We start from the raw sequence: 54,205 nt of genomic DNA on the forward strand, positions 1-54,205 counted from the left end.
TTCTCTCCTCCCGCAGCCTCCTCCATATGCCCCCGCTCATACTCATACAACATCTTCTCTCTCTCACGGACTCCCTCACACACTACATTCCTTATTCGCTCTCCTCCCGCGGCCTCCTCCATACACCTTCACTCATACTCACACAAAATCCTCCACCTACAGTCAAAATTTTAAATCTACATCAACCTACGCCTGTAACTTAAAGTTTACCGTACTTCCCATCTCCATCTTTCTTATTCCCGTGGCTCGCTCTGTCACCGTCCTCTTTCTCCTCCTCTCTCTCTTCTCGTTCCTCTCTACTCCGACTCTTCTCTCTCTCTCTCGAACCTTCTCTTCCCCTTGATCTCTCTTTTCTGTTTTCTTTCTTTCTTTTCCTCTTATTTTTCTTTTCCTTTTTCCTTTCTTTTCTTTTTTTTTTCTTTCCCGTCCCCTATTTTTACCCCACCTGCTTCCCATCCTACCCATCCATCTCACCTCATCCCAACCGTCCACTCCCTCCTCTCCAAATGACGTTGTTTCCTCATCCTCTTCTCCAAACGACGTCGTTTCCTTCCCCTCGTACCAAACGACACCGTTTCCTCCAAACGACGTCATTTTCTCCTCATCTTCTCCAAACGATGCCGTTTTCTCCCCCTCTTCTCCAAACGACACCGTTTCCTCCCCCTCTTCTCCAAACGGCATCGTTTCACTCTAACTATCTCTATATACACATATATACATACATGTCAGAATTTTTCTTTTTTTTTTCTTTACATCCAGTTACTACAATATAATTATCTAACATTATTAAAGATTAGTTTTGAATCAAATGAAACTCTTTCACAATTCATTTCTGTTTAATTTTTTAAATAAAATATTTTTATCTTAATCAGAATCATAATATATATCAACTATATATTTAGATATCTTATTAGGATCTATAGAAATCAAAGGAAGCTAATTCTAAAATTGGACTATTATTAATTTTTTTAATAATCACTTGAATATCATAAATAAATTGTATTTTAAAAATTAGTCCAAACAAGCTATCTAATTAATTGTCTTCATCTTTTAAAATTCTAAACATTATAAATCACTACCTGTGGTATTATAATTCATTTTATGTAAATTATAAGGATAACAATTTTTTTAAAACAATCTTTTAAACTTTGAAAACTTACATGGATGGAGAAAAAAAAAAACTGTTTTAAATAAATTTTTAATTTTGATATAATTTTTTTAAAAAAATTTCAAGTATTCTGAACTAATATTTGTAGTATTATAAGTAAATTTAATAAATTTTGTAAGTATAATTTAATTAATATCATCACATAAACAGTATTTTAGAGCTCTAAATATCACATTTTTTATTATTTTAAAGATAATTAATATAATTGGGAGATCTTCCAAACTTATGTTGATTATAATAAAATCTCTTCAAATGTAATCATAAATTCACTCTTATAATATTTTAAAATTTTAATATAATGAGTTATATTATTCATGTTTTTAAAGTTGACTTCCAGAGACAGTAGAAGACCGAGTAGTGCAGTAAAAGATAATGGCCGAAACGACAACGTATAAGGATATTAACAGGTACCCGGTGATTGCAGTCCAGTAGATCATCATCAAATACGAACAGCGACAAAAGGTTGCAAGGAAAGCGTTGGTGGGGTTGGGCGCCAGGCAAGTGCGAACGCGGTTCGAGTCAACTCACCCCGCCCCCCACTCAAGTCGTCGTCTCCATTCACCTTTAACCGAAAGAAATTTTTCTTCCTCTGTCTGCTACGCACTCCATTGCTTGCTCAGTTCGTGGAATTCGATCTGTCGTTTTTTCTATCTGTTTTGTAAGTCCTCCTTATCACTTTCGTTCATCTATTGCTATTCTATATCTGGATTCATGATGGCTATAGATCTCCTAATGGAAGATTCTAATGCATTTGCACTTCGTTTCTTTAGAAGATTTGTGAATTCCTGTAAACCTGTTTTGGTTGTGAATAATATCCTTATTAGGGTTTCGATGTCGGCGTCGTCGTCATTATTGTGCATATGTTTGTAATGTAAATTTCCTGTGTGAATTCGAACGAGGCTCATTTACTTAATGTTGGCTCTAATGTTTGGCTGCAATCAATTAGGATTTAGCATTCTGGCTGTGTATAAATTTTGGGTACATATGTGTGCAAATCCTATTTACCTTTCCCAGATATACATATCTATATATACGTATATATTTACATGTGCAATTTGATCAGAATATACTCTTTTCGTGAAACTGATCATGCTTTATGAGTATAGACACGGGCATGTGGACTGTAAGCTCTTATTTGTACCAGTTTCCTGAATGTGCTCTTGTGCATGTGCAAATGTTCACTTATTAGTTAGGTTTTGTTTAGGGTATGTGGTCCTCTAATAATACAGTATTTCGAACTAGAGAAATTGGGAGGTGCCCAGTAAGAAGATGGTGATGTAGCCGTTAAGATGATTTGTTAGTATTGTGTGGAAAGTTGTTGATAGCTTTAGCTATTGGTGATTTTGTTTTAAGTTAAAATGAGTTTTCTTTCATTTTTCACTCAGAGAGGAAAACTATCTGGTGGTTGGTTTATAGTATTCATCTTACACAGTGAAATTAATGCAGAATGAAAATAAGCTAAAGTGAAAGATTTTGTGTCAGGAATTTCGTATGTGGTAATTATGTAATAAACCAGTAAATTTATTGTCATTTGGCAAATATTACTTAAACTTGGGATTTCTGAGTTTGATTAAGATAAAAAAAACTTTGATTTTTTCCTAATTAGTTTTGACTTTTGATATTTTCATTATTTGGTTGTGACAGAGAGAATGCTGGATTAGATTGGCTTTAGAATTGCTTGAATCACTAGTTTTGTTCTTTCTCATTGTTTTCCCTCCCTAAATGTCTATCCTCTATCCTGTCCTAATTGTATTAAGGGTCAACCTGCCCTGCATCAGTTGCTACCAAAGTCAAGTTGTCCTCCTACAATTAGTTTTAAAGCTACCGTGTCTTGCAATAGGAAGGCTGCTTGTCTGAGTACCACCAAGTTGACAATACTAATAATTGATTGTTATTTGATCTGGATTAATCACTGAAACTCATATGAGGGAAAACGTGGAGAAAAATAACATCATAGTTGGGGAAGAATTTGTGGTTCTTCTAAATTCTCTTTTTTTTTTTCTCCTAGAAACATAATAATAAGCCTACCAGCAGGCTGAATGAACGTAATTCCCAGTTATGCTCTTGAATTTTGTTTTCTAGAAGTAAACCTTCTTACCTCTTTTCTCTTTTACGAGATTGTTAGAATTAGTTTAATTAAAGCACCTTATAGACATTATTAATCAAATGGTTACTGAACCCGAAGAAAAAATAATGAATTTAATTTTTTGAAGAAAGTTGCTATTTTGTTTTTGTTTGGAACACTTATGAATGATGTCAGCTAGCTTGTTCAGAAAACCTATTAGACCTTTAATATGCAGTACATTCCCCTATATAAGATTGATTTCAGCTGGCTTCCTAAGGGTATATGTTTTTTGAAACTTTTGCAGAGTACGAAGGCTATATCGTAGGTGTTATTTCAGTGCCCCTATTCCTGATCTTGTTGTAACCAGGTTCTTGTATAATCATGAGTTTTGTCTTCCGTGGGACAAGAGCAGATTTAGAAAATGGATTTTCAGGATTTATTCCAGAACGGCGTGCTATGGTGTGTTGCTAGTGCTTGATACTCCTCTTTGCCTTGTGTATTGTTATGTCTAAATTAGGATTTTTACATAAGATATGCATGGTTGCATGAAAAGGTACTGATAAATGCATTTTGGTCTTAATTCCATCAGCGTGTCCATGCAGCCCGCCCTGTTAATTCCAACTCTCTTGCTTTTCTTGTCACAGGTAATGAAACTTCTACTTCTTAATCTTTTATTTTTCATATTTTTCTTAGAAGACATTTTCATATATTATTTTTGTTGAATATTTTTGACTTTCTGATACTTACTTTTTTTGATGGATGCACAGTTCTGTTGTTATTCATGATACTTAACTCACACCAGATGTCCCCTAACTTTCTGGTACTTTCTTCTTTAAAAAGAAAAACACTTTCTGGTACTTCTTTCAGTTATGATGTATATAAAGTATTTTAGCTTACTGGCTTGCAAATCCAAGGTTTAAATGTTTTAAATAGCTTTCTAGTTGTGCTGATACGAATTCATATGTGTAGCTATGGCTTGTGCTTGGGGTCTTCTTAATGGCAACCTCCCTGAGGATGTATGCAACTTGTCAACAACTTCAAGCTCAGGCACAAGCCCATGCTGCGGCAGCTAGTGGCCTTCTTGGTCATACTGAATTGCGGTTGCATATGCCACCATCGATTGCACTTGCAACTCGAGGGCGTTTGCAAGGGCTCAGGCTCCAGCTTGCTTTGCTGGACAGGGAATTCGATGAGCTGGGTGAGCATTTATAATAAAACTTGTCTATATAGAATCTGATAATCAGTTTCAGAGATGAACATATGATAGCGTTCCATTTTGAATTTGACCATTTTTAACAATTTATTTTTAACTAATTTTGTGTCCTTGTAAAGTGTGCTTCTTCACATATAATAGTTTTCTGTCTGCAGATTATGAGACTCTGAGGGCACTTGATTCTGATAATGTCCCTACAACTGCTTCAATGAGTGAGGAAGAGATAAATGCCCTTCCAGTTCATAAATACAAGGTCACTGGTCCTCAGAGGTGTGTGCAATATTTTATTTATCAGTTTATAGATGCTTCAAGATTCTGTCTGTGGCATAAACAACTGAATAAATGAATTTAAGGATGCTTTTTGAAATTTTATTGCCCTTTAGAAAGATACCTTTGTATATTTTCCCCTTTTGTCTTGTTATAAGCAGCATTAATAAATTATCGATGCTCAGTCTTAATTTTTCACATTCGCCAAGCAAATATTTTCCTCATGTTTTCTGGGTATCATTATTCCTTTGTTTCCTTCTTTTTCTCTTATGTTAAATAAGTCATCATTTACTTATTGTATATGACTTCTCCCAGCTTTCAGTTCCCAATGTATGAAGCTTGCCAAAATATAAAATGTATGCAAATATCTTTCAGCCACACTCTGCAAGTAGTCTTTTCTGTGTATTTTTTAATTTCACCACCATCTCATTGTAATATTATTGCAAAGATGCCATGAGTTTTGAGAAATCATGTAAAATTATATTGGAGAGGGAGAGAAGGAAGTAGATGGTGTAAAGAAATTTAGAAGAGACTGGATAGCTTTGTCTTTTCAATACTAGCAACAAATGACAGTTTTGTTTCTCACTTAAAACAAGAAGGGGATGTAAATGAAACTAATGTTTGCTCTGCAATGCTAGTTTTTGGTAATGAACATTCTTCTTCTATGTGGGATGTAAATGAAATAATGTTTGCTCTTCAATACTAGTTTTGGTAATGAACATTCTTCTTCTATGTTGAGATTTTGATAAATCACATTCATTGATGACTCGACTTTTCTTGGTAGCAGCTCTTCGTCAGTGCTACAGGGATCATCTTCAAGCTCAGCTGAGGTACTAGCTGTTTCCTCTTTTTTCTCGTTACAAATAACTGAATAACAAGGATCAGCTTCAACTGATAAAGTGTTTAGCTATATCATATATTTGTTCCATAATTTGAGAATGGAATTTTACTAAGTTGTATTCTTCAGCAAAAGAAGCAGGATACCGCAGTTACAGTAGGGAGTATGAAGAGTGCAGAGGATGAATTGACTTGCAGTGTATGCTTGGAGCAAGTTAACGTGGGAGAACTTGTCCGTAGCTTGCCTTGCTTGCATCAGGTTTGTTCTGTCCTAGCAGTGAACAAATTTTTGCTCTTTGACCAAACGAAATGTGAAAGGTTGCATAATTGCTTTATTTTCTCTGGACTAAGCCTTAGTTCTAGTAAGGATATCTCCACTAGCGTGCATAGGGTGCAGATGTGGTGCATGAATCTGTGGGTGCCTGCCCATATGAGGATTGAATATCTTACTATTTCAGCCTTACGTGTCTAATTTTGGGGTCTGGTTGTTGCAGTTCCATGCAAATTGCATTGATCCGTGGCTGCGACAACAGGGAACATGCCCTGTTTGTAAGTTCAGAGCCGGATCAGGGTGGCATGAAACAGAGCAAGCTGGCGCGGATGCTTCTTTCATGGTCTAAAAGACTGGCATGAACTTATGTATACAAAACAATGTAAAACCCACCACGAGCATTGATGAGCATAAAATGCTTTTAACTTGTAATGATTTACCATGAAAGAAATGCCCAACTACTGATTATTCAATCATCCTCATCGATTTTCTGCCCTACCTAACAGCACTTCGTTCCCATTGATTTGCCCTGGAACGACCTTTGATGATTGTAGCCAAGGATATCATCATTTTAGGGAAACAAATATGACCTAACAACGGAAAAGTGATCTATGTTATTTTTGCTGCAACCATCTTCCTTTATAACAAGTTTAAACCATCTGATTTTATTTTGATTCGATTGTAACTTAAAATCTTTTGTATACTGACGTTAAATATTCAGACACTGTCAAAATATTTTATCTTAAAAAAAATATTTTGTATAATGCAAAAATAAAATAAAATCAGTAATCATGAAATTATAAAAAATTTATAAAGATCAAATTAGCAGTAGTGTCAAATTAGGCGGAAAGACTAAGAGTCCAGATAAATGTATCATCGGGACTATAGCTTGTCATAAGTCTATTGATAGTATTATTATTTTTATGACATAAACTTCAAAACAGTTTCACGTACCTATCCAAATTATAAGACATAAAATGTGATACAAGGGCATATTATTTTGCTTTTCCTTTTCCCTTCCCTTGACCTTTCTTGGATTCTAACTTGGCTTGAATGCGGGCTGCAGCAGCAGCTTTGGCTTCTTCTCTCTTCTTCTTTTCTTCCTCCTTGGCAGCCGCAGCCAGCTCCCTCTGTTTCTTCAGCTCTCTGGTTTTAAGTTTGCCAAACAGATATTCAACAATTCAGTTTAGGTTATGGTGATATACAAGCTGAAAATAGGATGAACCGTAACATTTTATACAGCAATTGAAGATGGAAATCCAGAATGAAAACAGCAACTTACTCCAGTCTAGCTCTCTCCTCCGAAACGCTACTGAGACTAGAACCCTTCCGTGGTTTGCAAGCTACTAACTCGACCTCGAACATAAGCGTTGCACTGCATCAAATAGTGTTAGTAATCCTTCGCTTGATTCAAAATATTAATTGCATGGAATAAGAAACTGTAATTTTTTTTTTGAAATAAAAAGAAGAAAATGTAAATAAAGTTAAAATGAGAATAATAGTTTCAATTTTATTTTCAACTCAAGTTCAGCAGATTGGGCCATTGAAAGTCTCAAACAGGAACAAAATATAGCTACTTGCAGTTATTTCAACAGCAATTGAACTGTTCCTCAAACCGTATAAAGAGCACCAGGGTCAAGAAAAGACGGGGCTTGACAAGGATAAGATGAAACTGGTACATGAAAGGCCTGCCATGGAATCATACGCTTGAATGGGATTTGTCTGGATCCAAAGCGACGAAGATGATCAAGGTGAACTACAGTCAAATTGGAGACACTGAGAGCACCATCACTACTGCTGACACAGGTATGTTTTGTTCCTAGATCTCTCACATTGCTATGCCTATATGTGAGAAGAGGTGAGATTGGCGATGGCAAGAACCTTACAGTTTTGCGTCTGGTGGTGTGTCCCAATTCTTTTCAGGCAATAAGTAATCAGCACTGCTTCCTATACAAAGCAGTTACCGTGGGCTGAAAAGGGGGAGTGCAAATCAAATAATCAATTAATGGCACAGGCGTAGCTCCTAACAATTACGGGCAGCCAATCTTCCAAAATGATGCAAGTGAAAGAACCAATTGCCAGTATTACTCGTAGTTTTCATCAAATCTGCCTTGACTTTTACAATGATTCATGATTTATTTAGTAAATGTCAATCTATGTTGGGTATAAAAATTGTTGGTGTAATGAGGTACATTGACAACAGATATGTTCTCAGGTGTGTGGTTCTAACTTCTAAGTGTCTCTATTACATGGGATTTCACTACCATGTTACTAAAAATGAGTAGCAAGTGGGGTCACATGAGATAAGAAGATCCAACTGTAGTCCCCCAAGATACTCATCTAAACAATTGATGGAAGAGCAGCATTGCCAGTATCCCATGGCTGCAATTTTAGCAGTGTTTAATGAGTCCACAAGTTTTCCTCCAACCCACTCCAGTTACCAGCAAAGTTTGTGCATACCTTGCCTTTCCTAGTTTTAATAGCAAAAAGCCTTAATGAAACGGGCAGTACAAATCTAGCAGTCCCAGTACCTATTTAACTTTTATCATACATGGAGACTCGGTATATCTAAATATAAAGAATGAATAGCATACTCTGGAGGTATATCCGGTGGAGACCCCATACTGCCATATGCATATTCTGGCTTGCAAGTTACTTTTGCAACCTCCCCCACCTGGCAGAAGGACCAATAACCAGGAATAAAAATTGGGAAGTTAACATCAATGATTGTGCATAATAAGCTTAATATGAAAATAACACTATAAATTGGATGCAAGTTGAACCAAGCACACTGTAAAAGAACATTTTAGGAAGAGTGTTCTCACCTTCATGGTTCTTAATGCAATGTCCCAGGCCTGAATTACAGAGCCCTTTCCAACTTCAAACGAAAATACAGTATTATCCTCACGTGTAGTATCGAAAATTTCACCAGTTTCAGCAAGAGTACCTTCATAGTGAACTGCCATCACGCATAAAAAAATTGAATAATCATCGACCTAAAAGATTTGTGGACAGGTGAAAAATGTTTGTCATCCAACTGAAATAGACAAGAACACAAAAAAACATGAGGGAAAATCAGCCACTTCTCGTCCATGCTGGCGAAGGATGGGGTTCTCTAACATATCAGCCCAAACACCAAACACCAACCCCCGTTGATTTGAAAATTTTCATTTTCTAAGAAATTATCTTCTTTTCTAAGCTGTTATAGAGTCAAAACTACCTTCTCTGCCTTGTTTAATATATCGAAAGCATATGCAAATCTATCCTCTTCTAAGCCATTACAAAGTTAAAGCTACCTTCTATCTCTTTTACAAACAATGGAAAGCATTCGCAAATCTATCAAGGAACATATGAACTAAATGATAAAAACATGAGGAACAACAAAAGCCAACAAATTGATCAACAGAATCTGATGCATACACGATCAAACAAATTATCTGGCTACAAAGCTCATTTTCAATAAACTATTCAGAATTCTCTAGCACACTTAAACTTAGTAAATTCAATCGAGCATAAGCTGCAAATTGCATACCATCGACAAGAGGAAGGTCCTTGGAAGGAGCAATTGCATCAGCTTTGGCATGCTTCAAGATCGTCTTGACAACACCTCCATCACCAGTCAAATCAATCATATCACTCATAGCTCGAAAATTTTCAAAAGCCCTGGTTTCCCAAGAGCACCTATAAAATGAAGTAAATGAGCAGAAGAAATCAAAGAAAACGAAAACAATTAGAATTAACAATTAAACTCACCCACATGCTTGCCAACCCGATTTAAAAAACCCGTAAATAGGGTACAGACCAATATAACAAGGTTAAGCAGACCCCACTAATACAATACATTAATTTTTTGTTGGTGATTAATTGATATTGTTAATTCTGTTAATTTGTTTTGCCACATAGGACCGTTACTTTGTTTAGCACGCAGGCCTCATGTTAACACTAATTTTCTGTTATATTTATGCACTTCTTCCTTTCCTTCTTGTATATAAATGAACAGCAGCTTCTGCTGTAAAAACAAATAATAAAAAAAAAAGCGTACAACTACAATTTCAAAATTCGAATTCTTCTTTCTATTCTTTAGTTTCAATATGGAATCATAGCAAAATAATTTTCTTCCTCTTTGATTTCTCCTCTGTTTTATTTTTCTTCTACCAAACAGCATTCTATTCTTCTTTTAGCTATCTTAAACGGCAACTCCTAGTTCAATGACTTCCAAATCAGAAAAATCTCTTTCTAGTCCTTATTATCTGCATTCAAATGAAAACCCATCCCTAATTTTAGTTTCACCAGTTTTCCCTGGATCTAGTTACCATTCATAGTGTAGATCTATGAAGATGGCTCTTCCGTCAAAGAACAAACTCAATTTTGTAGATGGAAGCATTCCAGCACCTGAAAAAGATGATTCTCTTTATTCGATTTGGCAGCATTGCAACACCATGGTTTTATAATGGTTGATGCACTCTGTTTCTCCATCTATTGCACAAAGTATTATTTGGCTAGACACTGCAACAGATGTTTGTAATGATTTAAGGGAACGATTTGCCCAAGGAGATTCTCTTCGCATTTCAGATTTACAGCAAGAGATTCATGGATTTCATTAAGGTGAATTGTCAGTTACAGATTATTTTAATCAATTGAAAATTCTTTGGGATGAGTTGATGAACTTGTGACCTATCCCTATTTGTTCTTGTGAAACTCTTTATAAGTGTAGAGCATTCGATGTTTTTAAGAAATATATAGAATCAGATCAGATTATTAAATTTCTAAGAGATTTGAATAAGAATTTTTTAACTGTTCATTCTCAAATTTTACTTATGGATCCACTACCTGCACTTAACAAAACTTTCGCTCTAGCTGTTCAACATGAGTGACAAGTTGCTATACCATTGCTTCCTACTCCTTCTGGTGAACCAATGGCTTTTGCTAATGGATCTTTCAACTCATGTAGACCTCCTTTTTGTCCTCAAATGCCCCTACCAATTTTACATCTAAACCACAATTTTCAAATCAGAATTCACCACCAAATACATTCAATAAACCAACATTCCATCGACCATTTAATACTGATTCTAAGAAAGCTCTGTGTACTTATTGTGGATTTCATAATCACACTGAAGAAAAGTGTTATAAGAGGCACAGTTATCCATCAGGTTATCAGTCAAGAAACTCTAGAAATGCAGATTTTGCCAAGGCTAATCAAGTGCAGGTTCATGATTCAGCCCTTGGAGATCCTACTTCTGTTGATGTTGATCATTCAAATGAACAATATGATGCTAATAATATCTTTGCTTCCAACAACCAGCCAGATCAGACACTTATGCCATTTACCAAGGAGCAATACCAACAATTGTTAGAGTCTCATTTAGCATCATAATCAACCCACTGTTGCTACAGTTTCAATTATTAACACATCTCAACCCGCTACTTTGCCTCCACCAAAAGCTAGTATGCCAATCACTAATAACATTTTTTCAGTAAGTACATCAAAGCATTCTAGTATTGAGGAGTGGATCATTAATTCTGGAGCAACGGATCATACTACTTCTTCATTAAGTCTCTTTACTTCTAATACTCCTGTCACTAATTTTTTTGTTAAATTACCTAAGGATCTTACTCTTCCAGTTAGTCACATTGGAGTTATTCACATTTCACAAGATCTCACACTTACTCTAGTTCTCTCTGTTCCACAGTTTACCTTCAATTTATTATCAGTTCAAAAACTTATATCAACTATTGACTATTGCTTTGTTTTCCTTAATCATCAATGTTTCATACAGGCTCTTCGATCGTGGAAAATGATTGGGCTAGCTGAGCATAGAGATGGTCTTTATCCTTGACATGTTCTTCACCTACACCAGTTGTCAATCATGTTTCATCCCTGTCTACCACATCTTTTGAATTATGGCATTATCGCATGGGGCATCTATCCACTCCTAGACTCCAACAACTTCTACAATCTCATTCAGGGATTTCTACTCCTCCCAATTTTGTTTGTGATATTATTATGTGGCCAAATAAAAGCGTTTGTCTTTTCCCTTGAGTACTACAAGTAGTATATATTATTTTGCGTTAATTTACATAGATATTTGGGGTCCTACTGAGAATTCTATCTCTGGTTATAGATATTTTCTCATTATTGTAGATGACTTCAGCCGTTTTACCTGGATTTTCTTTATGCACTGTAAATTTGAAATAAGACAGTTATTACAAAACTTTTGTACCTTGGTTTCCACTCAATTTTGTTCTAAAGTTCAGTCTATTAGAAGTGATAATGGTTCTGAGTTTTTTATGATTGATTTCTACAATCTTCATGGTATAATACACCATACTTCATGTGTCGAGACACCTCAACAGAATGGCTTAGCAGAACGCAAACATCAACATCTTTTTAATATGGCTCGTGCTTTGAAATTTCAAAGTCATCCACCTGCTTCATATTGGCCCTTCTTTATTACTCATGCTATACACTTAATCAATCGTACCTCATCTCCCATTATAAATAACAAGACTCCTTATGAATTATTACATCAATCTCCACCAGATTTATCTCATATAACAGTTTTTGGCTGTCTTTGTTTTATTTCTACACTATCACATAACAGATCCAAGTTTTCTCCCAAAGCCATTAAGGATAATTTCTTGGGTTACAAACCTGACACCAAAGGTTATAGAGTTCTGGATTTGCATACCAAGAAAATTATAGTTTCAAGAAATGTGATTTTTTATGAGAAACACTTTCCTTATCCTCCATCTTCAGATACTTCTTTTGTTTATCTTGTTCCATATCAATCTTTGGAATTTTTTTCTTCTTCTCCTTCTGTTACTTCTTCTCCTTCTGTTACTTCTTCTCCTTCTAATATTTTCTCACCTTCATATTGTAATCCTCCTCCACAACCTGTTTCTCTTCGACGTTCTATTAGAACCAGACATGCTCCTTCGTCCCTTCGTGATTACCATTGTCAATTGATCAATAAAGAGGCTGCTCAGGCTACTCATGATTTCACAGATCAAAGAGACACAGATTCTTCATGTACAAGCTCACCTCACCACTCTTTCTCAAGTACTTTCTTATTCTAATTTATCTACTTCACATAAGGCTTTTGTTCTTGCTATTACTGTATCCAGTGAGCCTACAACTTATTCTGAGACTGTTAAACACTCACATTGGCGTGCTACTATGCAAGTTGAATTAAAAGCTCTTGAAGCTAACAACACTTGGGATCTCACTTCTCTACCTCCTGGAAAACATCCTATTGGCTGCAAATGGGTATTTAAGGTCAAACATAAAGCTGACGGATCTGTTGAACAGTATAAAGTTAGGCTCGTTGCCAAAGACTTTGCGCAATAATCTGGACATGATTATAGAGAAACATTCTCTCTTATTGCCAAAATGACAACTATTAGAACATTCTTTGTTATTGCTGCTGTTAAAGGATGGTTTCTACATCAATTGGATATTAATAATGCATTTTTGCATGGTGACCTTGATGAAGAAGTTTATATGCTTCCTCCACCTAGTTTCGTTTCCTCTTCCCATCAGGTTTGCAAACTCAAAAAGTCCCTTTATGGACTTAAACAAGCTAGTCACCAATGGTATGTCAAACTATCTTCAGCTTTACTACAATAGGGATTTGTTCATGTTCCTGCTGATTCATCTTGTTTTGTCAAGCATTCCACCAATTCTTTTCTTGTTCTTTTGGTGTGCGTAGATAACATTATTTTGGCTAGTGATAACATGACAGCTCTTTCAGATATTAAAGTTTTTCTCCATACATCCTTCAGCATCAAAGATTTTGGCGCACTCAAATATTTCCTTGGCTTTGAAATTGTTCATTTTCATTCTGGAATTCACATTTGCCAACGTAAATATGCCCTTGAAATCCTTGCAGAAGCTGATTTTCTGGGTTGCAAACCAATCTCAACTCCGGTTGTTAATGATTCTTCAACTTCCACTGAATCTACTTCCTCAATTGATGCTACTGCTTATCGCCAATTAGTTGGCAAACTATTATATTTAACCAATACTATGCCAGATTTATCTTTTGTTGTACAACAAGTTTCTCAACACATGGATACTCCCACCACAGCATACCTAACTACTGTCCACAGGATTCTGCGTTACCTCAAACTAGCTCCTGGTCAAGGCTTATTATTTTCTTCTTCATCTACCTACCAGCTGCAAGCATTTTCTGACTCTGATTGGGCTCAATGTCCTCTTCCTCGCAAATCCATCACTAGTTTTTGTATTTTCTTTGGTGATGCTCTTATTTCATGGAAGCCTAAAAAGCGAACTACCATTGCTAAGTCTTCTACTGAAGCAGAGTATCGCGCTATGGCTGTCATAGCTTGTGAAATTCAATGGTTATCATTTCTTCTTAATAACTTGCATATTATTCCACCTGTTGCTGTATTGTTATTCTGTGATAATCAATCTGCCATGAAGATTGCCTACAATCTGTTTTTCACGAAAGAACTAAATATATTGAGATTGATTGTCATTTCATTCATAAAAAAGTTCAACAAAATCTTATACGATTAGTGCCTATTTCTTCATCTCAACAGCTTGCAGATTTCTTCACCAAAACCTTGCGTACTCCTCAATTTATCTGCTGTTATCAAAGCTGGGAATTTTCAATATTTAACTCTTCCCAGCTTGCGGGGGTCTAATACAATACATTAATTTTTTATTGGTGATTAATTGATATTGTTAGTTCTGTTAATTTGTTTTGCCACGTAGGACCGTTACTTTGTTTAGCACGCAGGCCTCATATTAGCACTAATTTTCTGTTATATTTTACGTGCTTCTTCCTTTCCTTCTTGTATAGAAATGAACAGCATCTTCTGCTGCAAAAACAGATAATAAAAAAAAAAGACAGTACAACTACAATTTCAAAATTCGAATTCTTCTTTCTATTCTTTAAGTTTCAATACCCACTCCCAACTCAATTAAACCCACGCCAATTGCTTGCCAATGCAATTAATGAGTAATTTGCCTTTTGCAGGTGAGATTGTTTGTAAGTGTAGCATTAGTGAACAACTAATTGCTAAAACGATGGCGAATTACATTTCAGATTCATATAGAAAACTTCATGAGACTCCAACACCACTAATACCCATCTACTTGGTTTCCCAGAAATGTAATAAGGTTAAGTAATAACTAAAATAAATAAACAAATATTAGTTTACCAAGTTTCAACATTCCTAGGTTAATAAATTCACAATTCGAAAATTTGCCCAATCCTAAAATAAGAAAAAACAGCAGAAATCTTACAGTTAAGGTGATATAAAGACAAGATCTCAATAACCCTTAAATCTCAATCATTAATTTAGCACAAACTATTGCAGAATAAACCCTAGAATTATGAAAACAGACGGAACAAAACCCTAAAAAATACTTTTAAAAAACGATTACTTTCAAATCTACTCCCTACCCTCTACCATTCTCTACTTAGTGCTTTGAAATTTTGAAAAAAGAAAAAAGCAAAAGATCATTAAGGACTGAAATTGAATTCGAACTCACCTGATTCAACGTCGAGACTAAAGGCACCAAGCCGAAACGAAGAAATCGGGTTGAACCGGGAACGGGATATCGCGAGAAATTGCGTTCCGTATCGGTGGCCATATGCTTTTCGAGATGGTTGCTCAGCTGGAGAGAACTTGTATTTGGGAGATAAATGGAGACGATGATATCACGCGCGCATGCAAGCGCGTGGAGAATCAACCGAAGTTTGTTTGATCTTATGGGCTATTATTCAGCCCACTAGTAATTATTCTCCGATCCATTGGGCTTTTTTTAATTTCTTTTTTATAATTTTTTTCTCTCAGAATGAGTTTGACGACGACTAAATATTTTAACAAATATTTTATGTATATTTTTATTTTATTTTTAATTACTTGACATGTAAAAAATAATTATAATTTACATACTTCATATATTAACAAATTAAACTTCATAATTATTGAACTATTACATGTTAAAGGAATAGATCATAAGCGTAAATAATTTGAAATTACATAAAATTTTCATTGTACTTTTATTTTTATTTCATTAAATTAAAATCTAAATGAAGCTCAATTTTTTTAAAAAAAAAATAAATTAATATTATAATAATAATTTATACAAAATATTGAAATATTAATATTTTTTTTAAAAAAAAAAAACTAATTTTTACAATTTAAAAATTGTTAATAAAAAAGTCAACTAATATTGATAGACTAAAAGAAATGATATTATGGGAAGGATTGATGTATGAGAGTAGAGGTTGAAGATTCATATATTAGAGGAAATATTGAACCTTATACTCAAACCAACAAAGCAAATTAGAGTTTTCAAATGGAGTAGTTTACATGTGATACAAATTTAGCCTAAAGAAATCTTCTCAAGTCTTACACTGGTTATCTATATATAAATTTGTCTAATACCATATGGTGTTAAGAGTAGGTTAATTCATTATTATAGCAAAGTTATAATTATGTATGATGTATGAATTATGATATGGTTCTTGACTGTAAATTTTATATTTTACAACTAGATAAGTAAAATGTAAAGTATTTTATATATATATATTTTTTATAGGTTTAAAGTTAAAAGTTACAATATATAAATTTTAAAAAATGATATTGATTTTTGTTAAAAATTTATATTTTAAATTTTAAAAGTTAATTTTACTAAATCACAAAATTTATAATTTTTTAAAATGACAATACTTTTTACAACTATTCTATATCAAACACCAAATAATATTTAATTAAAAATAATTTTGTTAAAAAAATTAATTTAAGAGCACTTTTGAAACTTATAACATAAGTTACAATATGCTCAAAGATAAATTTTAAACTTAGTATTTATATTTTAATTGAAAGAATATCATAATTTTAGTGAAAGAAAAATACAAAAACAGTGGCAATATTAACTATCACGTCAATGCATGATGGAATCAAAAAATAAAAAGAGATTTCTTTTCTCGATTATTAACAATGATTAATGGTCAAAAGTGAATTAAGAAACTAAAATTATTCCATCTTTTCAGCCCATTTATTATAAATTATATTTATATATATTTATGATATGAGATATGTACGTAGCTTTATCACCACTTTAAGATTTTGCCAGGATATTATGGTATAAGTTATTACCTACAAAGCATTATATATGTAAAAGATTAATGGTAGGGAAAGAAGATTCTCTTGAGCCAAGAAAGCCCATAACTCCTTCACTCCTTTGCTAGTCTTCCTTTATGGTAAAATGAGCAGCAAAGCACTTCACTTGCTTTTGAGAACCTAATAGAATAGCTGTAACAATTTTAAAAATTAAAAGAAAATGTATATATATAAAAATTTTAAGTGTGGAAGCGAAATAAAATATTATAATTAACATTCTTTACATAATAACCAAAATGTATTAAACATATGAAAGAATAAGTTAAGTAAAGTAAATAGTAGAAATGAATACTATAAGGAAAACTATAAAATCTTTAGGCATCTACTCGCCGTCTTCTTGCGGAACGGGCTCGGGAACCAAGTTCTCCTGATCTGAAATGGTTAAGTAAGGAATAAACTATACTAACCCAGTAAAGACGTCATACTATCTGACTGTCACAGAAGTAAAGGTTGGTAAAAAACAAAAACGACCAATAAAGTATAATTTATAACAAATTCATTTATCAATAATAAAACCCTACACATGTCCTCAAAAAAAATTCCAAATCAGACCCGGGGCCTACTTGGCCAATTTCAAAAATTCCAACACGGCGGCTTCGCCATGCTTCGGCGACGGCGCAGCCACCCGCAGCGGTGATCCGCCTCGAGTTGGCTATTTTCGACCGTTTCCGGCCGAATTCAGCTAAACTAGCACCAGTTCCTGCGAGAAAACACACGTAAGGCCCTCGGTGGGCCAAAAAAACTCAAAAAATCGAAACTTACCGGCGTCGGAGCTCTCGGGTGTGGCGGCTCCTCCGGCGCAAGTCGCGATTTGGTATTTTACTCCGGTCAACCTGTAAAGAAAATGATGGTGGTCACAGTGGTGTAAAAATTATATCGAACGAGAATCGAGAAGAACCTCATCGAATGCAAAAATTGAAAAAACTCGCGACAGCACCGCTGGGCTTTGGCGGCGTTTTCCGGCCAATTGGCCGGTGGTTTGGCTCCGATTTGGCCACAGATAGGTTTAGCATCGAAATTCGAGCCAAAAGAAAAATTTTTACTTCGTTTGGCAGCCGTAAAATGCTCTAGTGCGGCGACGGGTGGCAGCGGTCGGTTCCTCCGGTGGCTGGGTTGTCTTCTCTGGCGAGGGCTCTGGCGGCTAGGGTTTGGGGTTGGGTGTGGATGGGATTATTTATAACATTCTCATTTTAATCTTAGCCGTCCATCATGATTTAATCTGAACCGTCCGATCGCCATTAAAATTGAAAATGAATATGGACCGTCCATCGCGATGTGATCTGGGCTATCCGTGCGTGATTCAATCTGGACCGTCCGCACGCGTGCAATCTGGGTCGTCCGTGCGCGCGAGAACAGATCTCAGCCGTCCGATCGCGCACACGCGGATCGCCCACGTGGCTCCGTTCCGCGTGGCCTCCCACGTCAGCGTCTCTGCCACGCGGCGTGTTCTAGTTGGCCGGGGCTACTGACGTGGCGTAATTTTTTTCTAAATTACGTTTTGAACTCCAGTTTCTGATTTTCTTTTCAAAAACACCATCAGAATCCGAATTTTCACCCATTTTTCTCAAAATTATTTTCAATTGAACTCCAAAAATATGTTTACCTATTTTTATCATTATTATTATTTTTATTTCTATTTAATTAAATTAAACTAAATTAAAACCATATATTGTTACTTAAATAATCATTTATTTCATTTGAAATTTATAAAAATTTAAAATAAAACAAAAAATAATATTCATAAAAATAATAATAAAATTTTTGGATGTTACAATAGTGGCTGATTCATAGTTATTGGCTATGCTCCGAAAATAGTTCATATGGACTTGAAGGGTGTCCCATGGTCGGATGCGAGCCAAGCTAGTTAATCAAAAGCGAATTATACAGTGATCTTTTCTCAAGTGGAGGTCCAAGTTCTAATTCAATCTCTGATGGCGTAGTGGGCTAACTGAGTCCTCCCCGTGTTTCGAAGGCAGTTTTGTGCAAAATATTTTGTTTCTATGATACACGTAGTATGTAATTAAATTTCAAATATATTACAACACTAAGGTGATTAAGCATGTTATTAAGATTGTTTTGAGAATACACTTAATTTTAATGTACAAAAATTAACTCTTATTGTTAAAAAAAATAAAATTGATTTAAATGTATAGACTCCAAAATATCTTAAAATTGATTAAATTCAAAATTTATTTTTTTATCCAATGCAATCATTGAATATTTTATGAAATTTTAAATATGCCAAAATTAGTTCTAAAATAGGGCCCTCGTCATATGTCATGTAACAAAAGAAGGGGTCGACCTATTTGGCTTCAATACAAAATATTATGCAATCCAAGTGCAATGTATTTATATACATATAGATATGAAAATATTATATTAAAATTTTGACATCTCGATAAATACTTGTGATTTTTCACAACATATATATAAAAAAAAAAAAAATTGCACCTATACCATGTCGGCCTTATGCATTATTACGATATGTATGTATGTAGTAATGAGTGTACCAAAAGATAAATATATACATCAGATATTTCTTATATTTATGAATTAAATATATAATTTATTACTTTAAAAATTAACATTTTATTTTTATTTTTGAAAAATTTATGATCCAATAATATTGTTAATATAGTTCACATTCAAATTTCTTAAATGTAAATGTAAAAATGCTCAATGAAAAACTAGTTGGACCAAAAACTAAATGCCATATTTAGAGAAAACAAAAAATTATAAATTTTATTATTTTAACTTCAAGTTTTATATTTTTTTGATTAATTTTTTATAATTTATATTTATTGATAATATTTTTAAATTTTAATATTAATGTTAATACATTACGTGAATATCTGTTTAACACTAATAGATATGGTGATAGCAATAAAAATTTATTATGACAAAATTTAAAAATTTGAATTGTATTTGAACCAAAAGTAGATGGTGTAAGAATTTAACTCTTTTAGGTAGGAGATGAAATTTTTTGCATGTAAATGAAATATAATAAATGTGAATTTTTGTTACATAGGGAGAGATTTGATCTCCTAGTTTGGGGCCCACCTAAACATGAAAAAGCACCAAATCAGAACCCCTCGTGATTGTGGGTCCCTTCTTTTTTTTTTTTTTTTTTTCATTTGAGCAACGGTTCACGAAAGAGGATGGGGGCAACGTAAATCCAGTTGTTTCCATGATTGTCCGGCGATCAACCAATCAGATCAGAGCAAAGTATGGGATGATCACGACCGTCCATCACGCTGCTAGTTGGTCACGCTTGGTCGCATGCGTGGCTGTGATGTGACCGTTGACCGGTCGGGACCCTCAGTGTTGCCTTGAAATTTTGTCTTTTTATTTTAAGAAAGAAATTACTTTGGGATTAGTGCATGGACCCCACACAGAGAATCTTCCCTCAAAAGCACGTGTAATTATTAGTTTCCAAATTATTTTCTTATTTCTCAAGTGTTCCTCTTGAGTGGGTTAATTGTAAATATATTTTATTATATACTATTTATCTCTTCTTCAACCCGTTTGGGATTTTCAAATATATAAAAATCGATAATAATCTATGAACGGTAAGGTATATAAAATATGAAAAACTTATATGCAGGGGAAGGGACGTAGTTGGATAAAAATGTAATAATAGCCAAAGTGGATTATTTCAAATTTATTCACTTCCATCTAATGCAAAACCATTTTTAGAAGATGATCCTATTACACATTAAATGTTAATGCTGTTCTAAATATATTGATTAAGATAAAATTATTTTTAGAAGGCTAAAATTAACTTTTTAATAAAAAAATATTACAAGATAAACATGGGTATAAGTTATAATGCACCAAAATACTTTGATATATAATTATTATTGAGCAAATCTAATGGATAATTACGTATGACTAATAAGTCAAAATTAGATTAGTGAAGATCATATCTATTAAGATTTTTAATCATGAAATTAAATAGTGGGTTAAGATTTGTGGGGAATGCTATGTTTTCACTTTTAATCCTTTTAACCCTATTTAGGTGTAGGCCAAATCCTTACTAAAGTTCCTTGATTGAACCCTTTTAATTTATTATTATTATTTTAATAATTATTTATTGTATGATTTGATTGGGGTCTACTTTAGCACGCCAAGCTAAAATCCCAATCATTAGAATTCAAAACCCTAATCTAGTGTTTTATATCAAGTGATGTTTGTTTGATTGCCTAGAAAGTGGAAAGGAAAAAACAAAAAGCAATAAGAAAATGTCAATAAAAGCCAAGTTAACTTCGTTGACCGACTAGGGTAATAGCCCGCAACATTCAACGAGCAAACATAATGTGCTATTATTAATTATACAAAGCAATTTATGTTGCCTTTAAATATTCACGCTTAAGTAATATAATATTAATACTTTATTAGTTAAAGTATATTTTATAAACATAGATGGGACGAGAATATTTTAAATAGTGATATCGATATGATATCAGCATAAATATTATAAAATTAAAATTATTTTTAATTGTGTTCGATACATTAAAAAAATTTACTATTTTTTATTCAAATTAATATGGGTAAGAGTGGAATTATAATTATTATTTACTTACAAAAAAAAAAAAGAAAAAGAAATTAACCCATCTCTCGAATTATGTAAATATAATAAAATCACGACAAAACAATATATCATTTAAATTCCACAAAGATCTGACCATACTAAATAGATGTGATTTGTTAGATAACAATAGAATTCAAAGTGCATGTGGGGGAAGTTTTGAATTTGATATGTCAATTAATACAAACAAAAATTGATAAGGAAAAAATAGAGATTAGAAATGTGATATAACTAAAGATTGTTTGTCTTGTAACATCACATGGGAGTCCACAAGACCTTTGATTTGATTAATTTTAGCACATTTTGCATAAGATTGAAATGCATTTTAAAAGGGTGTTGTCAATTATATATTTATGGGGTATAAAATAAATATTAAAGAAAAATAGAATATCATTTACCAATTGAATTAATGTACATAATAAATTTAGAGTGATTTAATACTTGCATAATTTTACTAAATAATAATAATAAATATTTTTTTTTGGCCAAGTATATATCTACTTGCATTAGATATGAATTTTTCTTTTTTTTTTTTTCAAATTTGTTTAATAAATTAATATATGTGTATATATACACTGACCCCATGTCCTTGAATGGTTTCTATAATTAAACACCACGTTATCATAATTTATAATTTCAATCAACAAAAAGTTTGTTAAGTGGATTTTGAGCCTCAAAAAACACATAAATTGACAATATTATCATCAATGTGCCGAATCAAGATGATTAATTTTGACCAGCTCAAAATTAAATTGTTGACCACTTTTGTCAATCTTATATATTGTATTGACAAATTAATATGGCATGCAAACATATATATATAACACACAAAAGTGAGGGTGTACATAATTATTATGTTCCATGGCTTTTATGGCAAAACAAAATGCACATACCAATATGGGATGGTTAAGTGATAACGTCTTGCAAAAAATTACAATAAAATTTTAATTTGACAAAAATTCTCACATATACAATGAACTTGAAAATTTTAATTATTTAATTTTATTTATTGTTCTTCACCCAAAATTATTAAATAAAAATGAAAATCAATTTAGGCAATTCGGTTTGATTCACTATATGATTTACAATTTTTTAAAACTAATAATTTATTGCTTGAATAAAAAAAAAAAGGTAAAATTCAATTTAATGCTTTGTGATCCCAAATTTCTCAATTTTAATTTATTATTTATTTTTTTAATAATTTTAATACTGATATTTAACTATATATATATATATGTGATAAATAGACATAAATTATATGAATTAAATTAAAATTGAGTTAGTGGTCACATGCTTGAAAAAAGAATTTGATAGTGATATTACTATCAACAACAAACGATAAAATGGCATGTAAGGTCCAAGTGATGTCCACATTTGGTCAAAACTCAATATGTCGTCATTTATATATTGTAACCCGTGCCCAATTTACTCTCAATTTATTTACTTCTAATTACCATTATATTAATAATAATATTATTTTTGTTTTTCTCTAATTTTTTCACAATTGGATAAGATTTTATTGTTACGTGAATCATGCACAATATGGGAAGATAAGGTTTTAATTTTAGACTATTGAATTATCTAATTCAACTCAAAATTAAGTATATTATAAAGATGATTTTGACCGGCATTAAAATTCTTTTAAGCTATTTATTGAATGTACAATTTAATTAATAATGAAAATGATGATTAAATTTAAAGATTCTAAAATGTCATTTTAAATTATATTTTTGTCAAGATACCCTTTAATCCCTTTATACCTCCTAATTGCTATTATATTCGTATTCTTATTATATCAATTTAAACCTTTGTTTAGATTATCAAAATTAAGACTTCAATCTTAAAAATGACGTTTTTATTTGTCCTTTAGAGCATACAAAGAGACTAAAATTATAAAAAAATAAATAAACCCATTTCAACCAAAACAAATCACTATATAATATATAAAAAAAAAAAAATGTGCATATATAATTATACGCGCATATATACATATAGATTTATATAACTGAATTCAACCTCTATGATTTGATTTAAAAAATGAATTAAAAAACCAATAACTTGTCAGCCATAGCTCACCCAGATCCATACTGAGCTCAGCTGCTACAGTTGAATGGAATCTCTCTCTCTCTCTTTCTCTATTCCACACACAAGTTACACAGAAAGTGGAGATCTCAAAAAACAGAAATTCACATCAATTCAATGATTCAAAAAGATCAAACCTTGAACAGATCCAGAAAAAAAATTTGAAAGGAAAATATTTTTGGTTTTTGATTTTCATTATCTATCACATTATATAAAATATTACACTAATTAACATCTCCTTTCTCCTTCAATGGAGATTTATAGCTTCCTCAAAATCAAAACTAAGGAAAACAATCTATCAAGACAGAAGAAGAAAAAAAAAGGTAAAGAAAAATAAAACAAAGAAATCAAATATTTATGTACACGTATATATATAGATGTTCCTTTTCCTCCTCCTGCTTTCCCTTTTCTTCTTCCTGTTTGGATGCCGAGAAAAAAAAAAATCCTACCTGGGTTTGTACTTTTCCTTTTGTATTTTCTCCCGAGACAAACCCAAAAAAGATCTCTTAAAAGGAAACAAGAGATGATCCGGTAACCAAAAAACAGAGGAAACCTTTTTCCTCCTTCAACTTTCTTTCCATTTACCCTCTGTAAATTTTCCTTCACTTTTCCTCCACTTTCTCTTCAAGAATCGCTGTAATCTCTCCAGCAGATAAGCATCGTTATGCATCTCCTCATGATATAGAACCGAGCTCTCTGTTCCTTGACCAACCTGGCACACTTCCTGGTGAAAGAACACCTCCTCTGCGATGAATTCTTCATCAACGAAGACGATGATCGGCAGCTTTTCGACGATCCTTCCTTCTTCGAAAGCTTCCATTTTTCATCGAAGTAGAACTCAGCCGGTGCACTGACACTTGTAGAAAGTGTGGCAGCCATTTTTATACAGAAGAAAAAGCTTGATTTCGCTCCTCAATAGCAGAATTTCTTTTTTTTTTTTTTCTCCTCTAGTTTTTCCTTGATGTGAAAACCAGTGAGGTGGTGGGTGTGAGTTTGTTCCGAGTGAATAAATGTGAACTGATGAGTCACAGGTTAGGGTTAGTATTTATAATGGGATTGAGATTTTTTTATTCTAAAAATTTTATTTTTATTTTAATTTAATCATTTGATATTTAAAGTCATTTTCACTTATTTTTCTTATTTAATTAATGACATCATCCGCACTAAAACTATAACTAAAAGGGGTTCTTTTTTTAAGAAAAAAAATAACTAAAATAGTTAGAAAAAATAAAATTATTGCACTCTTATACTAAAATAATAGAAAATTAATTTTTTTTTTTTTTTTCTAAAGTGCAGATGGATCTGGCAGTGGGTATAATCTGGGCCTTTTTTGCCTCTTGAGGCCCATCAAAATAATTATTAACTTATAATATTATAGACTGACTAGTGACCTACCGCTATAATAATTATTTAAATATTAATTTGGTTAAATAATATATGATTAATTTATAAAATAATATTTTATAACTAATTAAATTTGTAATTTTAATAAAATATTAATATTTTAACTGTTAAATTATTCTTGTAATTGTTAAATATAATTTTATTATGAAAGGTGGATTCCCCCGGAATACATACGTCATGGGGTAGCTTAATTGAGTGAAAGTGGAGAATTTTAATGCACCGAATCTCACTGGGTCATTCTGGGGGCAGTAACTTTAAATTTACTTTTTCACCGATGCGGGCATTCTGCACAAAATCACTCATATATTTGACCAAGATAAATAATAATCTTGAATTTCAAAAAAATAAATAAATTAAATTAAATCTAACTAAAAAATTAATAAAATATGTATACTAAGATCAAATTCCATTAAGTAATAAACTATAATTACTTCTTTCTTAATTGAGTTGGCTGTAATTAATTAATTAATTAATTAGTGGAAGGATGGTTGAGATGAAAGGGAAAAAGATTACAGAGTATCAAAGTTGAGATACTGCTTTTTCCCGGTTACTGTGAGTTGCAGGTAAAAAAGATATTTTGTTCCAACTTCAAGTTTAATCAGACAAAAAGTTCATATTATTAAGTTTTAAAAGATTTGAAAATTAATTTAATCTTTAAATCAACGCTTACTAAGATCATAATTAAAATTAATTAACGATAATAATTTAGCATAATCCAAAATATGATAGATTATTTCCATGCATGCATATTTGTTGATACGGTACTCTCGCTTGCCTCTATGCATCTTGTTTGCCCATTTAAATCCTTACATTTCTTTTTTTTTTTAACTCCTCTCTCTTTCGTGATCACATGTAGTTGATAAAGATGTTTGTTTCCATAAACATGCAATTGAAGTTAAATTTTATGTCATTTACCATAAAATATACGCAATTAAATTAATGGTAATAATTGTTTTAACAGATGTTGGAAGACAACTAATTAATTTGAATTTTTAAATTTTTAATCTTTATTTCTTTTTACTAAATATATTATATATTTATATTATTATTCTAAGTTTTTGTTTTATATAATAAAAATCCTTGTTACCTTTTTGTTTTTTAAAGGTAAAGTTTTTAATTGTACCATAATGATGTTTTAACCCAATTTGCAAATGTTTAATATATAATCTTTTTTTTTTTTTTAATTTATGTGATATTATATGATGATATTGTAAGATTAATTTAAATTATATATGAAAATAACTATAAATTAATCTTATACTGAATCAAATAGAATAAATACGAAAGTGTAACTAAATTTATAATAAATTTTTTTTTACGTAGTAACGTAGATCTTCTAAATTGAAACGTGATCTTTTAACTTTTTTTTTTGTTGATGAGATAACAAAAAAATAAAATTATACGTACAATTTATGAATTATAACTGTTTTTTTATATCGTCAACTTTTATCATTTTTCATTTGATTCATTATAAAATAAAAAATTATAAATATAATATATGCACGTATTAAAAGTTCATACTTAAACTCGATACATTAAGTCACATAATTATCTAACTGTAATTAATTACTTTTAAACATTCATTTTAAATTGATAGACTGTTACGCACACAAAAATTTATATTAAACTCATTTACGAATAAAAAATTCAACAAATATTTCTCATTAATTTAAGTACAAAGATATGTATTAATTATTTATAATATATTGAAATAAATAATTAATTTATCAATTAAAAGAGTCATAATTATTTATAATATTGTTGAAAGAAAATTATATTAAAGGTTAAAAAATAAAATAGCAAATTTGATATGTGAAAATGGTCAACGAGGTGTCTAAATTCAATAGTCATTTGTTGGCTTCAAATTTCAAACACATAAATTATGCACTTCAAAACCCTGTCTCAATTTTACATGATCCGAGGCATGGTGTTTCCAAATTTACCTCATGCCACCAAATTTTATAAGGCTTAATTTCATAAATATATATGTATATACAATTATATTATTTAATCTTATTAAATTTTTTATTTATTTTGATACAAAATTATATATATTAATATTATTTTCAATAATACTCAGAATTCAAACATCTATTTCAAATTAATGCTTGAATAATTATAGAGTAAAAACTCAAGCAATTATTTTAATTATTTTTCGTTTGAAAATTGTTTTGATATTTCAGTTAAAAGAATATATTATTTATAGTGAAATTATAAAATCAAAAAATTTTAGTTTAAGATTCCATACTGTTTTATGTATTTTGTCACGATTATTATCTGGTATTAGCTTAATTGAAATTAGCTTTTAATTCAAAAATTTAAATCATTGATTTGGAATAATTTTATTAGTTAGAATACTAATTACATAAAAAAACGGAAAGGAGGAAGTGGGTTAAAAAGGATTTAGGCAAGTCCCCAAGGGGTTAAAAATTGCGGAAACCAATGCATGGTTTTTATCTTTTTGATTTGACCAACAAACAAAATGTTAATAGGGAGAAACAGAAAGGTGTCAAGTTAACGTAACAAGTAAAAACACCCGCTGTAAATAATAATAATTATCTGTTCCGAAGAAGTAAAAAATTAGCTGTAAAATCAGAATCAGCTTTATATAACTATAAGGTGACGTTTTAATTTATATTTTTTGTAACTATTTTTATAATTATCATTTTTTGGCATAATAAGGATCAGTCTAGTAATAATTTATACCTAAATTAGTAAAAAGTAAAAAAATAGGAATGGAATATAATATATTTTTATAAAAAATAGTAAAAAAATTAGACATTACTAGTAAGTAAAACCATAGAATTTACTGCAGTAACATTTGACCTAAAAACTTTCCAAATACAAATACGAACAAATTGGTGAAATGATTCCGTGGATGTGACCTACCGGTGAATAGAACCAACATGCCCTATCAGATGGCATCAGTTTTTGGGGGGTGGGACCTTGTTTTAATCAAGACGAGATGGGATGACAAACAGTGACATATCAGAGAAGCCAATGATCAAGCAGTGGGCCCTGGTTTTGATCATGGATTTGGTAACCTGATTGGAAAGTTAAAATGCCAATACAGTGATGATTGATGAGAAATTTCATGGAGGGGGTCACATTTTTGTATATTTGCTCTTCATCAACAGTTGTCTGGAAGTCTATCGGATATATAGATATAGATATATATATATATACACATACCAATTCTTTTAATCGAGGAAACTCATGTTTCTTTCTTAAAACCGTTTTTAATTATTATACATATATACATTATGAAATACAAAGTAAGTATAAAAAATAGGTATTCTTATTCTACTTGTAAGGATTCGAAACTAAAAAAAAAAAAAATTCATAAATTTAATACGAAAGCATATAATAGTGTTAGTATTTACATTCTTTATACATAAATATAAATGTCCAATAAGAATACATATATATTTATTTCATAGCAGTTCATAAAAAAAATAAAAAAATATATAAAAATAATAAATAAATATTGTAGTAAGGTTAAGCTCTACTACCTCTTGATAGGATACGAGTGACACCTATTCACAGCCCTTCTGCTGATTAAGATATGGATCTTGGTTTTTTTTTTTACTTAAAATTATTAATAGAAGTGAGTTACACTAACTCAATAAAAATATCACATTACTCACCGATACGGAAATTGAAGGTTGGTAAAAAAAATATAAAACGATTAATGAAACTCTTAATTTAAGTAAGTTCATTTATCATAAAGAAAACTATTTATTACATACTTATCGTTATGAGATTTCCAAAATCAACTTATAAAGATAATAATTCAAATAATATTATGATTTCTTATACAAGTGAGTAAGAACAATAATTTTCTTTTTTATGTGCTTACTGATACCTCTGGGTGTCCATAGGGATGTTCCTTTACGCGTGAACCCAATATCTAAACTTGTCAATTAATCGGCCGTCCCCATACTCCGTCCGGTATAAACGCAAAAAATGCCATCCCTCGATATCCCATTCGGTATGAGGTTGAATCGTGTTGTCTCCATACCCTATCTTGTATGAGTGCCAAAAATATCATCCCTTGATACCCCATCCGGTATGAGGTAACGTTCACGGTAGGGTTCTCTACGTACTCGGTCCGTCCACCATCTCCCAGGATATCCAGTAAGACACCCATTTGTTAATTTACATCATCAATCAATTTCTCATTTGTATATTAATTTCACGTTTTACAATTAACAGTAAATCACGCAAAACAAGTGATATATGTATCAAAGAAATACAACTAAATTATTTAACTATTTCAATATATTATCATGTATTTAAAGCTGTACAAGCAAATAATCAGTTAAATATGACAAATAAATAACAAATCGGATTCGCTTCCATTAGTGACCTGTGATTATTCCCAAAGTTTTTCTAAATTTCACAAAATACCATATTATTGATTATTAAGCTTTAATTTCATAATAGGAAATAGAGTGAGGGATTCTTACTCGAATCGGTATCTGAAACACCGTTCTTTCTACCACGCCTCCTGGCGGTTCTCGGATTTTCTGAATTTTCTTACAGAGATTAAACACGCTCTATGTACCTAAAAAATACCCAAAAAATCCAAAATCGGTGTTAAAAATCTATTTGGCTAATTTCAGAATTCCGGCACGGCGACGGCGGTTTGTCTTGGCCTGGCCGGTTTTGGCCGACTTTACATATATCCCTGCAAAAAATATGTTAGGGAGTCTCGGTTGGTTGAAAAAAATCAAGAACCGAAACATACCAGTTGTGGGGTTTCTGGGTGCAGCAGCTCTGCCGACTCTCCTTCGCGGCTAGGATTCCTCATTCGGTTAACTTGCAGAAAATAGAATGGTAAATGCAACGGTAGAAAAATCGCACGAAACGGGAACCGAAAAGGGGCTCATCGGAGGAGGTTATGGGTTTTGGGCCGTGGTGGCCCCGCCGGGCTTTGCCTGCAGTTTATGGCTCATTTGCCGTTCATTTTACTCCAATATGGCCACAAGAGTGCTTAGAATCGAATTCCGAGAGGTTAGGAGAATTTTTACTTTTTTTGGTGGTCGGATATGGCTCTAGTGCGGCAGTGGTCAGCGGTCGGCTTCCTTCTCTGGCATTTTGTCATTCTTCTCCGGCGGGAGGAGAGAGGACTGGTGGTTAGAGTTCGGGATTTGTGTGATGCAAAATATTTATACCTATTCCGTATTAATCTGAACCGTCCATCGCGATCGATCTTGTCTGTCCGATCGCGCCTAAGGAGGAAATGAATTTAGACCGTTCATCATGTTTGATCTCGACCATTCGATCCCACCTAAGGGAGAAACGAATCTGGACCATTTTACCACATTTGATCTCGACCGTTCGATCACGCCTCAAGAAAAACCAGATCTGGACTGTACATGCGTGCGAGATTAATCCTGGGCTATCTGATTACGGAGCACGCGAATTGCCAGCATGGCCTCCCGCATAGCGCCGACCAGCATGTCTGGCCACGCAGCTCTCTCCGGTTCGTTGAAGTTGCTTACTGGGCGGTCCTAAGTGGTTGAACTTTGCTTATTTGCACTTTGATCCCTTGTTTTCAATGTTTCTTTTAAAAACACTTCCCAAACTCAAATTTTCACCCCTTCTTCCCAAAATTATTTTCAATTTCGTCTTTAATTCATTTTTTCTCAAAAAATCAATCAAATTAAAATAAAATAATTTTTTAATTATTATTATTATTATATATATATATATTCATAATCTAAAAAAATTATCCCGGACTAATTTTTGGGTCCCGGGTGTTACACTACTATTCTAAACAAGTTTTAAGGATCATTTGATTCCCCTCTATCAAACTGGTTTTTCGTTTACATAAATATATTTATTATTTAACGTTAATATATTTCGAATTTACAAAAGTTCTCTTATAGTTTGCATTTACACAATTTAACTCCGATTATTTACTCTTTACTAAAATTAAATTTTTTTTTTTTTGCTTCAGTGATCTATAATAAACAATATATTCATCGATGGTCTATACAAAAATACTATTTAATCATTAAAGAATGTCCTTTATACTTGTTTCAAGTTAAAAAAACTTGCAGTCTTGCATTATTCCTTTGGTCTTAAAATTGTTAGGTCTTGATATGATATTAATTAATTTTAAAAGTAATATATTTTGTTTCTTTTAGAAAACACTCGTCTACTGACTTCCAAGTCTTTTCTAGCATGGATCCAAAGGTTTCTTTAAATAGACAGGATGGAGATTTGTTATTTGATTCCTCTTAACATCGAAGACTTATTGTGAGACTTATATACCTATATTTGACTCGCCTAGATGTCACTTTTATTATGTGTAGGTTGGGCTGATATGTCTCTCAACCTTGTAGTTCTCATTCGCATATTGTTCATTACCTAGTAATATATTTTAAGACAAAAACTGGATATAATCTATTTTCTTTTCTAAGATTCTCATCATCTTAAAGCATTTTTAGATGCCGATTGGGTTGTTTGTTTGGATTTTCAGAAATATATTTTATGTTTTTATTTATTCCTTGATGACTCTATAATTTCGAATTAAGAAACAATCCAAAAATTGTAGGTTCTTAACTAAAGCTAAAAACCGAGTGTTGATGTCTACTATCAATAACTTGATATGGATCCATTAGTTATTTCTTTATTTTAAAATGAATAGTTTATTGCCTACTGTTATTTTTTTTTGTAATAGTTAATGTAACGACCCGAACTCTCATCCAGAATCTTGATCGTACGCACACCATATCATGATGGAATAATCTATAAGAATACTTCGCGCAACAAATTTTAAAATAATAAAAAGTACATCCCTTGTATACTTAACTCAAAACATATAATATACATGAGATATATCTAAACTCTAAAATAAATACTCATTAAAAATAAAATAATTAACATTAAGTACTATTCGAATAAAAATAAAAATTAAACTATATCCTAACAAATCTTTCACTTTTCAAGAGTAGAGTTCTGAATATTATGACTGGAAGAAATGAATAATAAATAAGGTGAGCTTAATATGCTCAGTAAGCATGTAAGTACCAATAAATAAAAGGATAATCTGTCCAAATTGATAAAAAATATAAAACTATTGACGGAGATAGTTCAAAACACATTTATCTTTAATTCAAAAAACACGAGGAATCTACACCTTAATTCATTAACTACCATTATAAATCCATTTTTGTAATACCAGACTCGAAATATGGTTCGGGATCAAATTTTGGTATAAAAAAATAAATAAAAAATTATTTTTAGATCAATTTAACTTAATTTTAGTAAATAATTGAAAAGAAAATATGTTAGGGATGCAATTGAAAGCAATGTTGGAAGAAATTGGTGAAAATTTAAGTTCAGATGGTGTTTTTGAAAGAAAAATTAGAAACAGGGGGTCAAAGTACAAAAAAAAAACTTCGACCACGTAGGATCGCTCAATTAGCAGCACCGACGAATCAGAGCACGCCGTGTGACAAGACACGCTGACATTGGTACCACGAGGGCGATTCTCGTGTCCCAAGATCGGACACCCAAGATTGAACCTGCGCATGTTGACGACCTAAATTCATTTTTCCCTTAGGCGCGATCAGTTGACCGAGATCAATTGCGATGAACGATCCAGATTCGTTTTCTCCTTAGGTGCAATCAGACAAACGAGATCAACTGTGATAAATGATCCAGATCCATGTGGGTTAAGTATAAATAATTCGCGTCACACGGGAACCCAAACCCTAGTCGCTAGTAGGCACCGGAGAAGAAGAACTAGGCATCTGAGAAGGAGGCCGACTGCCGACCGCCACCAAACTGGAGTAACCACTGGCTGCCAAAAAAGATAAAAATTTTTTATACCCGATCGAAATTTGATTCCGAGCACTCTTGTGACCAAATCAGAACAAGAGGGCCAGTAGGTGAGTCGAAAACTACAGGCAAAGTCTGGTAGAGTCGCCACGACCAAAATCCCAAAATCCCTCCGACAAGCCCCTTTCAAATTTTCGTTTCACCCAATTTTTCAATTACTGTGTTCACCATTCTTTTCTGTGCAGGGTAGCCGAAGAAGGAACCTCAGCCGCGAAGGAGGACTGGCGAAGCCGCAACACCCAATTACCCCCCTGCCAGTAGGTTCAGTATTTTTGGTAATTTTTCGGCCAACTAGAGTCTCCTAACGTATTTTTCTGCAGGGATACGTGTAAAACCGACTAAAACCGGTCAAATCGGCCAAAACCAGCCTGTCAGAGGTGAACTGCCGTCATGGGCTGCAAAGCACGGTGGCACAGAACTCCAAAATTGGTCAGAAAGAATTTTAGACACTGATTTTGAATTTTTGGGGTATTTTTAGGTACATGATGAGTATTTTAAATTTTGTAAGAAACATTCAGGGAACCCAGTACCCATTAGGAGGCGTGATAGATAGTGCGACGTCTCGAAACACTAATATGGGTAACAATTCCTCACCCTATTCTCCATTATGGTAAATTAAGGTTTAACGATGTATAATTTTATATTTTTATAAAAATTTAGAAAACTTTAAAAATAATTATAGGTCACTAGTGGAGGCGGAACCAGTTAGTTCATAATTGTCTTGATTTCCTGTTTATTTTTCTGTACTGTCCTACTTACTTGATTTTCATATAGTACATGTTCTTAATTTATAGTTTTAATGGTTTTATCAACTTATCTGATTATTTTAGTTATATACCGTCAGTATGAATGTAATTCAATTGATATTTGAATGTGATATGAGATATTGGTATGCATTTATTAGTTGTTTGTTGATAACAATTTGTAAATGAAAGACTTACTGAGTACCTAGGGAAAGGGCAGACGGACTTGGTACATGGGGAACTCTATTGTGAATGTTACCTCAGTCGGACGAGGCTGAAAAATTCATTATCAGAAAAGTTTAGGAGATTTGGTTCACCTTTATACCAGATGGGGTATCAAGGCGATGAAATGTTTGACACCTATTACCGGACGAGGTATGAGAACGGCTGGTTAATTGTAAAATTAGATATTGGGTTCACGAGTAGAAGAGACATTCTTATGGACCCCTAGGGGTACCAATAAGCAGATAAGAAAGGAAAGTTATTGTCTTTTGTTCTCTTATGCGTTAAAGTGAAAAGTGACATAGATATGGGTCTTCATAGGTTATTTTTGGAAAACTCATTACGGTAAGTATCAAACAAACATCTTCAAATTTAAAGGTATTTAAATAAATCAAGAGCTCTATTAGTTATTTTTCTGATTTTTACCAATCTTCAGTTTTTCATATCTGCGATTAGTGTGATATTCTTATTGGGCTAGTATAACTTACCATTTCATTAACCATTTCAGATTAAGAGGAATAAGATCCAAATATCGATCAGTAAGAGATTTGTGAGTAGTTCACCACCCTTCAAGTGCTTGTAAGTTTATCCTAGGATACTTTTGTATTCGCTCATTTTTTCGTTTTTTTAATTACCGTTTGTCTTTTAGAAGAGATATTTCTATAACCCTAATGGGCATTCTAAATCATTGTGTAAGGAATGTAAACCCTAACTCTATTAATCGCTTCCGCATTTAATTTTATGAATTCATTTCCCTTAAGGTTCCGGGTCTCTATAAATTTATTTAGTAAACATTCAGAACATTATTTCAGTATCATAACTCTATGTATAAACATTTTAATAAATAGCATAATTCAGTATTTAGTATCACAATTTAGATAGTAAGTAGTGCAGTAGATATTAATTCAGTATTTCAGTATCATAAACGTTACTCATGACTTTCTATTTATTCATATCAGTTTATATGTTATTAAAATAGTTTCACTGTGCGATGTCATTTCTGCCGGTATCAACGAGAGCAGTAAAGATCACTTCTACCACGTGAATACGTTACAATTCAGTTCACAGTTCACAATTTACAGTACACAGTATACAGTCCATAGTTTTTATTGCTTCGCCACGTCTAGTTAAAGTCGTATATACGGGTTGGGTTCACCACAGTCACATGCCAAAAGACTACACACAAACCCACCCCTCGGTGATACCGGTTAAATGAATTTTTTAAAAATATTTTTAAATATTTTAATTGACTAATAAATTTCTTAATTTTTACTATTTAATTTATTTTATACCTATAACACGTATTTTGTAACTATTCATCACCCTAAACTCTTCTATATATCTTTAATATACTCCTAATTACATAGCAATCAGTACATATACGAATTCAGTTACCAAAACATAATAAAACAATTCATCAGCAATTTCAGTAGTAAATATAAATAAGAACACAATAATCAATAGTAAATTTTTATTGGAATCATGTGCCTAATTATCAATTACTAAATGTCATAATTTTAATATATTGGAAAGATTAAAGTATATTTGTAAGCGCTTATGCACTTACCTGATTTTCATTCGCGGATCTACTTCGTAGAAGAGTTCTTGAATGCCAAATACAATCATGCATAATCATTGAAAAGACGTGCCGTTACACACCTCCACACGATGTCACTAGAGCGTACATGTGCCACCATCGAAAATCGTCATGGGCTGCCGTCGGACCACTGTGTGCTGCCACAACTGATCGAAACTCATCGCAGAACGCATTGCACGCTCAAATTTGATGTAGATCAAGTGAAATTGTGCCAGAAAATGGTGCGGATGCGCAAAATTGTGTTTTGCCTGCCGCGCTCTGATCTCCTTCTCTAGTGTTACTCCATCGCGTGCAACTCCTCTTCCTCTCTCCTTATTCTTGCTTCGCCGCAGATCGGGAATGATCTGGGCATGCCACCGCCGCTGCCATCTTCTTATTCTTCTTCTTATTCTTCCTTCCTTTTCTCTCTCTTTCTCTTTTCTACATTTCTTTCTCTACCTAATCCATATCTCTTCTTCTTATAGGTGGGAACAAGAAGATTCCTCCACGCCTCGTCTCCTCAATCTCCGGCGAGTTTCAAAGGCGTGTACGCCTCCTCTTCTTCTCCTTCTTTTAGAGGTGTGTTCGCTTCTGCAACCCCCCCCCCATCATTTTGATGCTCTCAAAATGATGTCATTTTTACCTCCTTCTCTTTTTCTTTTCTTCAAATCAAAATGATATTATTTTTGGGGTTTTCCAAAATGACGTCGTTTTGACTTCTCCTACTTTTAAGAAACAGATGAGTTGAATTTTATTTTTCTTGGGGCAGGGTGTTACAGTTAAGCAATCATTCATATCACTTTAATATGATGTTCCATGAACAAATGAAGCACATTAAATTTATCTATCATTTTGTTGGTGTACATATCACTCAAGATCTAATCAAGCTCATGTATATTCATTTACAGTATCAACTCATTGATATTTTTACTAAAACTCTTCATTTTTATGTATTAATTCTTTTATTACTCAATATGACTGTCAAATATATATATTGTCTATCTTAAAAAAAAATATTAGACACATGTTAATATTATTTACATTTAATGATTAGTGTAAATGTTAGGCTTATATTGTTAAGTAGGGGATGCTGTGTATGTACTTATGCATTGAATGAAAAACATATTCTTTTTTTAAAAAAAAAATCATAATAAATGTTAATGATAAATAAGTATCTAGTAAAAATTTCTAGTTGAATGCAATTAAAAAGTACACTAAGTATTTAATTACACAAAATAAGATATTAAATAATCAATTATATATTTGTGCAAAAGCTAGAGCATTTAAAATGTATTTAGTCAAAATTAAAAATTTGTAGCTAATTATATGTGTATGTGTATATATGTATATATATATATATATATATATATATATATATATATATATAGTCATTACTTAACCGTATCTAGCTTTTCCCGAGCAAAAATTAAGAAGAAAAATCTTAGGAGTAAATGAATTTTGTGTTTTTTTTTTCCTTCAAATGTACCAAATGTGTCCCTAGAGAATGTATTAGTGTCGACGAGTCTTGTTTACTCGATCTCCCTAATGATTTATGTCTGATTAATTGCATTTAGGCATTATATATACACAAACACACACATGCACACACCATTTTTGAGGAATTCTATTAGGTTTTTTTCTTTTTTACTTTGAAAAACTACTAAAGATTCATTTGATGGTATATGGTTTCTTTGTTTGCGCGATTTGTAGCTAGCTTGTCTTAGACTACCTTCTATGAACTAATTAAATGTTGTTAATTATTAGAGTCAACATATATATACATATATGTATAGTATGTATTAGCTTTGTCTCTTAACCAAAATCCTATATGACTATCTTCCATGAACCAATAATTATCAAACATTAAACAATTCCCTTTTAGTTTATATTAACATGACAAATACTGCAAAAATGATGAGAAGCAGCTCCCTTCAAACATGCTATTGTCATTAGATAAACACACACCATATATGTGTGTGTGTGTATATACGTACATAGTAAAATTGGATTTCATGGTAATTCTTTTGAGAAACTTTATATTAATAAAAGTTATTAATTATAATATAAAAACATATTTTATAATTAATTATGCTTCTAACTGTATATAATATATTTGATTATAAGAGAAACACGAGCTCTTATTAAAAAACACATCTATATATATTATAGATTTAATATAATATTTGTTTGTTTAGCATTTTCTTTTAATAATTAGCTGAACTTGACTAGTCAAGTTATATATATATATATACTACGAACAAACCACATGATTAACACATTAAAGGGAGCTAACTTGAGAATCACAAAGCAATTTGAGATCATGGGTCGGTTTAATCAATTTCTTAATCAATATTAATTAAACTATAGTTAGTGTATATTATTATTATTCGATATATACCATATGTACGCATGTATTGACTGGTTGTGGCCCATTTGTTTTTTATAAACCAAAGCGTGAGGCCACTATGCTACCTACTTGGACACACGCCATTACTATATTATTGCTCCCTCTTAAGGCTGTATATTTGTATATAGGCAAAAACTCTTTGAAAAACCCACCCAACTGCCATATTTGTGTATGTACATATATACTTATAGTTTCTAGATAGTTCATGCATGAATGTAGAATTTACATAGGTGAACGTATGTAGGCAAAAACTCTTTGGTGTTTGGATTGTTCTCCTTTTCTTGGACATTTTATAATTGCTTAATTAGCAAAAAAACATCTACTAAACCCAACAAACCCTTCAAGAAGAAGCAGAAAATTTTCTTGATCCCCATTAGTCATGAATTTGATATTGCTTATATTTTACCTAAATAATTATTCTTTATAATATATGTGTATATGTGTGTGTCTTTATGTGTATAGACATGGTCAAAATATTCATGGGATGGTTTTCCTTGGTTACTTCAAAAAATCCACTCCAATTGCTTACTTTACATTTTAAAACAAACTGACTGATTAAATAGCTAGTACAAATCCAAGATCATCTTTCATGAACAGAAAAAAAGGTATATAATACCTATATATATATATATATGTATATTCAAGGAACATTGCATGTTCTAGCTTCATGGACTGGAAAGTTGAAAAACCAGAAAGAATCAAAATTTGTCTCTTTATTTGTGCCCACGAAATCTTAAAAATCATGGCCTTCACAATTTTATTTTATTTATTTGATTTTATGAAATATTTTATAGTCAAAACAGTTCCCTTGTAGTATGCTATAATTAGGAGCTTAGGCTAATTATTTCCTTCACTTAATTACCCTAAAAAAATACTTTTCATTTCATTAATTATAATCGACAATTAATTTTTTTGAGATTTGGGCTTGCTAATTGGGCCATTAGAATTGTTTTTTATAAAGTCTGCGCAGAAAGTATACATGTTGGTCATAAGGCTGTTAAAATAGGAACAAAAAAGAACAGAGAATATATCTAAACATGTCAATATCCAAATATATATATACATAAGTATGTATACAGGCTATTATATACACAGACTGGTAAATGGTAATAGATAGAAGGAGATGATCTGATTATATAAGATTCTGACATATCCGTCGTCACCCATATCTTCATTTGTTTGATATACACACACACATATATATGGAAAATAAAGATATTGTCTCAGATTTATATGTTTGTGCTCTTCTGGTTATTTAATATATACTTTTAAAAAAGAAAAAATGGAACATGGCAGTAGTTTTTATAATTATTAGCATACAATAACATGCCAGTGGTTAGTTAATTTGAAGAATCATTTGATATTTTTAAAAATTACTTAATTATTTAAAAATATACGAAAAGTTCATCATATAATCATAATTAATGAAATTATATATATATATATATATATTTCATTATCATATAATACTAGAAAAACTTTATTCATTAACGTTGGTTTTGTTGCTTCATTAATCATATACAATATTTCGTATATATAATCCTCAATATGTATTAGTTATTATAATGTTAACTTGTACAGTATAATTTCAAATATTATATATATGTACTTATATATTTTTCTTGTTTCCAACATAGAACAGACAAGATATTTTCTTGCTTGATACCAAAATAGATTTGTTATTTAATTAATTAACACTATTAATATACATACCTTCACTTGCAAATCCATGAACCCTCCAACCACCACCAACGGCAGCCGCTCAAACCTTCGGCAAACTAAAGCTTCCCTATCACTCATGAAACGAAGAGTCAAACAAATTCTAATGCACTCCACATGAAGGCTGAGAATTATATGAATGCTGTGTTAAATAAATTTGCACGTTTTTAACCTGTTTTTTTTTTCCTTGTAGGTTTGTTAGTTAATTTGTTTAATAATTTTATTTATTATCTATGAAACTTATAAATGTTGAGCTTAGTTTACAAAAATTTATTAAGTAATGATTATTTTTGTGCTATTATTTATTAAATATTTATTTATTTAAAGATTTACTAATTAGTTGAATAAAATATATCAGTATCTATTTCTTCACATATGAGTTTAATTTTATTTTTACTCTCTTTTAGTTCCAATAGCAGCATAGGAACAAGTTTTTTTTTTAAAAAAAGAGGAGAGGGGGAGAGGGTAAAAAGAGCGAAAGACGTGAATCAAAATTAAAAGTGAGAGTCCGCGAACAAAAAAAAGTAACCAAAATGACGTTCTCTTTCATCTCCCTTTACAACTATGACTTCAGATACTAATTTTGAGCAGCTTGTAATCCCTAGGTTTAATAACCATTATGACCATTGGAGTATATTAATGAAAATTTTCTTATGGTCTAAAGAGTATTAGTAGGTTGTGGAATGAAGAACTGAAGAACCAACCAAAGGTGTAGCTTTCACTGATGCCTAAAAGATAGAGTTAGAAACCAAAAAGCTGAAGGATTTGAAAGCAAAAAAGTATCTCTTCCCAGCAATTGATTATTTTATCCTGAAAACAATTCTTAATAAAGATGCTTCGAGGATATTTGGGATTCTCTAAAGAAAAAATATCAGGTATCCTCTATAGTGAAATATGTACAACTTCAAACCCTAACAATGAATTTTAAGACTTTACAAATGAAATATGGTGAATCTATCACCAATTATTATGCTAGAACCATGAAAATTAGCAACAAAATATGATTCCATGGTGTGAAGTTGGAAGATGCCACCATTATGGAGAAGATATTGTGCTGTAGGTCATTAAAGTTTGATTATGTTATTTGCTTAATTAAAGAGACATTGATACACTTCCTTTTGATGAACTCTAAAGCTCCTAGTTGGTCCATTAATGTAAGATGAACTTAAGTTCATCGATAGAGTAGTAAACTTAAAAAGCTTCTATTGTAACACCTCCAGCCCAAGATTTAGACTCGATATGACAAACTTTATTTTAATAATAATTTTGAAATTTGTTAAATTTAATTTTTTTTATAGAATTTTGAGTTATATGCATTTTGAACGCGTTTGAAATAACTTTCAAAAGTTAGGGCTAAATTGTATATAATGGGAGGGTATATTTGAAAAAAAATAAAAAAATAGGGGCCAAATCATAAAAAAAATATGGCCACGTAGGACGACCATGTCAGCAGCACGACGAATCACCTTGTGCCACGTGACGGACATGCTAGCACAGTTCCACACGGGCGATTCGTTTGCTAGACTGATCGAACAGCTCAGAGCCTCTACCGCGTCTGTGAACGGTCGAGATCAATTCCCCAAATAAGCTTGATCGAACGGCTCGTGTGCCTCCAATAGGACGGTCCATATCATTTTCCCCATTAAGCGCGATCGGATAGCCTTCGTTGCTCTACGTGTCCCTGCACGAATGGCCCATATTGAAGCTGATGAGGTATTTAAACCTCACTATTGGGCTCCCTAAAATCATAGCTGCTGAGACCACCGTAGAAGAAGAAGGGCGGCTAGAAAGTGAACTAGTTGCTGAAGAAGAGGAAGTCGACCATCGTCACAGCCGCACCAGAGACCGAAATCGACACTAGTAAGTGAATTTTTCTCCTATTTGTTATGTTTTTCATTCTAAACTATCCAAAACCCTTATCGACGCTGGAAAATCCGAGGGGAAACCAGAAACAGAGGGCATGGCTCGGCTGAGTCGTCACACCTGAAAATGAAAAACTACTTTAGTGAGCCCAAATCCTTTTTTCGTTTCTGTTCATTTCTCGACCTTATGCCATATAACATATTCTCGGTACAGGGTAGCCGAAGAAAAGTTGCGATACGAGGGAGAAGTGGCAGAGTCACCGCACCAAAAAATTAAAACTGCAGGTGAGTTTTAATTTTCCTCATTTTTCCACCAACAGAAGCCACCTAACTACGGATTGCACAAGTTTTCACCCATAATCGGCCAAAACCGTCCTGACAAAGAGGAGCTGCTGCAGAAGGCGGAATCGGTGGCGGAGCAAGGCGGCCCCGCCATAGAAGGCCGAACTGACGATGGAGTACGGTGACGCTGCCATAGAAGGCAAAATCGGTGGTGGAGCATGGCGCCGCCGCCATAGAAGAAGGAACTGGTGGTGGAGCATGATGGCGTCGCTGTGTTGGAACCCTAAACCGGTTCCTAGTGAGAATTTTGACTCTTTTTGGCTGTTTTTTTTTGCGTATTTTCACGATATTTGACGTAAGTTTTAATTTTAGTAGAAAAATCTTAAAAAATTAAGAACTGGGAACTGCAGGGAAGTGTAGTAAAAAAGACAGTGTTACAGACACCAATTTGGATTAAGAATCCCTCACCCTTTCTCCCGTTACAACTAAATTAAAGTTAAATTAAGAATAAACAAAAAATTATAAATGTTTGGTGACCCTTGATTAATTAAATAAAGGTCACCGATGGAGCCAATAACCAGTCAGTGTATAATTGTCCCTAGTTGATCTATGTTGCCTATTTGTTGTTATATTACCTCAATTGCCTACTGTTACTTCGTGTGCTTTAATTTATTAATTTTAATTATTTTTCTTGTCTATTTAGTCTACTCAAGCCATTTTCATCTTTATTCTATTTTATGAGTTGCAACGAATGTCTTAATTACGTTTTATTGAATTATTGAGTCTTAATTTATATCGACTATTAAATGACTTTTCCATTTTTTGTAATTATGAAATGCGAGTTTTGTACATATTTGGTGGCTAGATAGTAATGGGTAATTTTATATGTAAGTAACGTTGTTAAATTTAAGGGCTTACCGGGTGTCATAGAGAAAGGATGTACGGACTTGGTACATAGGATAAACTCTACCGTAAACGTTACTCTCAGTTGGATAGAGCTAAGAAATCCCATACTGAAAGAGGTTGGGAATTGTTTTGATTACGCTCGCTACTGGACGAGATATTGAGACGGTAGTATATTTGGTACCTATTATCGGATGAGGTATGAGAACGGCCAGTTGATTCATTGAATGGATATTTAGTCCATGTGTGATAAGAACCCTATGGACCCCCAATGACACCAGTAGTAAGTAAAAATGGTAAAGATTAATTATTGTTAGTCTTTTAAAATGCCTAATGCGAATTACTATTCTGATTTGTTTCTCTATAAATAGCATCTAGGAACTTACAGGTGAGTGAAAAATTAATCTTTTCAGTTAAATGAATTTACTTGAGAAAGAAAAATGAGCTCCATTAGTTGTTTTACGATTTTTACAAACTTTTGAATTTCTATATCGGTGATAAAGCATTGATATTCTTATTGAGATAATATAGCTCACCTCTTTATTATTAACTATTTCATATCAGGATGACCAAGACTCGGATCCCGAACAAAAAAAAAACTAGCAAAAAAGTTGCCTCTTGTTTTTTTCCAGTTGCGCAGCAAAGGTTAATCACGTAAGTTTTCTGAATTACACTTTTTTTATTGGTCATTTCTATTATTTTATGCAAGGAATGTAACCCTAAATTCTAAACTGCTTCGAAAATTAAAAAATTTCAGAATTATTTTATTACCTGCATTTTGACCTTTTACAGTTGGTATCAAAGCTGTATTCCTCGAAACCATTCCTTGCACATAAGGTTAGAGTAATTTAATGCAACCCGAATCTTAAACCTTTGTTGTGAAATGTAAGTACAAGAACATGAGAAAAGTAAGACCCCGCTAAATCGAGCAGCCCGACAGGGATTACTTTGGGACGATGTTGATCGGCTCTTCAAGATGCTAGAGAGATTTAGTTCTGCCCAGCAGTCTAGAGAATAGAGAATGGAGTTGTCTGATCCCCCTGCACCACTGCCACAATATGAGCCATCTCCACACTGAGAGGATCCAGTACCACCATGATACAACCTTACTTTCCCACAATATCATCCGGCACTACTACGGTATAATCTCGTGTCTCTGCCATACAATCAGGTGTCACCATGGGGCCACCCGGTTCCTCCATGGCATAATCCAATTCTCCTTCAGTAGGACCCAACTCCACTCATGATGGACCCGGACTATACTGAGAGGTATAAAAGACTTAATGCATCTACTTTTGCAGGGGCATCCACTTTCAAGAAAACTAAATACTTGTTGGCAAAGACAGAGAACGCTTTCGCAACCCCCTTGGAGTAGTTCCTGAATAAAATGTTATTATTACCACTTACATGCTCGTAGGTGAGGCAGGGCATTGGTTACAACTGAAGAAAACTACTCTACCCACTCTAGTCACCTAGGAATAGTTTGTGACAATCTTCAATACTGAGTACCTTTCAGAGCACCTCCAGTATCTAAAGAAGATGGAGTTTGCACATGTGGTTCAGGAAGATTTTTCAGTATTAGAATATTCTAAAAAATTCTTAGAGTTAGGCTGATACTCTCCTGAGAGCATGACAGATGAAGGCGAGAAGGTAAGAAGGTTTGAGTAGGGTCTCCATTCTGAAATTAGACAACAATTATATGTGTTCGAGCTCATCATTTACTCAACAGTTTTGGCCAATGCACAATTGATAGAAAATAACCTTTGTATTTTTTCCCAGCAGTGGGCAACTCCAGACCATCGATTCTATATCGCAGGCCAGCATCAACTATACTGAACTAGTAGAACAATAGACCAAGCCATGTAACTCAAGCTCCTTCCCATGCCCCGGTAACAAGACATAGTAAGGTTTGCCAGCACTATGATAAGGATCATGGAGAATGATCTTGTTATCATCTCAACAATACCTACTGTATATGCGGGAGTGTTAGCACTACGTGAGAAAGTGTCTGTAAAATCAGAATAAGGTCAGACTTACAGTCTAAGAAAGAGTATGTACACTCACCCAATAAGATATTAAAGCTAATTCAGACGTGATACAGAGTATGTACATTATCTGCAACCACCTTACACATATTTTAATTGATACTTGTATTTCACATGTTTTTACTCAAAATTAAATGTGTTACCTGAAAGTCTTAATTTTGTACTGTTTGTGTCAACACCTAGGAGCAGAACATTACTGAAAAATGTTATATACAAAGCTTGTATAATAGAAATAACAGGTAGGGAATTGAGCGTAGATTTGATAGCACTTGCCATGGGAGATTTTGATATAATTCTTGGAATGAAATGGTTAACAGCGTACCATGCTACTGTGGATTATTTTTATAAGAAGCTTGTATTCAATATTTCTAATGAAGAGTCTTGTACAAATTAATAAAAAATTTAGATGTTGTTTAAACATGGTAACTGTCTTGTTTATCAAATGCCTTTAACTCATTTATTCTTTTTTTATGCTAGGCAAACCTAAGAAAGAGATTTGCATTTAAGATATTCATGTTGTCCAATATTTTTTAGACGTGTTCCCTAATGAACTACCCGGACTGCTAGTAGATTAATAAGTCAAATTTGCCATAGATCTTCATCATGACACTTAATCCATCTCGGTTGGCCCATACAAATGAGTCGTATTGAGATGGAAAAAGTGATAAAATAGATCAATGAGTTGCAGGATAATGAGTTTATTCGACATAACATATCCCTTTGTGGTCCCGGAGTCACGTTCGTAAGAAAAAGTGATGGGTCTCTGGGTTGTGTATTGACTACAGAGAACTGAATAGGGTCACAATCAAGAACAAATACTTATGATTGATGATTTTTTCGATAAGTTGCAGGGTGTTCAGATTTTCTCCAAGATTGATATGGTTCGAGATAACATAAGGTGAAATCAAGGCAGAAGACATCCCTAAAATAACCTTTAGAACCCGGTATAGGCACTATGAGTTCCTGGTCATGTCATTCGGATTAACAAATGTACCTATGATCTTTATGGACTTGATGAACAAGGTTTTCAGGCTGTTCTTGGATCAGTTCATCATAGTATTCATTGATGATATCCTGATCTATTCTAAGAGCATAGAGGAATACGATCAGCATCTGACTCAGGTTTTATAGGTTCTGAGGGAAAAGAAACTATATGCAAAATTGAGTAAGTATGAGTTTTGGCTTGACCAGACTTTCTTTCTAAAGTATATAATATCAAAAGATGGAGTGTCAATGAATCCCGATAAGGTTGATACAATGATGGGTTAGAAGTAGTTGACTTCGGATAAGAAAGTTTGAAGCTTCTTGGGTATGACAGGTTATTACTGCAGGTTTGTAAAATGATTTTTAAGTATAGTTGTTGCCTTGACACGACTAACTACCACATTATTCTTGGTTCTGCCGAATGGAATGGGTGGATATACAATATATAGTGATGTGTCCTACTAAGGACTGAGTTGCTTTCTGATGTAGCATGGAAATGTCATAACTTATGGGTTCAGACAATTGAAAAATCTTGAAAAGAATTACCCCACTCACAACATGGAGTTTGCCGCCATTATGCACGCCTAGAAGACCTAGCATCATTACTTATATGAGGAAACATTTGAAATCTATACAGATCATAAGAGTTTAAAACATATATTCACCCAGAATGATCTTAACATGCGTCAGAGACATTGGATAAAACTCTTTAAGGATTACGATTGCAAAATCTTATACCACCCAAACAAGGGTAATGTAGTGGTCGACGCTCTCAATAGAAAGAACACATATATATTATCTCATATAATAGTTTTTGAGTGCAGGATGATAAAGGCTACGCAGCAGATACAACTCCAAGACTTAAAAAGAGCCACATGTCTAGTCTATTTAGTAGTCCAACCTGAATCAATTTAGAGAATAAGAGAGGTTCAACTGACTGATCCCACTCTAGCAGCTCTCAAAGAAGACATAGAATAGAGTTTAAACTCAAAATTTCGAGTCTCAACCGATGGGTTGCTCAGGTTCCAGGATAGGTTATGTGTTCCCAGTGATAACGAGTTGAAAAAGGAGATTATGACAGAGGCTCATAGTTCAAAATTCACAATGCATATAGAAAATACTAAGATGTACCAAAACATATGGCCACGATTCTGGTGAAGCGGGATGAAAAGAAAAATTACTGATTTCGTCTCCAAGTACCTTGTATGCTAGTTGGTTAAAGTAGAGCATCAACGTTCAGGAGGGCTACTTCAGCTTTTACCAATCCTTGAGTGAAAATGAGAACATATCACTGTGGACTTTATAACATGACTAAGTTACGCTCGAGACATAATGCGATTTGAGAATTATTGACTAACTCACTAAGTCTTCTCATTTCTTGACCATCAGAATGACTGATCCCTTGAACAAGCTAGCTAAAATCTATATGCAGGAGGTAGTTAGACTACATAGAGTTCTGGTGATAGTAGTATCAAACAGGGACCCCAGGTTCACATGTAGATTTTAGATAAGTCTTCAACAAACAATGAGGACGAAATTGTCTCTTACTACTGCATTCCACCCCAAATAGATGGTCAATAGAGCAAATCATTTGCATACTGAAGATACGCTCAGGGCTTGTGTTCTAAATTTTGGAGGGCACTGCGATGATCACCTACCCCTGGTAGAGTTCACCTACAATAACAGTTATCAGACAAGTATTGGTATGGCTCTCTATGAGGCATTGTATGGCCGACCTTGTAATTCGTCGATCTGTTCAGAAGAGGTGGACGATAAGAAATTGATTGGTCTAGATCCGATAAATGAGACCACAGTAAATATTGTTAAGCTTAGGAAAAACATTCAGACGAACCAAAGTAGCAAGAAAAGTTATATGGATACTCGAATGAGAAATTTAAAATTTGAGAAAGACGATCAAGTGTTCTTTAAGGTCACCCCCTTTAAAGGTATCACCAGGTTTGGGAAGAGGGAAAAGTTGAATCCTCAGTTCATCAAACCATTTGAGATTTTAAACAGGATTGGGGTATCCGCCTACAGACTAGCATTACCATCAGAACTATCAAGAATCCATAACATTTTTCATGTGTTAATGCTACGCATGTATAACCCTGACCTCTCACGTGTCTTGTCTTACAAGCCACTTTCACTTCAGGAGGATTTATCTTACGAGAATGTACCAGTTAATATTTTGAACCAGAAGAATAGAGTGCTTCGAAACAGAGAAATTTTCTTTATCAAGATCCTATAATAAAATCACTCGTAGAACGAGGCCACCTAGGAGTTGGAAGCAGACTTCAAGACGTGATATCCTCAATTGTTTGACTATGGGAGGGCAACAATTTGAGAGATCAAATTTTCTTAAGGGAAGGAGAGTTATAACACTCTGAGCCTGAAATTTAGTCTCGGGATGATAAATTTTATTTTAATAATAATTTTAAAAATTGTTAAATTTAATTTTTTTTAGAATTTTTGAGTTATATGCATTTTAGACGCATTTGAAATAATTTTCAAAAGTAAATGCCAAATTGTAAATAAAGGGAGGATATATTTGAAAAAAAAATAAAAACATAAGGGCCAAATCATAAAAAAATATGCAGACACGTGGGATGGCCATGTCAGCAATACGATGAATCGCCGTGTGCCACATGACGGACACGCTAGCATGGTTCCATTAGGAAGCCACGTGAGTGATTCGCCTGCCAGGCCGATCGAACGGCTCAGAGCCTTTCTCGCATACATGAATGATCGAAATCTATTCCATGAATAGGCTTGATTGAATGGCCCGTGTGCCTCCAATCGAATGGTCCAGATCAATTCCCCCATTAGGCACGATCGGACGACCTTCACTATTCTATATATTCCTGCACGGACGGCCCAGATTAAAGTTGAGGAGGTATTTAAACCTTGCAACCTGGGCTCCCTAAAACCCTAGCTGCTGAGACCACCAGAGAAGAAGAAGAAGAAGGGGCGGCCAGAAAGCAAACCAGTCGCTGGAGAAGAGGAAGTTGACCATCGGCGTCGCCGCATCGGAGACCCAAATCGACGTCGATAAGTGAATTTTTCTCCCGTTCATTTCATTTTTCCATTTTAGACTACCCAAAACTATTATTGACATTGAAAAACCCAAGAGAAAACCAGAAACAGAGGGTAGAACATTGTTGAGCCGCCGCATTCGAAACCAAAACCGCTACAGTGAGCCCAAACCCTTTTTTTATTTCCTTCTATTTCTTGACCCTAAACTATCTAACAATTTTTAGTGTAGAGTAGCTGAAAGAAAGCCACGACCGCAAGGCAGAAGCAGTGGAGCTGCAACATTGAAAAACCAGAATCGTTGGTAAGTTTTAGTTTTTCTTATTTTTTCACCAATAGAAGCCACCTAACCACGAATTGTGCAGGTTTTCTCCCAGAACCAGCTAAAACTGGTCTGACCGAGAGGAGGAGCCATCGTAGAAGGTAGAATCGGTAGTGGAACACTGCAGCGCTGCCGTGTCGAAACCCTAAACCAACATTCGATGAGAATTTTGACCCTTTTTTACTGTTTTTTGCATATTTCCACGATATTTAACGTAAGTTTTGATTTTAGCAGAAAAATTTAAAAAATCTGAGAATCGAGAACCATCAGGAAGCATAGTTAAAAAGACAGTATTCCGAACACTAACCTCTAGTAAAAAGTCCTCATATTTTCTCCCGTTACTGATAAATTCAAGTTAAATTAAGAATACACAAAAAATTATAAATGTTTGGCGACCTTTGATTAATTAAATATAGATTATCGATGGAGCAAATGACAAGTCAGTGTATAATTGTCCATAACTTATTTGTGTTGCCTATTTATTATTGTGTTACTTTAATTGCCTACTGTTACTTCATGTGCTTAATTTATTAATTTTAATTACTTTTTTTACCTATTTAGTCTACTCGAACCGTTTTCATCTTTATTCTATTTTATCAATTGCAATGAATGTCTTTATTACGTTTTATTGATTCGTTGAGTCTTAATTTACATCGATTATTAAATGATTGTTCCATTTTCTTGTAATTGCGAAATGTTAGTTTTACAAGTATTTGATAGCTAGATAGTAATAGGTACTTGTATATGTAAGTAACATTATTAAATTTAAAGGCTTATCGGGTGTCATGAAAAAGGGTGTATGAACATTGTTTATAGGGTAAACCTTATCGTGGTGTTACCCTCAGTTGGACGGGGCTAAAAAATCCTATACTGGAAGGGTTTGAAAATTGTTTTGATTACGCTTGCTACCAGACGTGGTATTGAGGCGGTGGTGTGTTTGATGCCCATTACTAGATCGAGTATAGAGATGGGTGGTGGATTTATTGAATGAATATTCGGTCCATGTGTGGTGGAAACTCCTATGGACCTCCAGTGGCACCGGTAAATAAGTAAAAATGGTAAAAAGTCAATTACTGTTGGTCTTTTAACATGCCTAATGCGAATTAATATTTTGATTCTTTTCTCCATAAATAGCGTATGAGAACTTACAAGTGAGTGAGGAATTAATGTTTTCAATTAAATGAATTTACTTAAGAAACAAAAATGAGCTCGATTGGTTATTTTACGATTCTACAAACTTTTAATTTTTTGTATCGGTGGTAAAGCGTTGATATTTTCACTGAGGTAGTGTAGCTCACCATTTTATTAGTAATCATTTTAGATAAGGACGACCAAGATCCGGATCCTAAACAGAAAGAAAACTAGCCAAAAAGTTGTCACCCATTTTTCCAGTTGCGCAACAGAGGTTGATCACGTAGATTTTCTGAATTACACTTTTCTTTCTTTTGTGTTCTTTAAGGACATTCCCGAAGCTCTATTGAGCATTTCAATTAAATTATGTAAGAAATATAAGCCTAAATTCTAAACTGCTTTCGCAAATTAATAACTTTCAGTATTATTTTATTACCTGCTTTTTGGGCTTTTACATCTATATCTACTCATTCATCAAATTTTAGAGGAAGGGGCAGAGGTAGAGGAAAAGGAGATCGAAATGGCAGTAAACACTTCAAACCTGTTGATGATCAAGCTCAAGACAAAGGTAAAGGACAATATCAACATTTTGAAAAATCCAGGATAAAGTATTTCATATATAATAAATTTGATCATTGTCATTCTGAATGTTATATTAAGTTGCCTAATAATAAAGAAAAGAGATAAAAATCAGATTTTGTGGAAAAGAAAGAAGTAAAAAACATGTTGATGGTTGTTCAAGTTGATAAGAAAATTGAGGCAGATGTTTGATGTGTTAATACAGGCTATAGGTAACAACATGTGTGGAAATAAGTCTTCTTTTTTTAATATAAATTTTGATTTTCATTTTATAGTAAGTTTTGGTAATTTTTCTATTGTGAATATGATAGGAAAAAAAGATACTAAAATTAAAACCAAGAATGACTTTGTAAAAGCAATTTCAAATGTACTTTATGTTCATAACTTCAAGAGTAATTTTTTAAGTGCTAATCAATTGTAAGAAAAAAACTATGGAATCACTATTCAGCAGGGTGCTTGTGAGATATATGATATTTGCAAAAGAGTTATTATTGTTAAATGAGTTCAAACAGGTTACCTCTATTGAAGATTGAATGTGTTGAATCCTGTTTGTTAACTAAAGTCAAAGACCCTTCATACCTATGCCATTTTCTTATTAACATTTTAATTTTGGTGGATTAAAGACCCCTTAATATAGAATGCAAAATTCACCTTGTGAAGTGGGATAAAGTTTGCCAACCTAAATAAGTGGAGTGGGTATGTATGAGATGAGGCACCATAATGTTTTCTTTTTAAAGCTGGGTTGGGCACCATAAAGTCTGATAAACTCTAGAAACAAATAGTCAAAACACAATATTTTCCTAATAAAAATGTATATGATATCACCTAACCTTGACCTAGTGCTTTTAGGATTTAAAATGAACTCATCCGTGCTGTCCAAACCCTCAATACCAAAATTAGATAAGAAGTGGATAATACTAGTGGGATTAAGTTCTAGGAAGATACATGGGTAGGTGGCATACCTCTCATTATGTATGCTATTTACCCTCCCTTGCTGAAACACCTTTATCGTAGGATTTTTTCTCATGTCTCGCCTAATGCGCAGTAGAGGTGGCACAAGTTCCAACACTTCATCCCAATTAATATGTGCCTTCAAATCTCTCATATCACTATTAGGGACATGTGCAAAATAATCAATAGCTCTATTTAGACATATTCATTAGATGACAAATTTTTCACTAAATTAACGTGTTCCTTACTTACTGTAACTATTAGAGGTGAACCTCATCACATTAGGAAAGACATATGAAAGTTCTCGATTCCTCAACATGTTTGTCATTTCATGTGGCTAACAGTCTTAAAAGCTTCTAAGTAATATGGAATGAAGGAGACTTTATCTCACTATGGACACTTAGTGTGTTTGCTATCTAAATGGGGATGAGATCATGTTATACATCCTCCACGATTGCCACTTATGCTAAATAAGTATGGTATTCCCTAATTGATGATAAATTTATTGATAAGTTTTTTTTTCTTTGGCATATGAATAAGTTGGAATCTCATAGTCAACATGTGCATTCGCAGTATTACTAGCTTGAAGACCATTTTTCTCAGATGGCCTACCTCATTTGGAAAAAGAGAAATAGCTTCATCCATGGGAATGTGGGTAGGGAAACGAAGGTGTCTTTTTTTTTTATCACTAGATATATTAAAATTCTTTAATTTGCTTCATTTTATATTTATTTATTATGTAATCATCTATATATACGTAAGAGGAATTCACAAAACATGCATTAATTATTATTTTTATATATTCAAGTTGTATATTTTTATATATTCTCTATAAAAATAGTTATTATAATTAATGTGTATGTATCGTATCATTAATAAAATTTATATATTTTCACTGAGAAAAATATCATCTTATCTTCTTATCCTTTTTATTTTTCATAATCTTTTTTATTGTTCTCCATTTTTTCTCATATAAAATAATATACATATATTTATATTAATAATTAATTAAATTCGTAATTAATTTTATGATTAACTACTGTTTAATAAACTGACTTGGCTTGTCAAATTATAATTAAGTGCATGTATAACATGACACACGATTTATAGGTAATTAGATCATGGTATATAATTACAATAAATATATATATATATCTCGTTAATTTATAGATCAGATTTATAATTCTACTCCTTCATAGTCAAACCTTGAAAAATAGCCAATGAATTTCATAAAATTCAGAAAATATTTATAAGCCGATTAACAAATTACTTTTTTTTAAAAAAACACTAATCCAAGAAATTAACTAACAAAGAACTTACACATAAATCCATCGTCTTTCTCTTTATTTTTTAGCCAACTTGTGTAGTTATTTCACATGCTACCATGTGAGTTAAATATAGTTAAAGCCAAATATTAAGCTTAATTAATTTATATTTAACTGGTACTACTTACATTTATACTTGTCAACTAAAAACAACCTTACAAAACTTATTAGTCAAACTATAGATATAGACAAATATTAGATACAGAGGATGGAGAGTTGAGGAGACATGGAGAATCATTCCTTAATTTTATTATTATTTTAATTAATTACTTTGGCTGATTACAACTTTTTGATGGGCTGCTGTTTAAATTAATATATACATATATATATATATATAATTTTAGTTATTAGTTGATTATAATATTATGAAGTGATATATAACGATGATGATTGCATGCGATTTCTTGTCCCCTTTAATTGGTTTGACTATGATGCATGCAAAGATTATGGATTCATCAAAATTGTCATTTTGTTAGCTCTTGATTAATTTTTCAAATATGTGTTCCATTTAAATACAATCTATTATATGAATATTCCCCCACAAATTATGCAAGAATTTTAGTGATTGATCTATTATTTTAGGATGATAATAAATATTCCTGTACGATTCAAAAAATTTCAAATGCATTATATACTTTCAAATTTTATCTAAATAAATTATTATTATTACTAATAAAATATTTTATATACATAGTGAAAAAAGTGAAGATATCTTAAATATTATATTTGTTCAACAATATTAAATATATTATTAATAATAAGATTTTATATTTTATCAAAATTTGAAAATTCATTAATCAACCTTGAATAAATATTATATACCATTTCAGAAAGATGGTATATAGCTAAAAAAACTATACGGGTGAAATCTCCTATACCTAAATAATTAAATTACTCAAACCCAATAATCTGACAAGCGAGAGAACCCAAAAAGAAGATTTTATATTTAAATAGAAGCACAAACCAGTAGGTTTAAAGAAGACCCATTACGGCAAAATTCACAGGCTTACTGAATTTCAATCCATGGCCCTGCCCAAGTTGAAATTGAATACTATGTTCTCTCAAGTACACAAACATATAGATTAATTTCAAAGATGAAACCGAAGAAAATGAAGACTATTATCAAAAGAATATTTCATATTTAAGGTACTTTCATATATATTACATGACCAATTTAATTAATTAGTATAAATTATATTGTAGTATAGTCAT

The 54,205-nt window shown here is 32.7% G+C and overlaps 3 protein-coding genes across 3 annotated transcripts; 1 reads left to right on the forward strand and 2 right to left on the reverse strand.

Annotated features, from left to right (window-relative positions):
- The first annotated feature begins 1,660 nt into the window (after positions 1-1,660).
- SDIR1 (RING/U-box superfamily protein) lies at positions 1,661-6,297 on the forward strand. Its single transcript, XM_022054824.2, has 9 exons — positions 1,661-1,826; positions 3,538-3,692; positions 3,823-3,877; positions 4,001-4,053; positions 4,203-4,431; positions 4,602-4,716; positions 5,501-5,543; positions 5,681-5,809; positions 6,045-6,297. Exons 2-9 carry the CDS (start codon positions 3,615-3,617, stop codon positions 6,168-6,170), a joined length of 828 nt encoding a protein of 275 aa, XP_021910516.1. The 5' UTR covers positions 1,661-1,826; positions 3,538-3,614; the 3' UTR covers positions 6,171-6,297.
- A 313-nt stretch (positions 6,298-6,610) lies between these two features.
- LOC110824189 (FKBP-like peptidyl-prolyl cis-trans isomerase family protein) lies at positions 6,611-15,481 on the reverse strand. The gene is made up of 6 exons (XM_088212912.1): positions 15,345-15,481; positions 9,354-9,502; positions 8,647-8,780; positions 8,416-8,495; positions 7,104-7,196; positions 6,611-6,967 (listed from the first exon to the last, which is right to left on the reverse strand). The coding sequence occupies exons 2-6, from the start codon at positions 9,460-9,462 to the stop codon at positions 6,817-6,819; spliced, it is 567 nt and encodes a 188-aa protein (XP_088069038.1). The 5' UTR covers positions 9,463-9,502; positions 15,345-15,481; the 3' UTR covers positions 6,611-6,816.
- An 8,333-nt stretch (positions 15,482-23,814) lies between these two features.
- LOC110824165 (small polypeptide DEVIL 11-like) lies at positions 23,815-24,678 on the reverse strand. Its single transcript, XM_022054728.2, has one exon. The coding sequence runs from the start codon at positions 24,531-24,533 to the stop codon at positions 24,279-24,281; it is 255 nt and encodes an 84-aa protein (XP_021910420.1). The 5' UTR covers positions 24,534-24,678; the 3' UTR covers positions 23,815-24,278.
- Between the last annotated feature and the right edge of the window lie 29,527 nt (positions 24,679-54,205).

The sequence above is a fragment of the Carica papaya genome, chromosome 2 (assembly GCF_054855325.1).
Source record: "Carica papaya isolate Zhongbai chromosome 2, ASM5485532v1, whole genome shotgun sequence".
Classification (NCBI taxonomy): domain Eukaryota; kingdom Viridiplantae; phylum Streptophyta; class Magnoliopsida; order Brassicales; family Caricaceae; genus Carica; species Carica papaya.

Bases quoted from the DNA above. Each gene is read 5' to 3' on its own strand.
- SDIR1 (XM_022054824.2), top strand. From the start codon at position 3,615: ATGAGTTTTGTCTTCCGTGGGACAAGAGCAGATTTAGAAAATGGATTT. The intron at 5,544-5,680 runs GTACTAGCTGTT...TGTATTCTTCAG, and splicing joins CATCTTCAAGCTCAGCTGAG to CAAAAGAAGCAGGATACCGC. The intron at 5,810-6,044 runs GTTTGTTCTGTC...TGGTTGTTGCAG, and splicing joins GCTTGCCTTGCTTGCATCAG to TTCCATGCAAATTGCATTGA.
- LOC110824189 (XM_088212912.1), bottom strand. From the start codon at position 9,462: ATGAGTGATATGATTGATTTGACTGGTGATGGAGGTGTTGTCAAGACG. The intron at 8,781-9,353 runs GTATGCAATTTG...GCGTGATGGCAG, and splicing joins GGACCTTCCTCTTGTCGATG to TTCACTATGAAGGTACTCTT. The intron at 8,496-8,646 runs GTGAGAACACTC...TCCTTCTGCCAG, and splicing joins TTGCATTAAGAACCATGAAG to GTGGGGGAGGTTGCAAAAGT.
- LOC110824165 (XM_022054728.2), bottom strand. From the start codon at position 24,533: ATGGCTGCCACACTTTCTACAAGTGTCAGTGCACCGGCTGAGTTCTAC.